Below are 60,948 nucleotides of genomic sequence, written 5' to 3'. Positions count from 1 at the left end.
ATTTTTTATTCTGCCGTATGAGAATTTTCGTGACTTTAGTAAACTCATCAGATTCGACGTGAGATTAGCATACAAAAAAAAAGGACGATCATTCGTCCGATAATCGGATCGTGTGTAGCGGGCATTAGCGGGCCCTGAGGACAGGGTTGATGACCACTGGTCTAGAAGATTTTATAAAATTGGTGCGCTCACAATCTGGTGCAGCTGTGCATAGTAACCAATCAGCTTCTAACTTCAGCTTGTTCAATTAAGCTTTGGCAATAAAACCTGGAAGCTGATTGGTCTCTGTGCAAAGTTGCACAAGATTTTGCACAGATTAAATAAATTCCACTGATTAAATACTGGGCATTGTACTTAATGTATATTTTAATAACAAATAAAATATATACTACTATACATCTTGAAAGTTGTGTTCCCATTAGTCTCTCTTTAGCCTGGGTTCAGACTATTGCGAACACAGACATCGCATGCGATTCGCACCGCATTGCTGTGCAGATGACATGCGATGTCTGTGCAATGCAAATTCAGCCATACACTTTGTATGGCTGAATTTGCATTGAATTCGCACAAAAGTGCTGCAGGAATCATTTTTTCTCCGTTCTGGAATCAGATCGCATTGGGTGTTCACCATGCGTTTCGATTCCTGTCCGAATTCACAGTTTGCACTGCAAACCGGTCTGGGGGGGTGTCATTAACATTGTTAATGACGCCCGCAGCGGTTCGCAGAGGGCAGCGTGAACTGCCTGCGGGAGAAATGCGATGCGGGAACCGGCACTGGAATCGCACTAGGTTCCCGCATCGCACAAGTGTGAACCGGGTTTAATGTCTGACTGTTCCGACTATGACCTTCTGTACATAATATACATATATAGAAAAGGGAAATGAGGTGGAAGCCGTGATTTTTTCCAAAATGAAAACAATAACACAGAGTAAAATTCAGAATTTATTTTTTGTTTTGTTTTTATTTTTCATTTTTTTTTTTTTGCTATCTTAAAAAAATTCCAGTTGCAGTAACAAACATTATTGCTTTGAACTTGCAATACAGCATTGTATGCGCTCCTGTTCACAATTAACTCTTTATGTACCATCACACATTTTCTCATGGAGGAGATAGTGACTACACATCTGGGATTTGGAATGTTTTTGTTTTTTTCCCCAACTGTAGGAATGTACCAGAGTGTTTGGATATCCTTGACACTGCAAGGATTCTACCTGACTGCAAATGTTGCCAGGATATATAAATATTAAAGTCTCTTTTAGACTATTGGGCTCATTTAAGGCAGAGTAAAAGCAATGGTGATGTGCAAAGTCCAGTGACACATACTAACCAATCAAATCTCCTTTTTCTCTCAGTTTAGAAATAGTCAGAACAATAAGTAACAAACAATGGTTTCTGACTGGTTGCCATGGGTTACTGTACATCACTTTTTTCCTGGTTAAATCAGCCCACATATGTATTATATAACTAAAAGTCTAATGCATTGACAGCGCTTATTATCACAGTCAACATTTTTTATTTTTTTTCTGGTTTCCAAAAGAAACCTGTGCTATGTACGCTTGTCATAAAAACACACACCTTCCTCCGTATTACCAAGAAGGGTGGCACTCAAAGAGTTAAATTGTGCCAAGGATGTAGCTGGCGCTCAGCGATCTCCTGCGCTGATGACGCACCAGCTTATTCCAGTGGACAGAACTCGGTTGTAGCAAAAAAATTTATAAAAAAAAAAACCTGTCAATCCATTCAGGTTTTAGGAAAATATTGCTAAAGTATGGACCCAAGTCGGCAAAGGAGAAGCCGGGGCCAGAAAAGACCTGGAGGTGGCAGAGCAATCAGTCTGCAATATTTACATATTTTACAGAGGAAAAAAAAAAAAAAAAAAATCAAACCAGTTTTGAGAAAATTAAAATAATTTCTGTTCTACAAATAGTTTTTCATTTAGCAAAATATACATTTGTCTTGTTCTTGTGCATTGTCCACTTCATGTCATAAAAGCCGAAATTTACATAAAAAATATTTTTTTTTTTCAGTTAAAAATAAATGAAACACATTCCCAGACAGCTGGACCATATAATCCCTTCCCTCCCTCCAGCATGTTGTACCGGAATTTCCCAGCAACCCACCAGAACAAAAATTACCTAGTTATGAAATATGTTTTCCTGACATCTATCATGGAAACACAAGACTAACAATGAGAAAAAGGAAAAAAAAAATGACAAACAAGGAAAAAAAGGAGAAGAAAAAAACATGAAATAAATAAAATGTTCTGGGGTGAAAGGAAAAAAATATGCAGGAGGCACCAGTTACTCTGTATGAACACAAGGTGGCGATCTGATAATCTGAGAGGAGAGGGACAGCCACGGACATGAAGAGCTTCCAATCTGAAACCTGTAGAGAGAAATATGGAGTCGTAAGTTACATTTTGCATTCCTAATCAAAACACTACTAAAATTCACCCCAGATCCACCAAAACCTGTACTGGTTTGCCCAACATTTCAGCCAATCTGTACCCTGTCCAGCTGGAGGTCTGATTTCTGGAATGTCCACCGAAATCAAATCTATGACTAGGAGATCTATGACTGTGAGAGCTAGGAGTTATTGGTTGAGTTAACCACTTGATCACTGGGCACGTAAACCCCCTTAATAACCAGACCAATTTTCAGCTTTCGGTGCTCTCACAATTTGAATGACAATTACTCAGTCATACAACATTGTACCCAAATGAAATTTTCGTTTTTTTTTCACACAAATAGAGCTTTCTTTTGGTGGTATTTAATCACCGTTGGGTTTTTTATTTTTTGCGCTATAAGAGAATAAAGACTGAAAATTCTGTAAAAAAAATGAATTTTTCTTTGTTTCTGTTATAAAATTTAGCACATTTAGTATTTTTACTTCATTCTAGGGCATAAATGTGAAAGATGAAGTTACGCCGAGTAAATAGATACCCAACATGTTACCCTTCAAAATTGCACACGCTCGTGGAATGGCGCCAAACTTTGCTACTTAAAAATCCCCATAGGCGACGTTGCAGGGTATTGTGGGGTATTGCAGAGTATTGTGGGGTATTGCAGAGTATTGCGGGGTATTGCAGAGTATTGTGGGGTATTGCAGGGTATTGTGGGGTATTGCAGGGTATTGTGGGGTATTGCAGAGTATTGTGGGGTATTGCAGAGTATTGCGGGGTATTGCAGAGTAGTGTGGGGTATTGCAGAGTATTGTGGGGTATTGGTATTGTGTATTGCACAGTATGGGGCAGGGATGGCTGAGCAGGGATGGATGGCTGGCTGGATCTGTGACTGCATGTGTCACAGATCCAGCCCACAGCACTCGTGCTGCATCTGCTCTCTCCCCCCCCCTCTCCTCTCACACTGTACCGTTCGGTACAGAGAGGGGAGGGAGGAACCGGCGTCATCACATGATGTCATTGGACGGAGCGATCACGTGGTAAATTGCCGCTATCAGCTGCGATTTACAGTGATCCGTGATGCCGGACCCGGCGGTCACAGACATTCCCGTGTGCGCGCCCCAGAGTGGACGTCCTCCCATGGACGTCCTCCCAGAGTTAAGCAACCGCCTTGTAGACGTATATCGTCTATAGGGCAGTTGTTAACTGGTTAAATTGATTAATTTGTCTAAAGGCCCATACACACAATCAAACTTTTTGACAACAATTGTCTGACGGACCTGTTTTAGTGGAAAATCGGACCGCGTGTACGCTCCATCGGACAAACTTTTTTCAAATGTTCGATGTGAGAACAGACAAACTTTCCGGCAACAAATGTCCTACGTCGGCTAATTCGATTGTGTGTACACAAGTCCATCGGACTAAAGTCCAAAGTACAAACACGCATGCTCCGAACCAATGCTAAAGACCAGACAACAATAGCAAAAGTTGCCCACAGGGTGGCGGTAAAGAGCTGAAAAACCACGTGATTTGGTGAAAGTTGGCTGAAAAAGTCCTGCCGTGTGTATGCAAAACAAGTTCACGGCCAACGCCCTTCGAACAAAAATCCACGGAAAAGTCAGATGGAAGTCCGATCGTGTGTATGAGGCTTTAGTCGGACTCTTCACTTGGGTCAGAAGTCTCAGGATATCCGAAGTCTCACAATAAGTCCAAACCAAGCTGTAGCTTCCAGACTCATACAAAATGAGTAAAACGAAATACCAAAACAAACATAACTCTTTCATCATAGATTTCTCAGTAAATTTTACACTGCCTCCTATATTTGTGTTACCATTTGAAGTCCAGGCCTATTCTGACACTTCTCTCCTACATATAAAAATCTGTATATTTCTTTGCTAGAAAATTACTTAGAACCCCCAAACATTACATATTTTTAAGCAGATGCCATAGAGCAGGGGTCTCCAAACTTTTCAAATAAAGGGCCAGTTTATTGTCCTTCAGACTTTAGGAGGGCTGGATTGTGGCCAGCATGGGAAGAAAATGTCACAGGGCCCGGCATGAGGGAGAATAAATATGGTCTCAGGATTGGTGGTCAATAGGAGTGGGAGTACTGTCCCTATTAGTAGGAGAAATAGTATCCCATCATTGGTATCGGTGGAAAAATAGTGCCCCATTGTTGGTGTCAGTGGGAGGAATAGTGCCCCAAGGGCTGGATAAAGGCTAGCAAAGGGCCACATCTGGCCCTCGGGCCATAGTTTTGGAGACCCCTGCCCTAGTGAATAAAATGGTGGGTGTTGCAAAAAAAATTTTTTTTTCAAATTCAATTGTTTTTGGAAAAAATACACTCATTGAATGCACAAAAACACAATATAATACCCAATTGTTTGGTAAAATATAAAAGATCGTGTTATGCAAAATAGATACCCAACATGTCACACTTTAAGGCTAGGTTCACACTGCTGCGAATTCAAAATCGCGGTAAAATCGAGATTTTACCGCGATTTTGCGGCTGCGATTTTGCCGTGATTTAAGCGACATCTGTGCAGGGTTCAATGTAAATCGCGGCCCGAAATCACAAAAAGTAGTACAGGAACTACTTTTTGAAATCGGTGCAGCGCCGCAGATGCGGCGTCGCACCGATTAGGACAGTGCCATTGCCGACAATTGCCGGCAAATGCCGCCGATTTGAGATGCGATTTGACATGTCAAATCGCATCTCAAATCGTACCCAGTGTGAACCAGGGCTAAAAATGTGCATACTCATGGAATGGCGACAAACTACGTACATTATATTATCCATAGGCAACACTTTAAAATCCTTTACAGGTTACCACTTTAGATTTACACAGAAGGTCTGGTGCTAACATTATTGGTATTGATCTGACGTTCACGTTGATATGTCACATGTGTGTTTTGCGATCGCTATTTATGTACTGACGTGGGACCGACGCATACGTTTGCCTTTGTGAGCATTATTTAAATGTTTTTTTAATAAAAAAATATATATTTTCACACATTTTTTTTTATCACTTTTATTGCTATCACAAGGAATGTAAACATCCCTTGTGATAGCAATAAAGAAAGACAGGTCCCCTTTACTGAGACACCTGGGGTCTATTAGACCCCAGATCTCTCATCTGCCCTTAAAAGCATCTGATCAAACCAAAATCAGTTTAAGAAGATGATTACCCAATCCAAAATTAAATTGTTTACATTCCACCCAAACCGGAAGTGACAAAACACTCACCGCTTCCAGTCTCTTATACCTTAGAGATGATCAGGGACATTTCGGTCCACGATCGGCTCTATGATCAGCTAGCAGAATTGCTGGCTTCAGTCCTGGGCTGACCGTTGGTATGGGAGGGCCCAGAAAGGCACCTTAGGGCATCAGTAGGGGTGTAAAAGCAATCTAGCTGCTAATTAGCCACTCGCTTTTACATAGTAGGTCATCACCGCCCCCCCAGCTGAAACTGCAGCAAAGTACCAGTATGTTGTTTTTAGCAAGTGGTTAATAGATCACATAGCTAATCCAACCCAACCAGCTGAAAAAAAAAGAAAAACAACATTTGGGAGAACACTCTGGGGCAGATCCTCAAAGTAATTACGCTGGCGTATCTATTGATACGCCGCGTCATTTCAAATTTTGCGCGTCGTATCTTTTATTTGGTATCCACCAAACAGATACGACGGCATCTGTGTTAGATTCGACAGGCGTACACTGTCGGATCTAAGATGCAATTTTCTGGTGGCCGCTGGGTGGCGTTTCCGTCGTATTTCGCGTTGAGTATGCAAATTAACTATTTCCGACGATCCACGAACGTACGAGCGGCCGTCGCATTTTGTTACGTCGTTTTTGTTCGGCTTTTTCCGGCGTATAGTTAAAGCTGCTATTTGGTGGCGTACTCAATGTTAAGTATGGCCGTCGTTCCCGCGTATAATTTTGAATATTCTACGTTGTTTGCTTAAGTCGTCCGTGAATGGGGCTGGACGCCATTTACGTTCACGTCGAAAACACTGACGTCCTTGCGACGTCATTTGGAGCAATGCACCCTGGGAGTTTTGACGGACGGGGCATGCGCAGTTCGTTCGGCGCGGGGACGCGCTTCATTTAAATGAAACACGCCCCCTACTCACCGCATTTGAATTCCGCGCCCTTGCGCCGCGAGAGATAGACTACGCCGTCGTAACTTACGGCGCAAATTCTTTCAGGATTCAAACCAAAGCCAGGTAAGTTACGGTGGCGTATCGTATCTCAGATACGCTGCGCCGGGGCAGATCTTTGTGGATCTGCCCCTCTGTATTTTTTGCCATCTCAACAGCAGATCTTCCACCCTGAAGAGTGTGTATGCCAATATACATCATTACTGTGATACTACAGTACTTGCAGAGGGGGATTAATTCACTATTAACATTGCTTGGGTTGAATAATGGTAGGAGATAAAGGGAGGCACAGTTAGTTATATATATAACTCTCCTGAACACTAAAAATAATATACTACTTCTATGATTCATGGGGCAAATATTTTCATAGATATAGCTCAATTACTTTCCAGTATTTCTAAAGAAGATTACTGCTAAAGGCCTATAATGAGCCTGCCTCATTTAGATGACAATGGCCGATTATGTAGCCCATTGTAGAGCAATAAACTGAGCAGAAAAGTTAAAAACAATATTAAATGTGTCTTTTTAGTGACTGTGTTCCATGGAATTATATCATCCTACTTACCTTCATTGTGACCCATAAATTCAATGATATCCATTAGTGAAAGCCGTGGCAATCAAAGGTCCCTGCACAATAAAAGCTCTTATTAAAAATCACATTATAAAACTATCAACATAAAAAGTATATATTGAGTAAAAATATGATACACATTACTGAGATATGACAGATATCATTTAAAGCGGAGGTCCACCCTAAAAAATAAAATTAGACAAAAAGCCTGAAAAAAAAAGAAAAAAAAAAGATGTTAATACTTACCAGAAATGGCTGTTGCTAGGCAGATCGTTCTAATCTGCCACTTCCTATTCCGCGGTAGTCTTCAGTCTTCTCCTCCTCGTGTTGTCTTCTGGGACATTTGGGCACACTGTCTTCTGGGACATGTGTGTCCCAAAAGACAGCCGGCCATTCACAAAGCGCCCCGCGACTCGTGCAGTAGGAAACGGGCAGTGAAGCCGCAAGGCTCAACTGCCTGTTTCCCTTACTTCGAATGGCGGCGCCGGGACCCGAACCGATGGATGGATCGCCCTCGGACAGCCAAAATCGCGGACACCCTGGACAGGTAAGTGTGCTTATTTAAAGTCAGCAGCTACAGTGTTTGTGTTTTTTTTTACAGCTGGACCTCCGCTTTAAATATTATAAACTCAATTTCAGACTTGGTTGGTACCATGTGCAACAATAATACATAGATAGAATGTCCATGGTACACTGATTAGTGGGTCTGTTTGTTGGATAGAAAAATTAAAGTGGATGTAAACCCAATTCATGAAATTTGAGCTGAGCATGTAGTATTTTTTTATCTCTCTTCAAAGAGCTGTAGCTCTCTCCTAAACCATTCCTCTGTTATCAGCCTGATAACTCCTGTCAAATTCTTGAACACATCAGATAGAAGCAGCCTGACATTTCTGTCAGGGGAGGTTGCTAAAATAGATTAGCAGAGAGCTGGCCCTATTACAAAACACCTCTGAGGCCCCGTACACACGCTCAAGTTTCTCGGCAGAATTCAGCCAGAAACACGATGGCAGACGTATTCTGCCGAGAAAAACGGTCGTGTGTACACTTTTCGCCGAGGAAACCGACGAGGATCTCGACGGGCCAAAAAGAGAACATGTTCTCTATTTCCTCGTTAGTCAATGGGAAAAGTTGGCTCGGCGAGATCCTCGGCGGCTTCACAAGGAACTCGATGAGCAAAACTATGTGTTTTGCCCGTCGCGTTTCTCGGACGTGTGTACGGGGCCTGAGAGTCTCTGCCTATGATGAGTGTGTGCCTTTCCTCCAATCAGCAATTTTAGCTATCTTGGCTGTCTGCCCAGACCAGACATCACACTCTGTGTTAAACAGGAAGATAAAATCTCCTAACAGATCTGAACTTTCTAAACAGTATATAAATGTGAAGGCAGCAGATATACATGTAAAACCTATGCATGGAGATTTGGTTCATTGCTGTGTATCATCTATGGCTGGGTGTATGGAGGGTTTACATTCACTTTAATTTTCCAAGTCTTTCTACAGGAACATTTAGACTCTCAAATCCCCCAGATTTGGCCACATCCATGTGCAGCCAAATCTGCAAGAGACCAGGACACCAAATCCTGAGAAGCATCATGTATCCAAGTCTTGTCATGCATGTAATGTCTAGCTGATATTCAGGAAGAGTTATCTTTGAGTCCACCATGTTGCAACAACCACAGAATTACAAGGCCTAGACATTTTGGCCCAGATTCTCAAAAGAGATACAACGGCGCATCTCCAGATACGCCGTCGTATCTCTGCGTAGCGCCGTCGTATCTATGCGACTGATTCTTAGAATCAGTTACGCATAGATATCCATTAGATCCGATAAGCGTAAGTCTCTTACGCCGTCGGATCTTAACTGCAATTTTTTTTTGCCCGCTAGGTGGCGCTTCCGTTGATTTCCCCGTCGAGTATGCAAATTAGCTAGATACGCGAATTCCCGAACGTAAGCGCGGCCGATGCAGTAAAGTAACAACGTTTACGTTAGTCTTTTCCCAAGGTAAAGTTGCCCCTGGGTCCATGAGGCGCAGCCAATGTTAAATATGGCCGTCGTTCCCGCGTCAAAAATTAAAAAATTTACATTGTTTGCGTAAGCCGTCCGTGAATGGGGCTGGACGTCATTTACGTTCACGTCGAAACCAATGACGTCCTTGCGACGTTATTTGGAGCAATGCACACTGGGATATTTTAGGGACTGCGCATGCGCAGTTCGTTCGGCGCAGGGACGCGCTTCATTTAAATGAAACACGCCCCCTACCCGCCGAATTTAAAATTCCGACGGGTGATTTACGCTACGCCGCCGCAACTTTACAGGCAAGTGCTTTGTGAATAAAGCACTTGCCTGAAAAACTTGCGGCGGCGTAACGTAAATGAGATACGTTACCCTCGCACAATTTTGCGCCCATCTGCGCGAATCTGGGCCTCTGAGAGCATTGTTTATATCCTTTCATGTTTATACCAATTCACAGAATAAATCAAATCCACTTACCCCAAGGCTGTGTCCAAAGCCAGTGCTAGGTGCTGGACTTGCTGCGCTGATGTAGCTGCTGACTGCCGATTCTTGATTGGCTGCGCCATATAGTTCAGCCATTGGGCCTGGGCTGCTAGTTCCCAGAAAACCCCCTGTGCGGGTTGGAGTGGAGCCTTGTTTACAAAGTAAAAAAGTAGATCTTACAGAGAGCCCCCTACGCTCTGCCTCCTCCTCCCACGACTCTGTGCTAAACCATCATTCTTGTCAAATGCTTTTTTTTTTCTATATCTGCATTTCTATAGTACATGAACCCATTTATATACATTTCCAAAATCATTCATGGTCATAATTAATAGATTATTTATGTATACAGTTCTGCTGCTACCCAAAGGATCCCTTATTTTACACAGTAAAGCTAAACAAATGAAATGATCTATAATAGGCTGATTACCTCTCACCACAGCTGCTGCCGCTGCCGCCACTGGTCCATATGCAGTCAGAGGGATGGCTGAAAAACAAAAGAAAACAGCACTTAGAGCAGAACAAGAGCAGGATCGGAGATTTAGCAAATCTTTATGCACATGCCTTAGATATAGAAAAATCTCTACATAACAGCATGCAAAAAAAAAATAAAAAAAAAATAACAAACAACAAATGAGGAAACTAGTGGAGGATCTTCTATGGATAAAAACGACATAAGCATGCAGCAAAATATATTATATATTTATAATTTACCTACAAAAAAAGACTACAGTTCCTCTTGGTATGCAGGTTTGAAGACTGCTGAATTACTGTAAATTACTATGAGGATTGCGTCATCATATGGTAAATATAAAACCCTATGCTGCAACCCAAATCATTTAACCAGATGTTTTGTTTAACAGCATTTAAATTAAAAGCATTTAACACATTCACCCTGGATTACAGCACATTTGTGCTGTTTATGGTCCATAAACCCTATTTTTTTTTTTTTTTTAAACTGAATCCAAGATAAAGCTATGACCTTAAGCCAGCCATAGACAAAGCATTCTTCTTTCCTGCAACTAGAAAGAAAATCGCTCAATTCCCCCATTAACACAGTTAATGTTAAAGGGGGAATCCCTCCCGTGAAGCCATTGTGTTCTCCCGGAGAACACAGTGATTATTGCTAGCGGGTATAAATCCAACAGGCTGGTTGTACCCAAGGTAATCAGCCTGCCCATACATGGGCAGGCTGATCAATCTGCCTGCCCATACATGGTTTGAACCTTGGCTGGTTCCTGCTGAACTGGCCAAGATTCGAACCATCTATGGCCAGCTTTGTTATGTTTTCACTTTCCACTGATTATCACATTACAATTTGTGGTATAAGTGAAGATACAATAACTACCTACTGACCAGCACAGGTCACTTCCAAATAGTTGCCATCACATAAAAGACTGGTAAGTCTGATACCACTGCCTAAAACCACTGAAGACATGTTTTTTTTTGGACAGAGTAAATAAATAAAACACCTGTCAGGTTTACTGTCCCCGTTACGGAGATTTACCCTCCATAATTTTCCTGATGACCATTATCACCATGGGTGAAAGTAAAAAAAGGTCCCCAATTTTGAGTGGAAATCTTACAATTACCACACAACAGTTCTGGTGACTACTCAAGATTTACTAACAGTTCCTGTTGTGGGTATGGGACAGAATGTGAAAAGGAAACTCCCCAATTGTCAGGAACTGGATGTGAACCTGGGACCTCGGCTGTGTCAGGGAATGGCTCTTTTCACTGAGCTACCTGAGATGCTGGACAGTCCCATGTCTAATCCATTTGACAACCCTGCCTTGTTTCTTGACTTTTGCTGAACCTTGAACTTTTTGCTCCTCCCATGAACTTCCTGATTTAAGCCATGCCTCTGCACTTCCTGTTTGCCAGATTATTATGCTCTCTCTGGCCAATATCTTGCTCTTGCCTTCCCTGCTGCTGTCAATATTTTTGCTATCACTCGTTACTGTCCTTTGGCTTGTTTACTGATTACACTTCTACTACTCCAGCTTGCTCACCCTCCTGGCTGGGAAATCCTGAGGACCATGGCCTGGTACTAACACTCAGCAAAACCCATCTCTACCATCTGGAGCTTTGGTGAACACTGGCTAGTACTTAGGCTTTGCATCTCAAATGAGCCTGCATCATCTGCCAGGGTGACCCGCTGGTGTATCTACCCTGCTGGTCGGTGGGAGTCCCCCTACTGCTATACCTACTGGTTTCCTAACCTGGCCCCTGATTGTGACACCAATGGGGGTTATAACCCTCTGTTACACTATTTAAATTGGAAAAAAAAAAAAGTTTTCCTTTTAGTTCTACTTTAACTCTACTGCAAAAAGCAGCGATTCTTAACATAGCAGCATTTATTCTCATGACAGTTAAAAAATTATCTCTAGTATCCCCTGAAGATGTGCATTCACACAAAGTGCATTGGAAGGAGCTATATGTTGACGTCACTCCTCTGCTGCTGCCTTTCTGGTGCAGCTTAATAGCTGTTGAGTGTTCAAAGGTGGTGGTTTGGGCCAACACATGGTGATATATTTGGACTGTTGGATGAATACTATACACAGACATTTGTTGAAAGGTATTATTTACCACTAAGAAGAGTCACATGTGCACTTTTTAAGCTCATGCTTTTGTTGGTTATTTTTGTCATAAATATATTATTTACATTTTGTTTTTTAATTATATATTGTTATATTCATTCTTAATCACTTAGGTGCTGCACTTTTGTTTTTATACTTCATTTTGTGGTTTGTACACTTACCTTACTCGCTAGCTGCCTAAGTATTGCACTTGTCTGACTTCAGAAGCTAAGCAGGGCCAGTCTGGTTAGTACTTGAATGGGAGACTACCTTACTTGCTAGGTGCATAAATATTCTCTTTTAACCTAGCGCTGACTATTCCTTTTGAGTAAAAATAAATTGTGACTTCAGTTCTGCCTCTAAAACTGGCAGCATTTCTGCACCTTAACTATATTATATTTGCTTTATTATGTCCTTCGCCCTCCTGTCCCTCCACTGCGGAAACAAACAAAATGCCCAGTACTTCTAGGTATAGAGCATGAGACGCACTCCCCTCCTTCCATTTGACAACATTGGTGCTTGGTAATTGGGCCAGTGCTGTCCCCAGAGCGGGGACAGTTCTCAGTCCTGTGTAATCTCCAAGCAACTTAGGTCTCGTACACACAACCAAGGAACTCGTCGTAAATGAAACATCGTTTTCCTCGACGAGTTCCTTCTTAGGCTTGTCGAGAATCTTGACAAGCTTTCTTTGCGTACACACTGTTAAGACAAAATCTCGTTGTTCTCAAATGCGGTGACGCACAACACGTACGACGGCACTATAAAGGGGAAGTTTGATTCCACTGGCACCACCCTTGGGGCTGCTTTTGCTAATCTCATGTTACTGCGTGTTAAGTAAAAGTTTGGTGAGAGACGATTTGCGCTTTTCGGTCTGTCACAGCATGACGAATGTGCTACCTCCATTACAAACGCTACTTTTACCGAAGGCACGCTCTCATCTCATACTTTATTCTGAGAATGCGTGGGTTTCTAAGCATACACACGAACATGTTTCTCATCGTAAACCAGCCCGACGAGAAACACGACGAGGAAATTGAAACTCCCGACGAGGAAAAAGAGAACTTGTTCTCTTTTTTTCTCGTCAAGTTCCACGACAGTTTTCTCGACGAAAAACATACACACGACCGTTTTCCTCGGCAAAAAAGCTCTGCCACCAAGTTTCTTGATGGATTCTGTCGAGGAAAACGGTCGTGTGTACAAGGCCTTAGAGTTCACACAGTACTTTGTTGGTCCCAGCAACTGAACAGAGCAGCAAGGAAGGTATGTGCTGCTGAGGGGCAACATTAAAGCTACCCTGTTGCTTTGCCATGCATGGGCAAATCAAAGTCATTCTCAACCAGGGTTCCGTGGAACCCTACATTTTCTTCAGAGGATACCAGGGGTTCCTTGAGCTGTGGCTAATTAACCTCCTATTTGGCACCTACTGTACGTATTTCTGGTACCAACGCTACTTGGCAGAGCCAACTTCATAACACCAGCGATCTTTATCGCTGTCTGTAAGAGTGACCTTTTGACCACCACTGAAAGTGGGGTATTCTTACCATTGGCACTTATGGAAGGGGCATTTTTTCCCATTGACCTCCAATAAATTGGTTTAAGCAGGGGTTCCCCAAGACAGTAAAATTATTTCAAGGGTTCCTCTGGGGCAAAAAGGTTGCTTTAAATATTTGCAACACCTTTTAGTTTTCATTACTGTGGAATAGCCAAGAGCGTGGAATTTACTGCAACCTGATTGCAAGATGCTCTGGAACCAGTAATACGTTTTTAAAACTGTCACTGTAAACCTCAGAGGTATTAACTGCTGTCTCCAAGTCAGTTTGCAGCTGGGTTGCGATGACTGCAAATTCTCTTGGGCAGAAGCAACAACTCTCGCCACAACCCCCTAGGACTTATTCACATGAATAACTGTTAAGAGCGCAGTAAATTTAACATGCAGTTTATGCTATTAGAAATCTACACTGTATGTAGGGCTGCTAGCTCTGCCACAATTACGTTCATGATCTAGCATGCTTTAGCACACAGACAAGTTGTTCTACTCAAATTTTCAAGCAGCATGTGTGGTGTGAAAACTGATATTGATTTTCTCATAAAAACATCATATGTATCTTTTATGTCACGTACACACGATTGGAAATTCCGACAAGAAAAACGTGGATTTTTTTTTCGACTGAATTTTGGCTCAAACTTGTGTTGCATACACACGGTCACACAAATGTTGGCTAAAATTCCGACCGACATACAACACTACAACGAGCCGAGAAAAATTTAAGTTCAATTATTCCAAGCATGCTTCAAATCGATTCCAAGAATGCGTGTTTTTTTTGTGCGTCGGAATTGCATACAGACTATTAGAATTTTCGACAAGAACTTTTCCTGTCGGAACCAGCTCTCAAATTTTTGCTGTCGGAAATTCCGACAGAAAACGTCTGATGGAGCCTACACACGGTCGGAATTTCCGACCAAAAGCTCACATAGAATTTTTCTTGTCGGAAATTCTGACTGTGTGAACGCGGCATAAGACCTTAAAATAAATGGTGCAACTTTAAATAGAGTATTTAACTAAATTGTAGAAAAAGTCTGCTTGGAGGCACTCAGCTGTGTGTAGATGTTATCTCCCACAAGGTCACTTGTGAGGAATGTATACAAGCCTGCTTCCTTTAAAACAATGAAAAATAGGATTTTTATACTCACCGTAAAATCCTTTTCCCTGAAGTTCTTGGATGGACACAGCTTCCTTATACTCTTGACCGTAGACCTCTCCTAATAGACGGAACATAAACCCTACAGTCAAGAGTATAAGGAAACTGTGTCCGTCCATGGACGAAAGAGAAAATATGATTTTTGTACTCACCGTAAAATCCTTTTCTCTGAAGTCCATGGACGGACACAGCTTCCTTATACTCTTGACTGTAGGGTTATGTTCCGTCTATTAGGAGAGGACTACAGTCAAGAGTATAAGGAAGCTGTGTCCGTCCATGGACTTCAGAGAAAGGGATTTTACGGTGAGTACAAAAATCCTATTTTATATTTAGTCCATGGACGGACACAGCTTCCTTATACTCTTGACTGTAGGGTTATGTTCCGTCTATTAGGAGACCTACAGTCAAGAGTATAAGGAAGCTGCGTCCGTCCATGGACGAAAGAGAAATATTACTTTTTTTCAGGTTTATTTACAGTGGCCAAACACACATTTCCCTCTTGCGTTTCTAGAGTCTTCACATATCACTAACGCTAGGTATACAGAATTGATAGATGAATGTGTAATTATGAATTTGTAACTTGTTCAAAAGCACTTGATGATGCATCCAAGAATATTGCAACTCAGAACATCACATTATGAATTTAACTGGATTTTATATTTCCCTTTATCTAACAATGGACCATGATCCCAGCCATCTTCATATACACTACACTACTACATCCAGCCAAAATCAGAGCTGTGATGGAGGAGAAATAGTAATGCACTAACAAGCTGCTTTTATCGGGCAGTCTAGTAGTAGGACAAGTTTGAGCTGGATCACCATCATGCTTATTATTGCTAGAGAGACTACTAGCGATCTTCAGACTGAAAGGTGTGCCTTTCAAGCTGGCGATTTTGCACCTAGAGCATCCAGCTAGTACATTAAAATTCTTATTTCCACAAAACCCTAATTTATTTAATTTTTTTAGTTCAGGGCAGCCTTTAAAACACATCTAAACCCAAGAACAAAAATGTAACGTATTGCAGAATACCAGGACCTAGATGTGTTGGCTACATTCTTTTCAAGCTTCTTATTCTTTGTTTTCATCTGGTGACCTTGCTAGTAACACATATCCTGCCCTAGAGTATACTTTCTCAACCAGGATTCTGTGGAACTCCAGGATGCCTCCAAAACTGGATAGCGGTTCCCCGAGCATGCCCTCTCTCAGATAAGTAACCGCTCATAAAAATGATCTTTTTGTATCTCTTTAAGGGAGGCTTTTTTCACACTGAGGCTTCGTACACACGACCGAGGAACTCGGCGGGCGAAACACATCGTTTTCCTCGTCGAGTTCTTGTTAGGCTTGTTGAGGAACTCGACGAGCCAATTTTCTCCATTCCCGTCGAGGAAAAAGAGAACATGCTCTCTTTTTGGCTCGTCGAGTTCCTCGACAGTTTCCTCGCTGAAAAATGTACACACGACCGGTTTCCTCGGCAAAAAAAATCTCCCACCAAGTTTCTTGATTGATTCTGCCGAGGAAACCGGTCGTGTGTACGAGGCCTGACCCTTCACTCACTGACAACCAGTAAAAAAGAGTCTGTCACCCAATGGCCAACAATTTAAGAGGGTACTTTTCTACCCGAGTACCAATCTAAGGGGGGGGGGGGTCTTTTCCACTATCCCCCAATATCTTATAGGATTTAAATGACCATCAATGTAAGGGGGCACTACAATGTACCCTAACAAGAGGGGGCGCTTTTATTCACTAACCATCAAGATAATGGGGCCCTTCTCCGTGTCAGAAAACACTACAATTTTCATTCTATGTTCTTTTTCTGGGCATTGTTAAATATTACTTTTTTTTTCTATAACTGGAAATAATTTTGTTGTATAGAACAGTCTAAAGCCACACACGATCAGACCTTTGTCCGACCAAAATCACATCGGAATTCCGACAGAATTCCATCGGAGTAAAAGGGAACTTGTTCTCTATCTAAACTCCGACGGAATTCATCGGAAAATCCGATAGGGCTACACACGCTCGGAATTTGCGATGGAAAAAGTCCGTCTGACTTTTTCCATCGGAAATTCCGATCATGTGTACGGTGCATTAGACACACTTCTTTTATGCTTATATATTACATATATATATATATTACATATATTCTTCAAGCTAATGTACTGTGACCTGAAGATACAGTAATTATTAACAGGGGTTTCCTCTAAAGGTTTTTTTTATAGGCATGCATGTTAAAAAGGTTGAGAAAGGCTGTCCCACAGTCAAGACACACAATCACCAAGCTGTATTTATGAAGAAGCATTATAGACAACCTAGAACAGGAACTGTGTTAGGACTACAGGACACCTCACCCTCACATTATCTACCTAATAAAGAGTAAAGATGTTCTGTAGTTCACAGACCTGTTCAGGAAGATACATCTACTTGAAATAACACACACGTGTGCACAGGACAGTGTTGGATCTCTGGCAGAATCAACTGGTGTTTTTTTTTGTTTTTTTTGCACTTATTGAACTAATATAACCAAAAACTTTCAACTGTATACCAGACCAAAGGGGACTTCAATATTGGGGTATACACTTTTAAAACTATCCCTCATTATAATTTATATTTTACAGTTCTGTCCCCTACGGGACAACGTTCATGTAGTACTGCGTCCCATGTTTCTAAATGCTTTATATCCATAGTTATAAGTACTGACCTTCCCCCCTTCCCTTTCTGCCACGGCCGATTGGACAACAGCTATGAAGGAGGCAGTTGAGTCATCGCTATCGCTTGTCACTTTTCCGAGAAACAATGGCAAGAGAAATGCAGAGACTGACACACCCCCTTCCCTTTGCATTCCTCTTGCCATTACAAGTGTTCACTTTGGACAAGTTGCGGCTATGAATTAACCAGCTGTTGCCAAATCGGCCGTGGCAGGAGGAGGGCAGGTTGGTACTAAAAAATGTGCTTTGAGTCACGGGAAACCGAACTGTAAATAAAAAATTCGAATGAATGATCTTGAGTGCAGGTGAACTTCACTCAACCAGTTAACCACTTGCCGTCGCCGCACCGTCGAAATACGTCCACAAGGTGGCTCTCCTAGGCGAGACCACGTAATATGACGTCCTGCCTATTAGCCGCCACTAGGGGCGCACGCGCGCCCCCCGCTCGCCCCCGACTCCCGTGCGTGTGCCCGGCGGGCGCGATCGCCGCCGGGCACACGCGATCGCTCGGTACAGAGCGGGGAACGGGAGCTGTGTGTGTAAACACACAGCTCTCGTTCCTGTCAGCAGGGGAAATGCTGATTTTCTGTTCATACAATGTATGAACAGAAGATCAGTGTTTCCCCTAGTGAGGCCCCCCCCCCCCCCCCCACAGTAAGAACACACCCAGGCATACTTAACCCCTTCCCCGCCCCCTAGTGTTAACCCCTTCACTGCCAGTGGCATTTTTATAGTAATCTAATGCATTTTTATAGCACTGATCGCTATAAAAATGCCAATGGTCCCAAAAATGTGTCAAAAATGTCCGAAGTGTCCGCCATAATGTCGCAATACCGAAAAAAAAATCGCTGATCGCCGCCATTACTAGTAAAAAAAAATATTAATAAAAATGCCATAAAAATACCCCCTATTTTGTAAACGCTATAACTTTTGCGCAAAGCAATCAATAAACCCTTTTTGCGATTTTTTTTTACGAAAAATATGTAGAAGAATACGTATCGGCCTAAACTGAGGAAAAAAAATGTTTTTTTATATATTTTTGGGGGATATTTATTACAGCAAAAAGTAAAAAATATTCATTTTTTTCAAAATTGTCGTTCTATTTTTGTTTATAGCGCAAAAAATAAAAAACGCAGAGGTGATCAAATACCACCAAAAGAAAGCTCTATTTGTGGGAAAAAAAGGACGCCAATTTTGTTTGGGAGCCATGTCGCACGACCGCGCAATTGTCTGTTAAAGCGACGCAGTCCCGAATCGCAAAAAGTACTCTGGTCTTTGGGCAGCAATATGGTCCGGGGGGTAAGTGGTTAATTAAAACAGGTGTATGGTAAGGCTGGTTTATAAACAAGCTTTCAATACACAGTGAAACCTCAGATTGCGAGTAACGTGGTTAACGAGCGTTTTGCAATACAAGCTTTTTTTTTTTTTTTAATCTTGACTCGGTTTGTGAATGTTGTCTCGCAAAACAAGCAGGATTCAAGCCTCTGCGGTGTGCAGTACCGCATTTGGCCAGAGGTGCGGGGACACCGGAGACGTTCGCAAATACTCAGTTCCAGAGCCTTTCCGAGTTCAGCCGGCGCCCCCCCCCCCCCACCTCTGGCCACATGCGGTATTGCATGCCAAAGAACTTAAAGTGGGAGTTCACCCAAAAATCAACTTTCTGCAGTTAGATCCAGCATACTGCTGACATCTGCAGTATGCTGGTCTTTTTTATTTTATTTTGGTACTTATCGTTATAGCAGTAATTCTTCTATGCCTCCGAGCGGGGATTACTTCCTGGTATAGGCGTTCCCTTCAAGACAAGCAAGTTGATTGACAGCCTTCGATAGCGCGTCACGGCTTTCTAAGATACACGAGTGACTCTCGGCAATTTACGGCGCCTGCGCAGTCAGCTCTACACGGCAGGCGCCGTAAACAGCCAAGTGTCATCTCAGCTGTTTTCAGAAGCCGTGACGCGCTATCGAAGGCCGTCAATCAACTTTCTTGCCTTCGGGAACGCCCATTCCCCGAAGGATTCCTCGTTCGGAGCCATAGAAAAAATACGGCTATAACGATAAGTACCAAAAGAAAAAAAAAAGACCAGCATACTGCAGATGTCAGCAGTATGCTGGATCTAACTGCAGAAAGTTGATTTTTGGGTGAACTCCCACTTTAATGCAGAACTAATTATTTTCGTTTCCATTGACTTCTATGGAAAACTCGCTTTACGAGCATTCTCCTGGAATGGATTATGCTCGTAATTTAAGGTTCCACTGTACTCTATTCTAAAATTCACTTGTCTGCTTATGGCTTAGGGAGTTTCCAGATAATGGTCTAACATATACCATTATCAAAGAAATGTAAAAGATTATGGGACCTTAAAGTGAATGGCATGGCATAAGAGGGGCACGGCAATGTCACATATACAGGTAGAGTTCATCTCAAACCTAACAGGTAGCATTACGTATAAAAATATGTTGCATTAGTAATGTTTTGCTGAACCACAAAATACCACCAAAATGCCTACAGCAGAGACGGGGAAAGCATGTTGATGTACAAGCTTTCATATTCTCAATCAGTAAATGATAAATCACTCCAGCATTGAAGAATGTTTGCCTTTTGGTACTTCCAACACACGAGTACAGAATTCAGAAGACAATCCTGCTCAGAGGCCAGCAGTGATGTGGCAGATGCAGTCCACATGGCTGCCACCAGCTCCTACTCTGCTCATCTTGTTCTCCTCAGCTGTTTAGTAAATGAATGGGACTGACCTGTGAGTTCTGGGAGAACGGGGGTGCCCGGGAGTGGGGTTCTCTCTACCCGAAATTCTAAAACGAAATGTGAAACAGCTTAGGAGTGGCTAGATGTCCAGCCTACAGATGTGACTGGCAGTGAGAATGGAATAGCTGTTTTACAACCACCCACTGCCACTAAAATCCAAATAAATATATAGTAGTGCTTACAAAACCATTCCACGAATGGACAGAGACTGAGAAAATACGTTTTTAGGCTAATCTGCCACTATGTTGACTACAACCCCAAGGGACGAAAGAGCATGCACGTTATACAAATCTAATCACTGCTATATAATATTGAATTACTGAATTACCTGGAAACTGGTAAGTGTAACCAGGTGCTAGCCCTGTGTAGCTGCGACTGGCATATGTAGCTGCTTGGAAACCAGGATATCCTGAGAAAATACACCAAAGAAAAAACAATCATTAAAAAGCGAAAACAGGTACCAGATCTTGATTTTTACTACAATAATGTAAATTGTCCAACTGATTACACTCTTTTCCTTGAGTCAGTTATTTCCTACAACTTCAGATAAGGCTAGACATAAATGTTCCCCAATCTATAGATGCCCAGAACACTTAAAGTGTTACTAAACCCGGGACCCTGCATTCACTATATCTGGTCTCCCACTGTACACAGAACATGGAAATGCAATCGTTTTAGTAAATACAAACTGCTAAACACATTTTCTCATCAGCAGTATATAGCAGACTTCTATCAGTCTCTTGTTAAAGCTTGTAGAAGTTTTCATTCTCCTCTGACTGTCCTAGGAGGCTGCAGGACCTCTGACTTTCTGTCTGGACAGTGCTGATTGGCCCTGTGCTGATCACATGCACCCTCCCAAAAATAAAATAAAAATAAACTCTCTAGCAATACACACCAAACTGAGCATGTGCAGAATGCCTCCAAGGCTCTGTTCTATCAGCAGATGGATTGGGGACTGTGGAAGAAGGGGAGGATCAGAGAAGACAGGATGAAATAGGCGTTTTTACACAATTCAGAGGATTAACCCCTTAGGTTCCACAGTGAGTATAACAAGCATGCTTTAACTGCACATACAGACTGATTTTACTGTTGTGGGTTTAGTAACACTTTAAGCTTAAAATGGTTGTAAATGCATGAAGGTAAAAAACGTTTAGTGTGCAGTTCCCCCCTCCGCCCCCCCTAATACTTACCTAAGCCCGATCTCGATCCAGCGACGTGCACTAGACCCCGAGGCTCTCCCCCCTGATTGGCTGAGATGCAGCAGCAGGAGCCATTGTCTCCCGCTGCTGTCAGTCACAGCCAGTGGGGCGGGGCTGAGCCGCACTCTCTTGGTCTTATGGACGCAGAGGACCGCCTTGGGAGCGAGCACGCACGAGTGCCCCCAAGCAAGCGGCTTGCTATGGGGCACTCCTCAATGGGGAAAGGATCCGAGAAGAGGAGGTTCAGGGCTTCTCTGCACAGAGCAGGTAAGTATGACATGTTTGCTATTTTTTTCCTTTACAATCACTTTGAAGCCAAGCTCCATGCAAACAGTCGCTTCCTTTCCTGAATGAACACAGTAAGTAATAGGTACCCATCGCTGTGTCCATTCATCGCCAAATCATAGTAAACTGTGTTTACTATACTTCAGTTTGTGAATTAACAGGAAGCCCCTCAGCACAGAGCACTTCCCATTCATTTACTATCCAGTGCAGCTTAGACTGCAGAGAAAGGAACAGATGAATCCCTGTCCTCAGTCCCTTTCTCAAATTTTAGACATCAGGGGTCTATTTAGACCCCTGATATTTCACCAAAGGCCCCCCTACAGGTAGGTAAAGAAAAAATCCCCGAAAAATGCAAAAAATAAACGTTCTAAAAAATTATTTAAAAAAATGTTCAAATGTGCTTTGCTCTCCGAAGAACAGTCAGCATTCTCCAGAGAGCATTTGAGAGGTGGTGAGGTGGTATATTGCACACCACACTAGCATACCGTAAACTTGTAAACTCTGATAGAATTCCTTGGAAAAAAGTCCGATAGGGCACACACGCGGTCGGAATTTCCGATGGAAAAGGTCCGTCTGACTTTTTCCATCGGAAATTCCGATCGTGTGCATGTGGCTTTAGACTGCAAGAGGCTAATACCAAGTCAAATGCAGGTATTTACCAGTGCAAGTATCACGAAAATGGATTACTTGCATTGAAAAAAATCTGTACAGTGGAACCTCGGATTGCGAGTTAGGCAGTATATGGGTATATGTTAAAAAGACTTCATATACAAACCATTTTATCATTCATATGATGCTCGGAGACATTCGGTTCCCCTGGCCACATGCGGTAGTGCATACACCAGCGCCCCCCCGCACCTCTGGCCACATACAGTACTGCATAAACCAGCAGTGGCTGTGGAATCAATTATCTGAGTTTCCATTATTTCCTATGGGGAAACTCTCTTTGATATTATTGCTTTGGATTACAAGCATGCTTTTGGAACTAGTTATGCTTGTAATCCAAGGTATTATTGTATTACTGATTACAGCGCTGCATTTGCTTGTGGTCTTTAGCTGTAAGGAGTTCCAGATGAAAAGGCCACACGTTGTTACATTCTAATTGTAAAGTACATTGTACAAGTTTCTTTAGATTACCTAACAACCATGTAGTTAAACGGCTTACCTAAAGAATCAACTCATTCAGTCAGTTAGGCCATTACACTACATGGGTGTTAAGAAATCTAAAGGAGATTGTACAATCAGATTGCAATGTGTGTGTCTGACTTAGGGCCTATGCACAAAGCTGATTAGAGTTGTACACCACTGGATCAGGGTATTTCTGCGGCAGGTATGGCCAGGTGTTTCCAAGCAGCCAAGGCCTTTACAAATGAATGATAGACTGGCATTGTATGTGGCTGTCCGCATGTTATCACAGATGGAGTGATTACCTGCAGTAAGGGACAGTTGTGCTTCCTTATACGCAGACAGTTCACACCCAGGGGGCACCCTTTATGCAGACAGTTCACATCCAGGGGACGCCCTTTACGCAAACAGTTCACATCCAGGGGACGCCCTTTATGCAGACAGTTCACATCCAGGGGACGCCCTTTATGCAGACAGTTCACATCCAGGGCTCGCCCTTTACACAGACAGTTCACATCCAGGGGACGCCCTTTAAGCAGACAGTTCACATCCAGGGGACGCCCTTTATGCAGACAGTTCACATTTAGGGGACGCCCTTTATGTAGACAGTTCACATTCAGGGGACGCCCTTTATGCAGACAGTTCACATCCAGGGGTCGCCCTTTACGCAGACAGTTCACATCCAGGGGTTGCCCTTTACGCAGACAGTTCACATCCAGGGGACGCCCTTTATGCAGACAGTTCACATCCAGGGGTTGCCCTTTACGCAGACAGTTCACATCCAGGGGGTGCCCTTTATGCAGACAGTTCACATCCAGGGGGCACCCTTTACGCAGACAGTTTACATCCAGGGGTCGCCCTTTATGCAGACAGTTCACATCCAGGGGTCGCCCTTTACGCAGACAGTTCACATCCAGGGGACGCCCTTTATGTAGACAGTTCACATCTAGGGGACGCCTTTATGTAGACAGTTCACATCTAGGGGACGCCCATTATGTAGACAGTTCACATCCAGGGGTCGCCCTTTAAGTAGACAGTTCCCATCCAGGGGACGCCCTTTACGCAGACAGTTCCCATCCAGGGGACGCCCTTTACGCAGACAGTTCACATCCAGGGGACGCCCTTTACGCAAACAGTTCACAACCAGGGGGCACCCTTTACGCAGACAGTTCACATCCAGGGGACGCCCTTTATGTAGACAGTTCACATCCAGGGGTCTCCCTTTATGCAGACAGTTCACATCCAGGGCTCGCCCTTTATGCAGACAGTTCACATCCAGGGGTCGCCCTTTATGCAGACAGTTCACATCCAGGGGACGCCCTTTATGTAGACAGTTCACATCCAGGGGGCACCCTTTACGCAGACAGTTCACATCCAGGGGACGCCCTTTATGCACACAGTTCACATCCAGGGGTCGCCCTTTACGCAGACAGTTCACATCCAGGGGGCTCCCTTTACGCAGACAGTTCACATCCAGGGGGCGCACATCTCTACCTAACCGCAGGTAATTGCTTTGCGGACAATGTCAGCTGATTTGTACAGGCATTCTATCTGTGGTTGTACAGGAACACCTGACCATACCGGCTGCAGATATACACTGGTCTGGAAGGTGTACAGCCCTAATCAGCCATGTGCATGGGTCCTTATACCTCAGATCTGGGTGCTATGTAGACAGTAGAAGCAGCCCTGTATTGAGTACTACAAATCACTACACTAATGTCGGTAATGCTATAGGAAAGAACAGCATTCTGAAAGCCATAAGTTTACTGTATACATTAAATGATGCTAGCAACACTTTTAAAAAAAAACTAATTATGTTGATAGCTTTGACATAAAACAGTTTCTAGCAAGGCGGTAATTTCACTTCATTAAATATTGATGGCTTTAAATTAAAATCCAATATGCATGCACTTGGCGGATTCATATGTTAAAAAGACTTCATATACAAACCATTTTATCATTCAGAATTTAACTATATAGTGGAGCCTGTAAACATAACCACAGTTCATTTTCCTGTAATGCAGCTTATTTGCTGCAGGCGCTGATCAGCTAAACATTTCTGGCCTGACAACCTTTGACAATAGATGTTTAAGTAATGACTTCTGTCAAGCTGGCAGTGCCATGTATTGTTAGAATTTTATCAAACTCCTCAGAATTTTAAGGTCTCTTTTAGACAGGTGGCCGAGCTGCGGTTTTACCAGGCCCCCCTCCCCCTGCTGTCCACCCACACTGTCACAATAAAGCATGGGCACGCTGTACACATTCCGTGGCAATGATGCTTTGCGGCTACTGTATTTTTATCTTGGGGTGCAGAGTTTACAAGCCGGACCACATTTCAAACATGTCCATTGCGTCTAATAGGGTATCACCGCAACTACGTGCCTGGCACACAATTGTGGTGCGGTAGTGCAACATTAAAGGGTTAAATCAGGCAGTAATGAGGTGATATATATCGCCTCCTCACCACCTTTCAAATGTCTTCTGAAAAGTGATTCGAACGTGGACCGCTCTTAAAGGGCACCGCACTCCATTGTGAGTCTGAAAGAGTTCTCAGGCCTCGTACACACGACCGAGGATCTCGACAGGCGAAACACATCGTTTTGCTCGTCGAGTTCCTTGTTAGGCTGTCGAGGAACTCGACGTGCCAATTTTCTCCATTCCCGTCGAGGAAAAAGAGAACATGCTCTCTTTTTGGCTCGTCGAGTTCCTCGACAGTTTCCTCGTCGAAAAATGTACACACGACCGGTTTCCTCGGCAAGAAAAAAGAAAAAAACTTGGTCGTATGTACGAGGCCTAACAGTGTATGGTCAGCTTATGGATGCCCTTTATAAAATCTGTTTGCTGTAATATTCAGCTGTGACCAGCAGGTGGAATCCTGGCTCCTGTTTTACAATTTTTAAGTGGATGTAAACCCTGTTACACCACCTTTACCTACAGGTAAGCCAATGATAAGGCTTACCTGTAGGTACTGGGAATATCTCCTGCACCATTTAGGAGATATTCAATGTATCCGCATGTGAAACGGCTCGCTCGTGCCGTGATAACTGGGAAAATCTCCTTAACTTGCACCATTTAGGAGATATTCAATGTATCCGCATGTGAAACGGCTCGCTCGTGCCGTGATAACTGGGAATATCTCCTAAACTTTCACCATTTAGGAGATATTCAATGTATCCGCATGTGAAACCGCTCGCTCGTGCAGTTTCTTCACTAGCTGTGCTGTGACGTCATCGTGGCTTCGGCCAATCACAGTGCCGGAGCCCTTGAACCCAGAAATAATTCCGGGAAACATGCTTGTGTGCAGAGACCGCTGCAACAGCTTTGTTCTAAGGTAGGTAGTTCATAATGGGCTAGTATGCGATGCATACTAACTCATTATGTCTCTGTCTTGCAGGTTGTTTTTTGTTTTTTTTAGAAAGTTTACAACCACTTTAAAGACTACTACCCCAACCGCCTTTCACAATCACCTAGCATGCCGATGCCAAGCATGAAAGCATCCATTCCATATGGCATCACTCTGGAGCGTCCCCGTACAGAACCTGTTGGAGACATCACCTCCTTGGGTTGTGCCTTCTTACATTCAACCTAAAGAAGGAAAACATACCATATATTAAAAACATATCAGTCACATATTTAAAGGATAGCACTTGAAAAATGGTGACTGCAATGTGTTAATAAACACACATCTATTTCACCAGTCAGCCAAGATATAGTACCAGTTTGGACACTCCTAGGCTTAATATCCTGCACTTTCCTCTAGAACAGAGGTTCTCAACCTGGGGTCAAATGATAATTTGTAAGGGGTCACCGACTCCTGGGCTGTTCTTGAAGCCCGCACCGTTCTCCAAGCCTTTTTGCGGACGCCCAGCAGGGCTGTTCCTGGAGTCCACAGCCGCCCATTAAGTTCACGACATGGCTGGGGGTGCAGAGACTAGCGGTCAGCTGACTGGTGAGGAATGTGAAGTGGGAGGGGCTGGAGGAGACCCTATCTCCTGATTTCAGCATAGGTGTCACTGCTACAAGACTCCACAAAGTCGGAGACACAGTGAGTAACACTACCTGGGATTATAGTTGCTATTAAAAGTCCCCACTACAGTTCTCAGATCAGCAGATGACCTTGATTAAGAGCACCCAAGTTGGCTGATAAGAACCCCCGCCATTGTCCGTGGGTTAGGGGCGCAAATTACTTGTCTTGGCTTGGGTGCTGACACGCTACGAAAATAATTTTACTGTTAGGGGTCCCCACAACTTGGGAAATTTTATCAAGGGTTCATGGCACTAGAAGGGTTGAGAACCACTGCTCTAGAAATTCCCCAGTAAATGTTATGGATTCTGCACCAAACTGTATCAATGTTGAAACACATTACATACACCATTTCACCTATTAGCTCTTTGTGGTGTCACCCAATAAAACCTGCACCGCCCACTACAAACTAAGTTATTGGAACTTTACATAAACAAGTTCGGCATCAAATAGGTCAATTATTCATTACTATAGTGGAATTTCTATGGTGTTTTAGCATCATTAATGCCTAGTGCGGTCACAAAGCTAATGAGAGACAGGACCTCAGACAATCAAATGTAGAACAGCAACCCTCACGAGTATAAGGAACATTGTGCTAAGATGAAGCAATGCATGTATTTTCATTAAGATTTTTTTTTATATATATATATATTGATACCTTTAGACCCACTAAAAGCAAATGGATGCTGACAGCTCCCGCAGGTATTCGCAGATGCTCCATGTAATTGCTCTTGTAGTGGTGGTTCACAGGTAATCGCTTCATGTGCCCCTTTTAGGGGAATTAACACTCTCTTTTTATCCTGTTTACCAGTATTGTGGAAAGTAAAATAAGAAAATCCCAAATTTTGGGTTGTCCCCAGAACAGGAATAGTGGCGATATCTTCCAACGGGGGCAATGGTACTGGTGACAACCAGGGATCCCTCACTTCCGGTTTCCTGTTGTGGCGATGAGATATGATGTGAAGGGATGTGAATACTTCAAATCATTCAAAACGCCACGTTTGGCTGTTTTGAATGCTGAATTTTTTTTCAAATTTGGCACCTTTAAGTCTTCTGTAAACCAGAAGTGATGTCATGACACGTTGCTTCCGGGTTACTGGATCCGAGACCCGATCAAAGCCGATTCTGTCTTCGTTCGGATCTCTGGCCACTCGGGCCTCCCGCTGCTTGAGATAACAGCCGAGCGGCTTTTTAGCCACATTGGTTGTTATCCCAAAAAAGCTGACCGGGGTTAAAATGTCTGAGGGCCGGGTGCACATGAATTTATCACGTGCACTGACGGGCCGGACATTTAGCGGCGGTGGGCCATAGGTTGCCAACCCCTGCTATAGAGTGTCAGCTAAGTGCCAGTTCTGAGTCGGCTGGGGCTGCCAACATCAAATCCAAGATGATGGCGCCCAGCAGAAGCCTTATGCCCCGTACACACGGCCGAGGAACTCGACGTGCCAAACACGTCGAGTTCCTCGTCGAGTTCTGGGATGAAGCCGCCGAGGAGCTCGGCGGGCCGCCTTCTCCCATAGAACAACGAGAAAATAGAGAACATGTTCTCTATTTTCTCGACGAGCTCCTCGGCGGCTCCATCGAGCCAAAAGTGTACAGACGACAGAGTTTCTCGGCAGAATCCGGGTTTTGACCGAGTTTCTCGGTGAATTCTGCCGAGAAACTCTGTCGTGTGTACGAGGCCTTAGATCTTTTGGATGTCTACACAAGGGGGACATTTACAGGTCACGTAAAAATCTTATGGGAAGATTTTTTTTTAATTAATAGTATGGTGACAGGATTTCTTTAAAGTGTAAAGCCAACACTTTTTTTGGGATTGTATAGAAAGGGTTTAAAAATCCTTCTTTTTGCCTCTTGCTTTCATGACAACTCTAAAATGTAGGATTTCCCCTTGCTTGACAATGACAATGGCTACTAGGAAAAATAAAGAGGTGAACCAACCCAGTTGGTCACAAACAGTAATACAAATTGGGTAGACAAACTGGGGCCCTCCAGCTGTTGTGGAACTACATTTCCCATGAGGCATTGCAAGGTTGGCCTTTACAATTACTCCCAGAGGCATGATGGGACTTGTAGTTCTGCAACAGCTGGAGGGCCCCAGGTTGCCTACCCCTGATCTAAACCTTCCCCACTTTACCAAGAAAAAGTTTGTCTTTACATACATTACAATGAGATGGCAAACGTTTGCCAATTAATTAACTGTCAGAGCAGTTTGGATCTTGCATACTTGCACTTTATTATCCTTTTGTTTTGATACTTCTCTAAGCTAGAAGGTCCAACTTCTATATGTGATCATGCTTCCAGACCCCAGTAGACAACACTGGCTAATCACTTTTTTTATGTTATTGGAGAAAGAGGTTGATCGCCTAGAAAACCTTATCCAAATTCTATATCTACCCTCATAAAAAGTCTATTCCAGAGGTGGTTCTCTAGCTCAATCCATTATTTACAGTCTAATGGACAAATATCACAAATAACTGGGAAAGCTTGCACAAATTTACCCTGTATTTTCTCTAGTTCTATGACTTTCTATGATCACTGCCTCCATCTAGTGACCAAAATGTTGCATATTTTCTGATTGAGGTATTTTAGAGAAATATACTGGATTCTGACCACTAGATGGCGCCGAGGATCATACAAAGTCATAGCATTAGAGAAAATTCGGGGAAAATTGGTGCAGCCGGGACGAATGCTTGTGACACTTGTCTTACAAATGTTTTTTTTTTTTACCCCTACCTATTCATACACTTGGATTTTTTTGCTTACCATCTTATTGTTGATCTCATGGAAGTGGATTTCACAGACTTTTTCCACAATATCTTCTCCTTCGAAGGTAACAAAGCCAAACCCTGCAATTAAATAAAAAGAAAAGTGGAATTTAGCCATAGTAATTTAAAAACAAAAGGAAGCGGTCAACTTGGTGAGAACATACTGGCTGGCAAAGGTAGGTGAGAATATAAATATTTGCATGTGCGTTTCGTGCGCTACACAAGGAGCATTGTCCTATACCAGGGGTCTCCAAACTGCGGCCCGAGGGCGGGATATGGCCAGTCTTCATCTGGCCCTTGGGACACTATTCCTCCAATGATATGAGACACTATTTCTCCCACTATCACCAACAATGGGGCACCATTTCTCCCACTAATACCAATGATGGGGCACTACTCCTGCTGACCACCAACACTGAGGCCATGTTTACTCTGACTGATGATGGGCTCAGGACATTTTCTACCGCCCGGTTAACCACATTCCAGCCCCCCTAAAGTCCAAAGGACAGTAAACAGGCCCTTTGTTTGGAAGGTTTGTAGACCCCTGGCCTATACGGTTGCATATTTTATTTATTATCAACCTTGGTAATGTCAGGAAAGATAGTGAAGCATGGAGGTAAATATATTTTTAATAAAAATGCACATGAGGAGCTAGTACAGAAACTTACGGTATGGCCTCATTCACACAGAGGCCGTGGGTGGAAAAAAATCCATGTTTTTATCCATGTTTTTTTGCAGCTCCCCTGACTACCCACCTAAACTGCACAATGGCTGCCAAAGGGGGTAAAACATAATGCATGTATAATATGTATTACCTTTTCTGGCCACCATTGCACAGTTTAGAAGGGTGGTAAAAACATGAATACGTGTTGAGAGGCTGTTCTAAATGACCTAGATAGACAAGACAATGATTTTTCATGGCTTGGAGTCCCAAGGGAGCCATGACCATCTAACCAAAGCGATTTATCCTTTCTGCTCAACCACATTCATAGTACATATTTCATTTTTAAATAACAATCTACTCAAATACTACTGGCTGAAGTCTGGTGTTCCATAGCCCTTGGGGATCAATTATATTTGAAAGGTATTGACAATAATTATGTATTATCTGGGAAGTATTTAATATTTGTCAAAACAGATGTAGGTAATGCCAATGTACTGTGACCTCATATAAAATGTACTGTGACCTCATATAAAATGTACTGTCTTCAACAGTTCTGCCATGAGATATGATTTAGCCCTTCTAAAATCATATTGTAAGTTGGGCAAAAAATACCTATCGATCTATACAGCAAAACTACCAGTAATGATTATCTCTGTGCTTACCCTGTTCAGTGACCAACAGACAACAAGACTCCTTCCCTTAGGGCTACCCTCTTTGCCCTGCCATGACAACCACCTAGGCTAGTAACAGTGTACAACCTCAGGACTACCTCCCAATGGGATTTGATTGGGGCCTGAGGGACTAAATAATCATTCTGCAGAAGGTGAATAAAGCCAGAATAAAATTGTAGCATTGTTATGTCACCTCTGTCATTGCCTGAACCGCTTTGGTTGATTATGTGCAGTGCCTAGTGCCTAGTCCTTTGCACAATATTAAATCTCCTGTATAAGAAAAATAATGCATATCGTTGGGCAAATTTTTATGGGAAAACACTTTTACAGCCAGACTGCATCACAGTAAAGCCCACGGTCATGAAGTCAGTGAAAAGCTGTCATTGGCCATATGCAATTATGTAACTGTACTCCAGTTTACAAAGGGCCATTAACAACTAATCCGATACTCTACTAGAAGCTGAGTCAGAGGCGGAAATAACTCAATAAATACAGATTACAGTACTGCAGCAGGTCAGGGGAGTAGTATAGTTTTGCCTTATAGCAATAGCTATAAAGCACTCCCTTTGCCATTTTAAAATAATGTTAAAGTCAGGGTGCAAACAAGCAGATGGTTTGGAGATTTTGATGATCATAGGGTGATATGCAGTGGCGGCCCGACCATTAGGGGCACATGGGCGCCCCCCCCATCCAAACTACATACAGGGTGCTGAACTCATGGATTCCAATGTGTGTTTTTTTGAAGCACGTTGTCCAAAAATGGTGAATGAATATTTGCTATCGCCACACTGATCCTAACCAGGAAGCGGGTCTTGAGACCCGTCACTTGATTGACTAAAAGTACAGGTGATTCTACTGGATGCCTAGGTGGAGAAGGGAGGAGCCGCATGACGAAAGCCACCAAAGCTGAGGAGGAGAGGACACAGGAGCTGCTGCCCGCAACCCACCCGCTGCCGAGGAGATGACACAGGAGCTGCGCTGCCTGCCACTGAAGCCGAGGAGGAGAGGACACAGGAGCTGGTGCCTGCAACCTGCCCGCTGCCGAGGAGGAAAGAACACAGGAGTTGATGCCTGCAACCCGCACGCTGCCCGTAGGAGTCTGCAAACTCGACCACCACCTAGATGGGGTTAGTTGTCGGGGGGTGATTGCTGCCCCCCAAAAAAGCCACCACTGGTGATGTGATAATAACTCTTCCAATTTATGGCCAAAAGTAGAATTGGACTATTGGGTTTTTATCAACTGCCAATATTATAGGCTCTTATATGGTGCCTATTTTTTAACAAGAACATATTAGAACAAGAACAAGTGTTTACTTTACACTGTGCCTACATCTTATAAATAATTCATGAAATTCAGGCTGTGTGGAGCCTGTGTCTTTACTGCAGTAGTCTCTCTGCATAATGCTGCTGTGATTGGAGAAGAGGCTGGTCACAGATTGGACTTTCTGCTTACTGGGGTGCTCCACCTGCTTTGACGCCCAGGGAGCAAGCTAAGCGCAATGTACATTTGTATTGCACATATGTGCTTTATAACAGTCATTTTTGTATGGTAATGCTTATAGATGAGGATCCATGAGTTCTTACTTTTAAAGCATGCATTTAAGGGAACCTACACTTTAACATACAGATGACCTTCCTATTGAGCCTTAATACAGCCTGTGACAATTAACCTTCTATGGTATTGGGAAAGAAAGCATCCTTAGCGCATGCATTATGGTAACATAAGAAATGTATATAGGCAGCAATTAAGATGAATTAAATGCTTTTACCGGCTTTAGATTGTGTATTCACTAATAAGGCTATTGTCAATTACTTTTGAAAAGGTAGTAAAAACTTTGCATATGCATATGAAATGTATGTACTCTGTTTCTATTGCATTTCAGAGGCTTCCCTATTGACCCCAACTGAATAAAAAAACTGGGTGGGGAACATGCTTGAATAGGATAAGCTGGGTTCACACAAACCAAGGTAAACCAAAATGCAAAAGAAGCAGTAGTGTCCCCTGCCCTGTTGGGGTCTATTGATATTAACAAGTGAGTTTGAGGAGCTCCAAAACCATGCTTTTGAATGTGTTCCCAAAGTGCAGACACTACTTAGCACTGGGACATGCCACTTTGATACGGTACTTTGAGAGAATCAAGGCATGCAAGAACTGATTATATGGCTACAACAAAAATAGGATAAATTAATGGGAGTATAGTGCAAGGTGAGCTGTGCAAGCTTATATGAGAATACATTACAGATATTATAATGTTTACGTATGAAACTTTTTAGTATTATTCCTACAAGTTTGTAGATTTCTGTTGCTTTTCTCAGTTTTGTTCTGTATAAAAAACACATTTACATTACAGTAGAACTATAGCCTACCATTAAAAAATAATAATTTTAACATATTTTTTTTTATATGTAAACATAAATCTTTAATACTCTTAATTGCATCCAGCAGGTGGAGCTCTAGGCTATTTCTTAGACACGTTTTTTCATATTACCCTTATCTGCTTTGCTGAATAAGCCTATTGTTTACAACACACAATAGCGCAAGCTGAAGTTTACACACAAGTGAATGGACCAGAGTGATGACTCCCCTTTGCTTGACTGTCAAGACTGATCTCTATGAAGTTTTTGTTTAAATTGTTTTTATTTAGTTATTAAAAGAAGATAACATTCAAAAGTTCCACCTATGCAGGGGCTAGCTTGGACAATTGTAACAAGGGTTAAGCCCCGTACACATGGGGGGGCAAATGTCAGAAGACAAGAGCCGGGAAAAAAAAACGTCCGACAATCGGCCCATATGTATGTCGGTCTGTCCGGACGTGCATGCTGGAAAACCAGCAGCCAGGCAACTTCTGATCAGCGCTCTCAGCCAATGTCGGAGAACGCTATACGGAGTGTTCTGGCAGGGGAGCCGCCCCCTTGTCAGAACACAACAGCTCCGCGGAGGAAATCGCTGAACTAACCTTGCATGGTTAGTACAGCAGCTCTGCCCGGAGCTGTCAGTTTAGAAGAAGAGACAGAATATCTAAAAAAAAAACTCCTAAGGCCGCGTACACACGATTGGTCATAACCGATGAAAACGGACTGAAGGACTGTTTCATCGGTTAACCGATGAAGCTGACTGATGGTCTGATGTGCCTACACACCATCGGTCAAAAAAAACGATCGTGTCAGAATGCGGTGACGTAAAACACACGACGTGCTGAAAAAAACGAAGCATTCCAAGCATGCGTCGAATTGATTCTGAGCATGCGCGGCCTTTTGGCCGATGCTTTTGCATACTGACGATCGTTTTTGACCTATCGGTTAGGCGTCCATCGGTTCAATTTTAAAGCAAGTTCTCTTTTTTTTGACCGAAGGATAACTGACCGATGGGGCCCACACACTATTGGTTTGGACCGATGAAACGGTCCTTCAGTCCGTTTTCATCGGTTTTGACCGATCGTGTGTACGCGGCCTAAGAGTGGATATAACAGCAACAGATAGGCATGGTCCAGAGGCCGTAAGGGCCAGAGGGTTCAAGGGAGATTCCCAAGAATAATGGGGCATCCCTTGGACCCTGCAATAACCATATAGCAGAATAGTATACGCATAGCTCCCAACTGTCTCTGATTTCAAGGGACTGTCCCTGATTTGAAGCAATGTCCCTCCGTCCCTCTTTCCCCCTCATTTTGGTCTGATCTATATGGTTGTATATGAAAATCACTTTTTATCTTTCAAAAAGGGTTTCCCAGTGCTAAATCTTTTATCCAATTTCTAAACTGCTGCATTTAATTTTTTTAAAGCCAATATAAAGGAATAGTAGTAGTAAAAAAAAGCCCTTGTGGATTTAATTAACCTTTTTTCGGTTACTTCTCCTTTAAGGGGGTGTGGCAGGAGGCATGTCCTATGACTACATATGTTTTCGAGTAGGTGTCCCTCATTCCCATCTCAAAATTTTGGGAGGTGTGTATACGTCCTGTATAAGTTCAAAAAAAGGAAGGACCAAGCGGAAAATCTCTATGAAGTTTCAATCTGAGAGAGAAGGACTGAAAGTAAACAGATCCTGCTGTACTCTGTCTCTCTATCAAAAACCCAGAGGCTTTTATACATTCACTTTTTAAATTGTTTTGGATCTCTATTGCTATTGTTTTATAATTACGGGGTACATATATATATATATATATATATATATATATATATATATATATATATATTTAAATGTGTTTTCAACAATTAAAGTACAATTTTCACTCTAAAGCTGCAAAAAGAAAAGTCTTCTTTTATTTGTATTTACCTTAAAGTTACCTAAAAATGTTCCTACACATTCAAGTCAATCTGATCCATTCTAGGCAAAGCTTTCACTGCGCCAGGATTTATTAGCGTCGACATCCTTATTGTATATTAAAAGGCTTTCATATCAAATTTTACAGAAGAACAGATTCGATCAATGAACATATTTCAGTGCAGTGTTCCAAGGTAGATAAACATCACCCGGGTAAAATGGGTCAGGTTGACGTGTCTATACGCCATATATAATTGTGTGCTGTGAAAGTCACACAAGTGAGTCACTTATGAAGAACAGCTGCAGGGAGCAGAGGGAGGATGGACAGGTATTCTGTGTCAGGAAGGGAGAGAACAATGGAGCTGTGTCCAGATCTGCAGCAAGGCTCTGCACTGACCACATGCTGAACACTCATCACCAGAAACTTGCATTTTTACACACACAAAAACCCTCCGCAAAGAGGATTATCAAATCACACAAAGCAGATCTGTGGAGCCACATTTCTGAGAGCACTGACGTGGGCACACACACTAACACACACACACGCACGCGCAATACCTACCTCTGTGCCTGTTTGTTGTTTTATCAAACATTAGCATGGCATCATCAACCTGTATGAAAAATGCAAAGAGAATGCGGTCAATCAGGCACTTAAAAAAAAAAAATACATTTTTTTTTATTTATTTTTTATTTAAATAGCATAATATCATGATTGATCTAACGCTGGGGATGCAAAAACAACAAAAACAACATGCTAAAAGTACTTCTAAACTAAAATAATGTTGAATACTGAAAATGAAAGGGGAAAAGAGTGCAGGAAAACAAGGAGGGGGGTGTGACCCGCCGCAGTTTAAAGAATAGGGAGTAAAGAGAAAAAAGGGGCCACATTGTGACTCCAGATTGAAGGGGGGGGGAGGCATTCAAATGCATGAGGTGCCCAGAGATGACAGGGAGGGGGGCAAGGGTAGGAGTGCAGGGAGAGCTGGCCAATCACAGGCTCCCTGTGTGTCCCGCTAGTTTCAGCCTGCAAGATCTATGGGATATTTATTTACTCATCAGGTCAAACAGTTTCTTGCCTTTTCAAACAAAACCGTTTGGTTCTCTGGAGATTGAGCGGCTCTGGGAGTCCTGTCCTGTTACTATGACTGCAGCTTAGTATGTCCTGAGCCGCAGGGGAGAGGGAAAGAGGCAAAAGCTTTTGTGTGCAACTGAAAAGATGGGGGGAGGGGAGAGGGCCCCACCAGATATCAGGGGGAGAGAGTGTGAAACACAAGTGAAGGACAGAGTGCTAGGAAGAGAGAAACAAAGAAAAGCCCCCCCACCCCAAAAAAAAAAAGTGAATGAATAAAATCATCGACAAACAAGAGAAAAAGGTTTATTTTCAACGCATGAATGTGCAGGTGACCTGCTGTCCACAGGGGGGGGCTTTCTGCAACACAGTGTGCTTAGGTCATCTATGCACCGCGCATAAATCCTCCCCCCACTCAGTGTACTGTGCTAGATAATCTGCTGCCGATGGCAGAGAAATCCGAGGCATCCAGAGATCTCTCCAAACTCCTAATTAAATGGCGATCTAATCACCTTATAGCAAGGGCTTGTTCGTCAGTGACTGTCATGGGTTTATGACGTGGCAGGGTCATCCTCAGGTGTTTACGGATGGGACTCGGGAAGAGGGGGGGGCTGTCATACTTTGTATTAATCTGATTATCCTTGTTTTAATATGTTTGGCTCATCTAATAATCTGCACATCAAAGCAAATATACCCAGCACAATAAAAGAGCTGAAACATCTATTATTCTTGTGTTCAAGCAACCCCCCCCCCCCCCCCCCCCCACCTGCATTCTACTGTTGAAACCTCCCCACGTGCTGGCCATTGACGTGGGTGAGAATGCTTTACCAGCTGTCATGGAGACCACAGGTCCCCAGCAACTTAAAGTGACACTAAACAATATCCTTATTCTCCCAAAAAAAAAAAAAAAAAACACACATCCATCACTTCTAGGCCTTGTTATCTATTTTTCATTAAATCGTTTCTTGCTGCATTTTTCTGCCTCCTTGTTATGTCTTCTGTGAGCTCCCGATCCTCTCCTTTTCCTCCCAAACACTTCTGTTTCTTTGGAACATTAGTTATGGCTCTGCACATCTTTAGATTGTAAGCTCCAGGGGCAGGGCGCTCCTGCGCCTCCTGTTTTAAACTGTGATGTAATTTGTACTATCCCAACTCTACATTGTACTGTGCAAACTGTTTGCGCTATATAAATCCTGTATCATAATTACAAACTCCATAGTTAGTATTCTAGGAGCGAGCTTACGTTCCTTCAAACAGTGGGAGAATGGCGAGCGATAGTAGCACAGTGGTTACGTGGTTAGCACTTTCGCCTAGCTAGCACTAGGGTCGTCAGTTCAAATCTCAACCACGGCACTACCTGCCGGGAGTTTGCATGTTCTCCCTGTGCCTGTGTGGATTTCCTCTGGGTACTCCAGTTTCCTCCCACACTCCAAAGACATGCTGGTGAGTTAATTGGCTGTTGTCTAAATTGGCCCTTTGCGCATGTAAGAATGTGGAGTTGGGGACTTTAAATGTTATGCTCCTCAAGGGCAGGAACTGATGTGGATGTTTAATATATTTAAAGCGCTGCGAAAAAATTTCCGGCACTATATAAGTACCTGAAATAAATAAATAGCTACCCTCAAACAGAAAGTTGAATAAAATGGAATTTGGAGGATTTTTATAAGCCAGTTTAGTGTCACTTTGGGGGAGATTTACTAAAACTGGTGCACACAGAATCTGGTGCAGCCCTAGTAACCAATCAGCTTTTAGCCCCGGTCGATTTTTGAGTTAACAATACATACTTTATTTTTATTTTTTCAAGACGGTTTAGTGTCACTTTGTGGGAGATTTAATAAAACTGGTGCACACAGCATCTGGTGCAGCCCTAGTAACCAATCAGCTTTTAGCTTTTAGCCCTGGTTTACATTAGTACGATTTTTGAGTTAATAATACATACTTTTTTTTTTTTTTTTTAGGCAGTTTAGTGTCACTTTGGGGGGAGATTTACTAAAGCTGGCGCACACAGAATCTGGTGCAGTAACCAATCAGCTTCTAGGTTTTAGCTCTGGTTCACACCAGCGCGTTTTTGAAATCGCGCTCCTTCAGCGCAGTTTCAAAGCCACTGATCTGTGCGATTTTAATGTGCCATTTCATTGCGGCTTGCGACTTTATTTAACAGGCAATGAAATTGCAAAAAAAAGCGCAGGAACCTTGACCTGAGTCGCAGTAGGGTGCGACTTTGAACTGTCAAAGCTTGAATTGAACAAGCTGAAGTTAGTAACTGATTGGTTACTACGTACAGCTGCTCCAGTTTTAGTTAACCCCTCCCCCCCACCCCTTTTTAAGTCTGGAGCTTTCATCTAAAGTCAGTAGTGGGCTCGCAGCGTAAGCTATTATTACCACGCTCGTAACTATATCGGCCACACCTTAAAAACCGCACACACTCACCTTTCCAAACTGCTCAAAATATTGTTTTACATCTTCGACAGTTGTATTCACAGAGAGACCGCCCACGAAAATCTTCTTTGTCCTTGTCACCATCTGTAATAATTAAATAAGTAATCAGGTGACATGACTGAAGCACACACTGACCAGGAGACTACAATGCAGACAAGAACACAGGTGTTGTTCCCGCACATGACATAAGGGATTATTTTTTCGTTGTTTCACCAGGAGGCTGCGTAGTGCGTTGAAAGGTATTATGCTGATGCTTGCAGAACAGTAAAATGAGTACTGTATGAGATTTTACAAAGGCAATAGTTCACAAAAAAAAAAAAAACTGACAAAAGCAATCACAGCAATAAATAAAACGAGCCTTGGTTTGAGGGTCTCCCAGCTGCCCCTAATTACCCTGGCGCTAAGCTTCCTGGCTCTGACACCAAGATACCGTCTGTCAACAAACTACTTAAGGGAATTAACCCAATTCTGCCAGTGTTTGCAGGACCCAATTCTGATCCACCTGCTAGTTACTGGACTTAAGCCGATTGCTTTCCAATAGTTACATCTCCCTCCCATCTCCTCTCCCTGCTGCTTTAACTGCTTGGCACGACTACCTCTATAATAAAACGTGTGCAGGAATATTTAAGAGCAAACATGTTTGCTCGCTTAACAAACACCACTTAAAAAACAAACTTGGGAAACCTGTAGCTGTACGCAAACTGCAAGCACGTGGAGGGCATGGTGGGACTTGTAGTCCCTTCAACTACAATAGGCCGCTTCTTTCGCTTAGACTCCTTACCTTGGGTTGAGCTCTGCGAGGAAATGCTACTTTAGGATCAATCTGAAAAAAAACAAAAACATATTACAAATATTTCAAATCTGTGGACAGATGTGAGAAAAAAAAAAAAATACAACTGAACAAAAGAGTTCTACACAAAAAAATAACTACAACCTAAGGAACGGTTTAAAGACAAAAAAAATCATAAACTCTAGTGAGTAACGTAAAAGATTTGCACGCCCGGGAACATCGCACAAAGAACGGGAGGGCAGACCTCCAGAGTGATAATGCAGGCAAATACAAAAGAGTGTTATAGTGTGAGAAATGAAATATACAAACTGGAACAAAACCTAGCATTGAAGTCCCAGAACTTGGCCCTGAAACTTCAAGAGCGACAACAAAAAACAGCACCACGACAGGCTACGGTGTATTAAGATCCTAGAAATCACAGCCTTGATTAACACACATTAAAAAAAATAAGTGCTAAAAAAAAAAAAAAAAATCAACAGTATACACAAAACAGTGTAAACAATAAAAACAGCCATAAGATAAAAAAAAATGTGTGCAGAGTTTGTGTTGTCCATGGTAACCGAAGATCACAGTTGTAATTTTTCTAGGGCATTTTTGAACGCAAAAGGGAAAAATCTTAATTTGTATGGGCAACATAGTCACTTTCTGTCCCGTACACATGATCCGAATATCATAGAATTTTTTTTCGCTTAATAGAAATTGAATAAGTTACTAAAGTCATGAAAATTCCCGTACGACAGAAAAAAAAAATTGGAAGTGATGTCATGTGTTGTAATGTATTTGTATTGTATTTCCGGACGACAACAATACTGACTACATGAAAATCGTACGATCTGGTATCGCACGAGAAAAAATTGCGTGCTTGTCCGATTAAATAATAAATATCGGATGAACTGTCGTGATCGGCTCTCGAAAGTAGTGTAGACACGATCCGAAAATCGTACGATTCTTCCTCGGACGACAGTTTTCATCCGATATTCGGATTGCGTGTACAGGCCATAAGACCCTGTTTACATCTAGGTGTTGCTATTATACAGGCGTTTTGTACAGACACTTTTAAGTTCAAAAGGTCACCAATGTAAAAGAATTAAAACGCCTGTAATTTGCCCCAAAAAAAACTAAAAAATGCTTTTAAACGACCAGTGTTTTGCTTTGGGAGACAGAATGCTCAGGCCTCGTACACACGACCGAGTTTCTCTGCAAAAACCAGCAAGAAACTTGCTGGTATTTTTTTTTTGCCGAGGAAACCGGTCGTGTGTACACTTTTCAACGAGGAAACTGTTGAGGATCTCGTCGAGCCAAAAAGAGAGAATGTCTTCTTTTTCCTCGACGGGAATGGGGAAATTTGGCTCGCCGAGATCCTCAACAGCCTAACAAGGAACTCGACGAGCAAAACGATGTGTTTCGCCCGTCGAGTTTCTCGGTCGTGTGTACGAGGCTTCAGATGTGAACAGGGGCCATTGAAATGAATGCGATTTGACTTGTTGGGGCGTTTTTAGAGCTGAGGCTTAGAGCAGAAAAACGCCCCAAAAAAACGCCTAGGTGTGAACAGAGCTTTAGGTTTACAACTTTGTGCCTTATATGGCTCAAACTGTAATATAAGGATCATATATTGAAGTGCTAAAAATGTGATTGCTGTAAAAGTAAAAAATAAAAATAAAATAAAATGCTGCAGAAAATCCTGTAAATATAATAAATATACATATATATATATATATATTTAAAAATCTCACAAGCACTAATGATACACAGGACTAGGACATATTTCAGTAGACAATGTATGATAAAATACACTAATGTTTTCTAAACAAATAAAATACTAAAGTGTTATATGCACTTTTATTGCGCTGGAGTGTTAATAATTACATTCTACATATCAATGTGCTTTTAAGTTCAAACAGTACCAAAAGTAACTAAATGTTAGGAACCATAAGGGATCCCTAATGGAGCCAGATGAGCAATCACTTTTTCGAGTTAAGAAAACATCTAAAGCTGATCCTATGTCAATGTAGCTGCACAGTAATGATCTGAAAAGTTACCATGACAACTGTAAACATACACTAGAGGAGTACCACTCGTTTCACAATTTATTGCTCAAGAAAAGACATACAGGTATGTGGAAAGCCAGTGAGGGCCATAGCGCCATGTGCACTGTTTTAGGAGATCGAGTACCTACATTCGACCTAAACATTTCTTATAGCACTTGACCTGTGTAGCATAATTGATCCAACTTCAAAAAATTCTTAAATCCAAAAATTCATATGTATAATAAAAACAGAAAGCGGGCTTCCTAACCAATCCTGAACCTAACTGCTACTAATCCGTGACCAAAGCAGAATAAAACATTTTAATACGTCAATATTATATGTAAATATCATTTTTTTTTGTCAAAAATTTTCCAAAAATGATTTGTCATAATAAGCTCAAATCAATACAAGAATACTGATCCTTATTTTAGCCATGTGACTGTAATTTTCAGCTCTCATTGAAAAAAATAACTGCCACTTTTTTTGGAAAGCTAAAAAGAATTTCATCCTGGTGCCTTAGCTTTGTAAATATGTACAAAGCTAACAAACCTGGTTTCCCTCCTCTGTTTATGTTGTGTCCTATTTGTCTCTTATGCGCCAGTTGTAGCCCCTGCGTGGGTGCTTTGACATTCTTGTATGTTTTAATACTATTTCTGCAATAAAAATTGATTAAATCAGAAAAAAGTGACAGTTATTTTCAGTTACTGGTACGTCCCTGTTTTAGAAAAAAAAAATCCCTGTATGGCAGGCAGTATTGTTCAATCCAACAATTATGGCCTAAACCCTCGTACACACGACCGAGGAACTTGACGGGCGAAACACATCGTTTTCCTCGTCAAGTTCCTTGTTAGGCTGTCGAGGAACTCGACAAGGCAAGTTTCTCCATTCCCGTCGAGGAAAAAGAGAACTTGCTCTCTTTTTGGCTCGTCGAGTTTCTCGACAGTTTCCTCGTCTAAAAATGTACACACGACCGGTTTCCTCTGCAAAAAAAAAATCCCAGCAAGTTTCTTGCAGGTTTTTGCCGAGAAACTCGGTCGTGTGTACGAGGCCCAAGAAGTAGAGGCGATGGAATGGTAAACCCTTAACTAGTTCTCGGATGATAGGATATTTTTCTACGGGACGTTGAGGCCTCCTGGTATGACAGAAGCGATCCAAGGGTCAGGTTTGGCAGGGGAGTATGCGCACCTCCCAGAGCAGACTTAAACCAGGGAATGTTTGTGCTCCTGGGCATCAAGGGAGAGAAATCAAAACAGGAGATAGAATATCCCAACAATACCCCCTTGTCATGACATTCCTTTGTGCTATTTCAGCAAAGGCCAGGAAGATGCTATTAACTGAGAAAACTGCAGCTCTGAGCAGGAGGGAATGCACCAATTTCACATCACTAAACAGAAGTCACTATTGTTACAGGGAAATGACACAGACACCTGTAGCATTCAGTAGCCCAAGAAAAGGACAGACGGAGACAGACAGTATAAGAATCCATTACAGGAAAAAAATATATATTTTTGAAGTCTTTATTCCCAGATGGGTACGCTTACACAAATATGTTGTTCACACAATGGCAGAAAGTCACCAATGGCCAACTACACGCTTTGCACATTGAGACTCATCTAACACTCTATTGCCCTTTTTTTAAATCGCAGAATACAGCTTTCAATGGTCCGTCTTTACTAAATGTCTAGATTGTAAGCTCTAAGGAGCAGGGCCCTCTGATCCCTTCTGTATTGAATTGTAATGAAACTTTACCGTCTTCCCTGGTGTTGTAAAGCGCTGCGCAAACTGTTGGCACTATTTAACCACTTGAGAGCTGCGCTATAGACAAAAGACGTCCACAGCGCGGCTCTCAACTGCCGGGTGGATGTCCCTGGACGTCGTTTTATGTGCATTCCCCGCGCGCGCCACTGGGGGCGCGCAGCGGGGAAACACTGTGCCCGGCGCATCGCTGAGATGCCGATGCGCGTGCCTGGCGGCTGCGATGTCCGCCTGGTGCCCCGCGATCGGCGGTGACAGCAGGGACGTGGAGCTCTGTGTGTAAGCACAGAGCTCCACGTCCTGTCAGGGAGAGAGACCGATCTGTGTCCCTTGTACATAGGGACACAGATCGGTCACCTCCCCCAGTCAGTCCCCCTCAACACACAGTTAGAACACACCCAGGGAATACATTTAACCCCTTCCTCACCCCCTAGTGTAAACCCCTTCCCTGCCAGTCACATTTATACAGTAATCCGTGCATATTTATAGCACTGATCGCTGTATAAAATGTGAATGGTCCCAAAATTGTGTCAAAAGTGTCCGATATGTCCGCCGCAATATCGCAGGCCTGACAAAAAAAAAAAAAAAATCGCAGATTGCCGCCATTACTAGTAAAAAATAAAAAAATAAATCATAAATCTATCCCCTATTTTGTAGGCGCTATAACGTTTGCGCAAACCAATCAATATACGCTTATTGCGATTTTTTTTTAACAAAAATATGTAGAAGAATATGTATCGGCCTAAACCGAGGAAAAAAAATATTAAAAAAAAAAAAAAAATTGGGATATTATTATAACAAAAAGTAAAAAATATTGTGGTTTTTTTTTCAAAATGTTCTGTCTTTTTTTGTTTATAGCGCAAAAAATAAAAAACGCAGAGATGATCAAATAACACCAAAATAAAGCTGATAAAAATATAATTTGGGTACAGTGTTGAATGACCGCGCAATTGTCATTCAAAATGTGTCATCGCTGAAAGCTGAAAATTGGTCTGGGCAGGAAGGGGGTTTAAGTGCCCAGTAATGAAGTGGTTAAATCCTGTATAATAATAAATCTCTGAAAATCAGTATTCATAGACAGCTCTACAGGTTACATTATCGAGACCACACTGAGAAGACTAAAAGGCGCTTGCTTTTACTTTTTTTGTAACATAAGTGTTGATTTACTAAACGCAAATCGACTGTTCAGTTTGCAAAATAATTTTCCCCACAGCTTAATGAACAGGGTGAATCTCTGACAGGCATCATCCAATCAAATGCTGTTTTTTTTTTTTTTTTAAACGGTCCATGGCATGTGATTTGGTATTTTTTGCACACTTACCAAGCTAAGGAGAAATTACAACTTCACTTGCAAAGTGAACAGCGATTTGCCTTTAGTAAATCAACCACCTAGTTACATAATAGACGTGGCTGGAAACAGACACAGGTCCCGTAGAAAAATATCCTATCATCCAAGAACTAGTTAAGGGTTTATCATACAAAAGGGAATTTAATAAAGCTGCCCATAGATGGGTTGTTTCAAATGAAAAATTCTTAGAAAAAGAAGGTTCTAAGAAAGTTTTCTCATTTTCTATTCATAAATGGGTCAAATCGATATTCCTCTTCAAACGCAGCGATGGGAACATTCAAAGGAGCAGGATGGAAAACTTTTCTCGAATGAGCAAATTTCGAAGTGTAGTCCATTGACTACCAAATCAAATATTAAAAGCAAAAAAAATGTTTCAAAAGAAAAACAAATGTTCAGAAGAGTTTTCCTAACAATTTTCGTTCTAAATACTATCTATCTATGGCTGGAGCAGCTGTGCACGGCAGCCAATCAGCTTCTACCTTTCATTTTCAGTGCTTAACTGAACAAGCTGAAGTTAGAAGCTGATTGCTCCAGATTTTGTTTGCTTCAGTTTTAGTAAATCCCCCCCCCCATAATGTGTGTGTGAGTGCTGCAATTTCAGTCTTCTATGGCTACCTATACCCCTGTAGAAAGTTTTTTGAATTTGTCAACACTTCTAGCTGTTATCACTATCTGGGGGAAGGGAGTTTTCTCTCCACATTTTTACTGCTCTAAACATAAAGAACCCTCTACAGCAGTGATATGCAATTAGCGGACCTCCAGCTGTTGCAGAACTACAAATCCCATGAGGCATAGCAAGACTCTGACAGCCACGAGCATGACACCCAGAGGCACGATGGGACTTGTAGTTTTGCAACAGCTGGAGGTCCGCTAATTGCATATCCCTGCTCTACAGGCATACCCCACTTTTAAATACACAATGAGGTCTATTTACTATCGCTGGAAAGTGCAAAATCAGGCTCACTACTATATAGAAACCAACGAGCTTCCAGGTTTTATTGCCAGGCTTAATTGAACAAGCTGGGGTTAGAAGCTCATTGGTTTCTATGCAGAAGTGAGCCTGATTTAGCATTTTCCAGTGATAGTAAATAAACCCCATTGTGTACTTAAAAATGGGGTATGCCTTTACTCCAGGGGTCTCAAATATAACCAATATGCCCACTATCTACAAATTAATCAGTGGTGATTGTAGTTTAACCCATGTCCCTGGCCAGGCCAAAATTTTGAGTTGGAATTATAACTTGAAATAAAGTAGACCAGGTGTCATAAACTGGCGGCTCTCCAGCTGTTGCGGAACTACAACTCCATCATCCCTCTGCCTGTGGGAGTCATGCTTGTAACTGTCAGCCTTGCAATGCCTCGTGGGACTTGTAGTTCCGCAACAGCTGGAGGGAGACCAGTTTGTGAAACCTGCTCTATTCCATTTCAAGTTATAATTCCAACTTAAAATTGTGGCCTCGTCGGGGACTTTGTGTTAAACTACAGTCACCACTGATTCGTTTGTAGATAGTGGCCATATTGGTTATTACATGGTAGATAAGGATGTGCTTGTCCATCTATTGTTCTATTTGATACCACGTTTTTCATGCTTTTTTTTTTTTTTTAACTAATCCTTTGGTAAAATTGCCTACCAACTTCACTAAAAAAAGATCCTAACATCACATGTAGTCTTTGAACGAAGAAAGCTTGTACAACTTAATCAACACTTTTATTCTAGCAGCAAACTCGTCATTCGCAATCCAAACAATTTATCGACCAAGAAGTGTATATCCAACAATCGCTGAGAGCAACTCATGTTCATTTCAAACAAAGCTCCCTCCAACTCCCTGAGATCTATTAACATAACCTTCTATCCTCTCCATCTACAGTTAAATTATAATGAAGACTCCACAGCGGATCCCTTCTGCTTTCAACTGCTCTTTGTATGAAACACACACTTGTCCCCTCCCAGGCAACAAAAGAAACTTCCCATCCGAGGAGCAGGGGACAGCAGCATGTGCAGCACTGCTCCCCCTCCCCCTGTGTCTGCAGAGACACCGTCCCCAGAGCCCAGCAGCTCACACTGATAAACAAGGGCCCACCGACTGGGACGCGCCGCACTCGGCTCAACGTAACGACTTTACACATGGCTTCTTAAAGGGAAATCAGTGCTTGTTTACAGTAAGAAAAAAAAATTGTGATTTTCCATTTCTCCTTATCAAGTTACAACCTGACCATACAATATTTGTGCTATAAATTGTAGATTTACTTACACTATGTCTTATGAGCACCTACCTCATCTAAAGCTGACTATCCACTATACAACCTGATTGTACAATGTCCTTTAAACCTAAACAATCCATTCAATTATTATTGAGGTGGAACTAAAGTTGAAAAAAATGTGAGCAGGCAGGCTCTTTGGTGCAGAAAAGATGCAATGGTGGTTGATTTACTAAAACTGGAGAGTGCAAAATCAGGTATAGCTGTGCATGGTAGCCAATCAGCTTCTAACTTCAGCTTGTTCGGTTATGCCTCTTGACCATGCAAAAGTCCTCTGTGAGTCCGTCGGACTTAGAAAACAGGTTCTCTATCTAAGGCCTTGTACACACGACCGAGGAACATAGTTCCTTGTGAAGCCGTTGAGAAACTCGACAAGCCAATTTTCTCCATTCCCGTCAAGGAAATTGAGAACATGCTCTCTTTTTGGCTCGTCGAGTTTCTCGACAGTTTCCTCGACGAAAATGTACACACGACCGGTTTCCTCTGCAAAAAAATATCTCCCAGCAAGTTTCTTGCTGGTTTTTGCCGAGAAACTCGGTCGTGTGTACGAGGCCTAAGGTCCGTCGGACTTCCGACCAAAAAAGTCCAATGGAGGCTACACACGGCCGGACTTTCCGAGAAAAAAAAAGCCCGTCTGACTTTTTTTCTCGGAAAGTCCGACCGTGTGTACGAGACACCTATGCAGGTTGCAGTTTGCATATTGCAGGTGCATGTTCCGTTTTTCAATACACGTTTTTGATCCATTGAAGTCTATTGAACCAAAAAACAGAAAAAAAGTCCCTGGCCCTTTCCATAAAATGCACAGATGTGAACTACATCCATAGAAAATCATATTATATAGACTGTAGTGTGTTTCTGCAAAACTGAAAACGTGCTAGAAATGCATAGGTGTGAACCAGGCCTCAGTGCTTTTTGCATTTTTCAGATTTGCACTACAGTTCGTTTAGTTGCAGTTTGCATTTTCCAGGAGCATTTTGCGTTTTTCAATACAGCTTTTTGATCCATTGGAGTCTATGGAACCAAAAACTAAACAAAGTCCCTGGTCCTTTCCATAAAATGCACAGATGTGAACGCGACCCATAGAAAACCATGTTAAATGGACTGTAGAGTGTTTCTGAAAATGCAGTAAAAAATGTATAGGTGTGAACCAGGCCTAAACATGGTTTCCTATGGAACACGTTCTGTAGTGCAATTCTGCAAAATGTAAAGAGGAATAAAAATGCATAAGTGTGAACCAGGCCTTAAACTTTGACAAAACCTCAAAGCTGACTGGTTTCTTTGCAGAGCTGTAACAGATTTAGCATTCTCCAGTTTTCGTAAATCAACCCCAATGTCTGTTCTGCGATAAAATAAACTCACCTAGTTGTTTGCAATCTCTTAGAGAATGTAAACTGGGCTGCGCATTCGCAGCTCAGTGCACATGTCCAGCAATGTCCTAGTGTGCTTGGATGAGTAACTTCTGTGCATGCATGGAGTGACGCCATCCTGCGCCAGCACAAGACCAGCACCCAGAAAAAGCCCAGGAGAAGATGCCGGTATAGGCGAAGGACCTTATGGGCATCGGGTTGTTGGAATACAGGTCAGTATTTTTTTTTACTTTAGTTCCACTTTAAATCAGGCACTAAATTGTTTATGGTAGATCTAAAAGAGAATATACAATCTAATTGTATAGTGCTCTCTAGCTCCCTTGTTACCTCCTCCCACACTTGCCTCCAGGACTTATCTAGAATCATCTTCTGGAACTCCCTACCTCTGTATGTCCGGCCAGCAACTACCCTGTCCACCTTTAGGCGATCCATAAAAACTCACCCCACCTCCACCTCAGGCCTTGTACACACGACCGAGTTTCTCTGCAAAAACCAGCAAGAAACTTGCTGGGAGATATTTTTTTGCCGAGGAAACCGGTCGTGAGTACATTTTCGTTGAGGAAACTGTCGAGAAACTCGACGAACCAAAAAGAGAGCATGTTCTCTATTTCCTTGACGGGAATGGAGAAAATTGGCTTGTCGAGTTCCTCGACAGCCTAACAAGGAACTTGACAAGGAAAACCATGTGTTTCGCCCGTCGAGTTCCTCGGTCGTGTGTACGAGGCTTAAGAACTGTACTTGAGTCAACTCCATCAGATCATCCCATTACCTTTTGTACCACCTCCCTCTTCCTTTAGATTGCAAGGCCCTCCTATTCCTTCTGTATTGAACTATATTGTAATTGTACTGTCACCCTTTATATTGTAAAGCACTGCGTAAAGTGTTGACGCTATATAAGTCCTATATAATAATTTAGTGCAGGTGCAGTCCGCTATGGGGGGACTACCATCGGGTGCCTCCAATTGTGCTGTTCATATGCTCTACTGGTCTTTCCAGGTAAGCAGTGCATACACCTATGGATCCCCAAATTATATGTTAATTGTATGCTATATAATTGTTACTAATTCTCTCTTGCTATATTAAACACTTGTTATGGCTGTTTGACTATTAAGCCCCATACACACTATCAGTTTTCCTGCAGGTTTTCTCTTCAGGTTTACCAAAACCATGTAGTGCAAGGGCCTGCCTGATTGAATACAAATTGAAACTCTTGAGGTTTGACCTCATATTAGATGGTTTTGGTAAACCTGAAGAGAAAACCTGCAGGAAAACTGATAGTGTGTATGGGGCTTGAGAGTATATTCATTTTGTAGATGATAATGACTGACTCCTCCTGAGGAAGCGGCCCGTGCCACGAAACATGTAGAGGACCTTATCGACATTCTGGTGCCTCTTGTGTCCACTCAGGGTTTATCGATCTCTTTGAATATTGTGAACAACAATGCATGGTTGTAACTATTGAGTGTATACATTTTTTTTTGTAATACTGTCCCTTTCTCAATTGTAATCATTTTCTTTGTTCAATAAATTGTTATATTTTATTTTATTCTTGCCTAATCCTTGGGTACCAAGATCCAATCCGCTCCTGTTCTACCAGGGGCATGCTTTGGGGGCCGCCCTAGGTATTTTTTTTTCTCATTTGCAACTATTGTGGATGATGGCACCCACCCCTATTCCTAGAACATTCAGATTGAGGCATACCTTAAATTGGATACGGATTGATTGGTTCAGGGATCTCCAAACTACGGCCCTCCAGCTGTTGCGGAACTACATGTTCCATGAGGTATTGTAAAACTCACAGACATGACTAAGCATGATGGGAATTGTAGTTCCAGAACAACTGGAGGGCCGTAGTTTGGAGGATGGTTAGCCTAACCAATCAATCTGTATCCAATCAAACAGGCCCTTGCAGTTTTTGGTAGCTCTAACGGAGATGGTACAAATTGTACCATGGGTGGTGAACTTTACAGATTGTTTAAATATGAAAAAAAAAAAAACGTGCAAACTTGTAAAGCGGTCATGTGATTCTGTAAAGCGCCTGCGTGATTGATTGGCAGATGAGAAGCAACACTTGCAGTGATATAAGGTCACATCACCTGTATATGATGTGTAACACATAGACAGCTATTACATGCTCGTGTACAGAATGACTCCGTCTCAGGGTGAAGATACTGGAAAGCCTCAAGGGACTAAGCCTGACGACAACCTGACGAAAGCTAATCCTGACACCTGAAAATGTTTTGCACAAACTGGCCTCCGAGTTTTTAAAACAAACTAGATCTGACATCAACGTTGACAGTTTCATTGAGTTATTTGTAAACGCCGACATTTGTTTACCTTTGTGTAATTCAGACACAGACGTTGTCTCTGTTTGTAATATCAATCAGGAGCTTCTAAAATAAAATACTGTAACAAATCATTTCCTTTCTTTTCTTCCTGACCCTCATTTAACCCTTTACAAGGCCTGACTTAGTAAACAAAAAGCATACGACGCAGTGAGGGTGATTTACTAAAACTGCAGGGTGCAAAATCTTCTAACTTCAGTTTGTTCAATTAAGCTTTGACAAAAAAAAAAAGTAAAAAAAAAAAAAGGAAGCTGTTTTGATTAACCTCAGTCGGGTCGGTTTACTAACTGGAAAGGTGCAAAATCTGGTGCGGTTCTGCATAGAAACCAATCAGCTTCAGGGCCAGTTCACACCACATGCAGTTCCAGTTCCCGGAAAAAAAGTAGAACATGCTGCATTTTTCCCCGCAATGGAACGCTGTAAAACGCACCAAAAACGCACTGGAATGCACCTAAACACACCAAAAACGCACATGTTCTTATTAAGGCTGGATTCACACCTATGCATTTTTAGTGCATTTTGCAGATTTGCTCTACAGAACGTGTTCCATAGGAAACCATGTTAAATGGGCTGTAGTGCAAATCTGAAAAATGCAAAAAGCACAAAAAATGCATAGGTGTGCATCAAGCCTCAGGCTCCATGCAAGCTAGCATTTTTTTTCTGCTCCTAGAAGCTACTTAGTTTTAGGCCTGGTTCACACCCATGCATTTTGCAGATTTTCTCTACAGAACGTGTTCCATAGGAAATCTGAAAAATGCAAAAAGCACTAAAAATGCATAGGTGTGCATCAAGCCTCAGGCTCCATGCAAGCTAGCATTTTTGTTCTGCTCCTAGAAGCTACTTAGTTTTAGGCCTGGTTCACACCAATGCAATTTTTTTTAGTGCGTTTTCAGTTTTGCAGAAACACACTACAATCCATTTAACATGGTTTCCTATGGATGTAGATCACATCTGTGCATTTTATGGAAAGGGCCAGGGTTTGTTTTTTTCTGTTTTTTGGTTCCATAGACTTCAATGGTTTAAAGATGTGTACTGAAAAAATGCAATATGCAAACTGCAACCTGCACAAGTGTGAATCAGGCCTTATCCTATGTGTCCATGCACGCTACTTTAAGCTATTAGCGTTTTTTGAGCTTCAGCATCTTGGAGCGGAAACAAACTAGTTTTTGTAAAGTTTCTTGGAGCGTTTTTCCAGCAGAAGAAAACGCTAAATACTCCTAACTGCTTCTAAAAGCTCCTAAAATTCTACTAACAGCATTTGTTTAGCCTTCATGTACTGCAAAAACGCTAGAAAAATGCTAATGCCCCTAACTGCTCCTAAAAGGTTATTAGAAGCTAGGATAAATTTGCTTTTATGTGCATTTTTCATCCAGCGTTTGCGCTTATGAAAAATGCTAATGTGTGTGGAAAAAGAGGGGGGTGCACTGGACTGCATCAAAAACGCATCAATAACGTGCATGCAGAAAAGCATCTGGAACGAATCCGGACTGCGTTTCTATGGTGTGAACTGGCCATTTTGTCAACGCTTAATTGAAAGTTTTGCACTTTTTATTTGCTAAGTTGTATTATTTAGCAGTTTGTGTTATCTGTATGTGTTACCCAGGGAATGCCCAAAGGCTATGTTCTGTACCTATACAAATCATCTTCGATAAAAAGTAATTTTCAAAAAAATAAAAAAGCTTAATTGAACAAGCTGATTGGCTACCATGCAGATACACCAGATGTTGTACTCTTCAGTTTTAGTAAATCAACCCCAGTGAGCTGTTACCCCAAGCAACCAATCAGAAGCTAGCAAAATGACAGCTGACATATGACAGGATGTCATTGGGAAACACCTCCTCTTTCTTTGGCTCTTTTATTCTATTAGGATTCATTATAAGCCTAATGTGGTCATTAATTTAAATAATACCTGTATTGTCTTTGATGCATAAAAGCTCTGCTAAATTGGCTAAATCAAAACAGTTTTATACAAAATTACATGCAAACATAACTGTGTAGTACTCGTATGTTATCAGTTAACTTAAGGCTGGATTCACACCTATGCATTTTTAGTGCTTTTTGCATTTTGCAGATTTGCACTACAGAACGTAGGAAACCATGGTAGATGGACTGCAGTGCAAATCTGCAAAAAACACTAAAAATGCATAGGTGTGACTCCAGCCTTACTGTTTGCTATATATATATCGGTATGTCTTAATTCAAAAATAAACCCCTAAGGCCTGATTCACACCTATGCCATTTTAGTGCTTTTTGCAGATTTGCACTGCAGAACATGTTCCATAGGAAACCATGGTAAATGGACTGTAGTGCAAATCTGCAAAAAAGCACTAAAAATGCATAGGTGCGAATCCAGCCTAACAAGGTAAGTCCTGATTTTTTTCAGCAGTGATAATTTGCACACAATATACGAACTTCATTTGCCATACTGCAAAATAACAAATCCAACCATATAAAACGAGGAAAAAAACATGCATAATGCTATTTAGACCCTTTGACGACCCACTTATTCAAAAGCAAACAGATTTTTGGTTGTCCAGCAAGGCAAGCGCTAAGCATCATGGGCAATGTAGTTTATAAATGCCAGAGTAGTGATATCTGCCTCCAGAGGATGTGAATATATCGGTGAACCCAAACGCATCACCAAATAAATAATTAATTTAACCCTTATCAACCGCGTCCTTTATAAATGACGTATCCTCACGGAGCGCTCAATGGCATAACAAAAAAAAGTTACGTCACTTGTCTGTACCTGTTGCTGATCTAGGTTTTCTTATAGATATTCTTTAAAATAGAAAGCACAGATACTAATCGGCAAAAAGATCACAAACTACCAAAAGTCACTTTTAATAAACGAATAATTTTGTGTTGAAAAAAAAAAAAATAAGCAAACACACAAACATACAAATCTTAAGAGGAAAAAAAATGATAGAATAAATAACTAAAAAGCTAACAGACATTAATGGATATGTGACAAAAAAAGCATTTGTACAAACTGACGACCTTCTAACATCTGGTCTCCAGTAATCAACACAGCGAGTCTATCTAGATTCTGTTTAGTAAACTAAAGTGTGGCATCACTAATGGGAATGACAAAACCTATACAACACAGTATCATACCTGCTTTCCCCCACATGCTGTCTAATATGCTTGCCTGCTAAATAAAAAAGATACTTTACTTTTCAAACACATCACCAGCAAGTCGGCATTTTCTACAGCAGTTGACATCACAGGGCCTCTAACGCTGTAGTTCTCCTCTAACACTCGCACTGCGTGCGCTATAAGTAAACTTGGTATAAAAAGATCAAACTGTTCTTTTTCGCGCTTGCCCCTTGCGATTTTTCTCCAAACGTCGTGGCAGCCTCTGCTTTTTTTTTTGGTAGTAGACCCTAACTTCAATATTTTAATAATTAATCGTTTCACAAAAGCGAGACAATCCGATAAAAAGTACAGGTTGCACTTTAAAATACAAAAAAATCGTATCTTTCACATGCAACAGCTAACAGATTCCCTGATGATCGAGGAAAAAAAAAAAAATGAGCGTCTTACCGTCTTGGAGTCAAGTTCGTGCCTCGATTGTGCCAAAACTTTGTCTACCCCGGCCTGGTCCATGAATGTGACAAACCCGAATCCCCTGGTGAAGAGCGAACAAATAAAAATAAGGCTGGCCGATCGAAAAATGCAATTCAAACGCGTTGTAGTATACATATACGTGGTATCAAACCTCACCTGGATCTTTTGGTCAATGGATCTCTCATAACAAGACACTCCTTCACGTCTCCGAATTGACTGAAATACTCCCGCAGGCCCTCTAGAAATAGAAGAAGCAGCCTATCACAACCAAGCATGGCAGACAGATCCCAGAATGCAATAGAAAATCCAATCCCTTCATGTCCAAGCGGGAGGAAAGGCAGAGAGAAAGAGATGGATGGAGGATGCACAGATGAAGGAGGAGGACAGCAAAGGGTGGAGAACGTGATGGGGAAATGGAGCACGACGCTTCTCTAATACAATCCTTGTGCTCACCTTGTGTAGTCTGCCAGCTCAGTCCCCCGATGAACATTTTACTGCAAAGCCAAGAAAATGGAAAAAAAATAAAATAAATCAACAAAAAAACAAACAAAAGCCACGTGCTCTTCTATAAGAACATACAGTAGGAATAAATACAGTACATATAAATAAATATTTACGTATATATTTAGACAGAGAGATACTGGAAGGTCACCAAACGAGCGACATATGTAAGAAACTTCAACAGCTCCGTCTATGCCCTAAGCTTATTACGGCCTTCAAATTCAATAGCAATTTTCCAAGACATATAGGAATTTAATTGTGTATAACAAATGTCAATGCAATTTATATTTCTAAGATAAATGCCATTCCAGCTCAATGTCATCCAACTAGTGTGCAAGGTGATTCCAGCAAAGACACTCGAAATGAAGACGAAACTTTAAGGGTCACCATCTGCAATCCCTGTACAATCAAATCTACATTTCCCAACATTATGTAATATGAGGACCTATCGCATCCATCCGGGCAATTTGTATCCAATCAGGCAGGGCCTTACACTACATAGTCGTTGGTAGATCTACTGTCGAACATAACGTCAGATTAAAGATAGAGGCTTCAATCTTTTTTTTTTTTTGTACCCCCCCAATCTAGCAATTCGTAATAAAAACGAGATGATACAACAAACAGGCAACCAGATGTGTTTTATGATGAACTCAATCGTCTAATACAAGTACAGCATTAAAAAAATAGCAAAATAACGGATAATATATTGTTGTCACCAAGCCACTTAATAAGAGTCCTAAAACATCATACATATTAATAAATACTAACCATACACTATATAACCTAATTGTACAATCTCCGTTAGCTCTACCATCAACTATGTAGTGCAGGATACTACCTGATTGGATATGAATTGAATGGATTGTTTTAGGTTTGCCCTCCGATTACATCGTTTTTGGTAACTTTAAAGAAAATTGTACAGAGCTTGTATAGTGAGTGGCCAGCCGGACTTGGGTCTTAAGCTCACAATCTGATTGCATGCTGTCCTTTAGATCTACCAACATCTATTAATTACGAGATACTACCTGATTAGATACTAACTGAGTGGGTTGTTTTAGGTTTGTCCTTCGATTACATCATTTTGGTACCTCTAAAGAAAAGAGCTTGTATAGTGAATGGCCAGCCTAACGCATCTCTTAAGCTCACAATCTGATTGCATCTTTAGACCCACCAACTTTAGACCTACCAACCTTTAGACCCACCACCTTTAGACCCACCAATTTTAAACCTACTACCTATTGACCTACCAACGTTTAGACTCACCACGTTTAGACCTATCTCCTTTAGACCGTACCATCTTAAGACCTCCAGCCTTTAAACCCACCACCTATAGATCTACCGACCTTTAGACCTACTGCCTTTAGTCCAACTATCTATAGACCTACCAACCTTTGGACCCACCACTTTTAGACGTACCACCTTGAGACCTACCAACATTTAGACCCACCACCTATAGATCTATCGACCTTTAGTCCAACTATCTATAGACCTACCAATCTTTGGGCCCACCACTTTTAGACGTAACACCTTGAGACCTACCAACATTTAGACCCACCACCTATAGATCTATCGACCTTTAGTCCAACTATCTAGAGACCTACCAACCTTTGGACCCACCACTTTTAGACGTACCACCTTGAGACCTACCAACATTTAGACCCACCACCTAAAGATCTATCGACCTTTAGTACAACTATCTATAGACCTACCAACCTTTGGACCCACCACTTTTAGACGTACCACCTTGAGACCTACCAACCTTTAGACCCACCACATTTAGACCAACCACCTATAAATCTACCAACCTTTAGACCCACCAACAACTATGTAGTAGAAGAGCCTATCTAATTTTATATAAACTGATTAGATGGTTGAGTTAGGTCCTCCTAACGGATTTGGTAAGTTGATTGTGTGTCCAGATTGTAACCCATGATTGTACGGTAAGATGATAAGGTATATGGTGCCCTTTTGGGGTGCAGAAAGTTTGGAGTTGAGGTGATCCCCATGATGTATCAGAGATATAACAGAGATGGGGATGATTTGGCTCCATAGTGGAGATCCCATAATGTGTGGACAGTTATTTCCAGCACATGGAATGTAAAATCTCAGATGTATGAAATTGGAGCAGAGCTCAGGTCATCAGACCCCTGATCCTGCCCATGGAGGGTGTGGGTACCATGGATCCGGTAAGGGGGAGGGGGGCCCCCCCCAGAAAGTGGTCCAGGGGACACGATGGTGACAAAGGCACAGTGACTTGTCCCGATCGGTCAGAGAAAGTTCACCATGGGGGGGAGTCCAGCGACCTGGAACTCTCCATCCCTCACCTCCCCCCCTCCACCGAGCGCCAGGCTCCCAATGTGCACCTACACACGGCCAGGCCCCCCTCCAAACTTGCACGGAGGCTGTGCCCAGGTACCTTCCCATCTGATGCCCTTGTGAAGCCCAAGCTGGCATAAAAGAACATGGAGGGAAGGCGGCACATGGCCGAAGAGGGGGACGGGGCGCCTTACCAAGGGTCGTGCGCGGAGTCCGGGGGCGACAGTCCGGGCTGGGGCGCTTCTGTCTCCATTCGGTCTCTGGCGGCTCCTGAGAACGGAGGCAGCTCCCGGGACAAGAGGATGGAAGGGGGTGTGTTCTCCCCGCCTACTCCCGCCGCGCCCCGCCCACCCACTGATCATCCGAAGACCTCACCGTGCCCAATCTCCACCTCTCCGCTCCTCCCCCTTGCCCTGGAACCCGCCCTGACACCTGCCCCCACTCCCCCCCCCCCCCCCCCCCCCCCCACTGAGCCAGCTTGCCACTGACTGTCCCTAAAGCCACTGGAAATGCGGTGGGGGTGGGGAGGACATTCCACCCGGACCTGCATATAAAGCAATTACTGGGAATCAGAACGGCTATAAAAAGGATAACCTTCTCACCATGATGAGCGATCACAGGCATAGGAGGGAGGCAGATTTATGACATCACCTATTGATGGCAAACTAATGACAAGAAAATGGGGAGAGAGCTGTACAAGATCAGGATGGTGTACACAGCACTCTGCACTGGAGACAGGGGGGGATGATGGCCACAGGGGGGGGTCACTAAATCAGTACACTCACTGGGGGATTCACTAAATCTGGAGCAGCTGTGTATGGCAACCAATCAGCTTCTAGCTTCACATTGTTCAGCTAAGCTTTGACAATGAAAGCTAGAAGCTGATTGGTTGCCATACACAGCTGCCCCAGACTCTGTCCTAACCACTTCAGCTCCGTAAGATATACCCCACTTCATGAACAGGCCATTTTTTGACAATTGCGCGGTCGAGCAACAATGTACCCAAATAAAATGTACGTCCCCCCACAAATAGAGCTTTCTTTTGCTGGTATTTGATCACCTCTGCGGTTTTTATTTTTTGCGCTATAAAAAAAAGAGCGACAAATTGGAAAAACAAAATTTTTTTTTTACTTTCTGCTATAAAAAAACACCCAATTAAAAAACGTAAAAAATCGAATTTAGGGCAAATATGTATTCCGCTACATGTTTTTGCTAAACAAAATCACAATTGGTTTGCGCAAAAGTTATAGCGTCTACAAAATAGGGGATAGTTTTATGGGATTTGTATTTATTTTTATTTTTTTTACTAGTAATGGTGGCGATCAGGGACTGCGATATTGCGGTGGGGCAAATCGGACACTAAGTGACACTTTTGTCACTTTTTTGGGAACCAGTGACTCTAATACAGTAAACAGTGCTAAAAAATATGCACTGTCACTGTACTAATGACACTGGCTGGGAAGAGGTTAACATCAGGGGGCGATCAAAGGGTTAAATGTATGCAGCAGAAGCAGTGGCGTAGCGTGGGTTGTTTCGCCTGGGGCGAGGTAAGTAATTTGCGTCCCCCTGACCCATGGACTTACCTATTTTCAGCTAGCTCCAGTCTGGTCATATGATCCACTGTGTGAGACAGCGGTGGCTGTAGGGTAGAGGAGAGCGTGCTTGATAATGACTGGAGTGGTGACATCATGCAGATGTCCCATCTCTTGTTGGCGCTCCCTCCTCTCCACACTCGTGACATCGCCCCTCTAAATTTTGCGCCCGGGGCGGTGGTCCCCCTTGCACCCCCCACGCTACGCCACTGAGCAGAAGTAAACCCATCCATAAAACAATTTAATTTCCGGGAACGTGCCGGAAATGTAACACTCCCATTGGCTGTGCTCTCAACCAAACTGTCAAACCATCCAATGGATGGTGTCATAACTGATCACATGTGGAGCATCATGGCAGTTGTAGATCAAACAGAGGCAAAGATGGCAGCTTCCTTGACTGACAATGATAGAAGCATTTACTTCCACTTTTTATCTTGTGCTTGGTTACTGTGGGGGAGGTGCTTGTACTATGGGAAGACAGAGATCAGTGTCCCTGCTTTGCAGAAACACAGGATCTCTACTGACAGAATGACAATGTGCCTTGTTTACATAGGCAGGGTTATGATTACCCTTGCGTTTTTTCACCTTAATGCACCCTATCCTTTTCCTTGAATGTGATTGGGTATTCTTTCCAAATGAATTCCCACCACATTCACTAAGCTCTGGGGAAGATTCTGTTGCAAAGTGCTACTTTCCCTGCAAGGGGAACAGCCTGTTTGCCTTCAGTAAATCAATCCCACTATATCCCTTCTTCATTAGCCCCCGTTCGCACGGATGTGACTTGTCATGAGATATGACAGGCCAAACCGCAAGACAAGTCACACCCTATTGTCGGCAATGGAACTGTGCCAATCAGTGCAATGCCGATTTTAGGGTGCCGCACCGATCTGGAAAAGCAGTTCCTGCTCTAATTTGGCGATTTCCGGTATGACTTGCATAGACATCTGTGCATGAAGTCGCACAGATGTCAGCCAAGTCTCCCTGAAGTCGCACTGGCATGTGGCTTTGAATACATACAATTTCAAAGCTGCATTCAAAAGGCAAGCATTTTTTTACCCTAAAGTGTTGCTAAACCCAGGACCCTGCATTCACTATATCGGGTCTCCCACAATACACAGAAAATGGAAATGCAATAGTTTTAGTAAATATAAACTGCTAAATACCTTTTATCATCAGCAGTATATAGCAGTTGTGATTTCTATCAGTGTCTGGTTAAAGCTTTTAGGAGGAGTTTTCATTCTACTTATTCTACTTTGACTGTCCTATGGGAGGCTACAGGACCCTCTGTCTGGCCATGTGCTGATCACATGCACTCTCCACCCAAAAATAAATAAAAGCAATATACACCAAACTGAGCATGTGCAGCTTGTCCCCAAGGCTCTGTTTTATCAGAGGATGGTTTGAGGGCAGTCGAAAAAAAGGGAGGATCAGAGAAGACAGGATCAAACAGCCTTTTTACACAATGCAGAGGAATTAACCCCTTAATGAGTATAACAATCATGATTTACTGCATATACAGACTGCTTTTACTGTTGTGGGTTTAATAACACTTTAATGCTTTCCCTGCATTAAGGTAAAAAATGTCCCAGTGGTAGTATTGCCTCTCGACTGCCGTGAATATTTACCTAGTCCTATCTCGCTGGATCGAGATAGAGATCACAAAGCTAGAGACATGCAGTTCACGGGATCTGTTGCAGTATAATATCTGAACCAACCTGCTTTGTGATCCCTGCCCCGCTGTCATTCATATATACAGGCTAACCTAATTTGGTCCGTATCTGACTCCTGTGCCACCTTTAGGCTGTTTAGTGGATTTAGCACATCATCAAGTTTTTTTAATACATTTATGACCTCATTCTAAGTGCTTTTTCAGAAATACAGGAAGGGTGATAGCCCATGCGGATAGCATCCCCTGAGGAAGCCCAATACATAGGGCGAAACATGTCAGGATTCAACACTATGCTGCTTTAAACAGGTTTATGAGCCATATCCTTAGGTTTAAGCGAACGTCTTTTAACCACTAAGGCTCCATTCACACCTTGGCGACAAAATGCCCGACGCTCGTGCCGCTGGAGGGGAGAATTGCCATTGATGTCTATGGAGATGGTTCACATCTCATAAATGCCGTACGCCTGTCGCCTGAAAACAAGTCCCAGACCCTTTTTTTCAGGCGGCATTGGCGTTCGGCCATAGACATCAATGGC

The 60,948-nt window shown here is 42.4% G+C and overlaps 1 protein-coding gene across 13 annotated transcripts; it reads right to left on the bottom strand.

Moving 5' to 3' along the window:
• Nucleotides 1-1,420: 1,420 nt before the first annotated feature.
• On the bottom strand, nucleotides 1,421-57,465 carry MSI1 (musashi RNA binding protein 1). Of its 13 annotated transcripts, none has more exons than XM_040350232.1 (17): nucleotides 57,347-57,460; nucleotides 54,789-54,829; nucleotides 54,492-54,573; nucleotides 54,312-54,396; nucleotides 39,656-39,697; nucleotides 38,866-38,958; nucleotides 35,929-35,977; nucleotides 29,772-29,854; nucleotides 26,449-26,566; nucleotides 21,268-21,327; nucleotides 20,701-20,781; nucleotides 20,363-20,419; nucleotides 14,896-14,964; nucleotides 10,056-10,112; nucleotides 9,623-9,777; nucleotides 7,129-7,190; nucleotides 1,421-2,386 (listed from the first exon to the last, which is right to left on the bottom strand). In XM_040350232.1, the coding sequence occupies exons 1-16, from the start codon at nucleotides 57,403-57,405 to the stop codon at nucleotides 7,149-7,151; spliced, it is 1,173 nt and encodes a 390-aa protein (XP_040206166.1). In that variant the 5' UTR covers nucleotides 57,406-57,460; the 3' UTR covers nucleotides 1,421-2,386; nucleotides 7,129-7,148. The 13 variants fall into 13 exon arrangements, with proteins under 13 accessions (XP_040206166.1, XP_040206175.1, XP_040206199.1 ...); XM_040350241.1 differs by having other exon boundaries at nucleotides 9,623-9,756; nucleotides 57,347-57,459; XM_040350265.1 differs by lacking the exon at nucleotides 14,896-14,964 and having other exon boundaries at nucleotides 57,347-57,459.
• Nucleotides 57,466-60,948: the final 3,483 nt, after the last annotated feature.

The sequence above is a fragment of the Rana temporaria genome, chromosome 1 (genome assembly GCF_905171775.1).
Source record: "Rana temporaria chromosome 1, aRanTem1.1, whole genome shotgun sequence".
Lineage (NCBI taxonomy): Eukaryota > Metazoa > Chordata > Amphibia > Anura > Ranidae > Rana > Rana temporaria.
This window is presented reverse-complemented; position numbering and strand designations above follow the sequence as displayed.

Coding starts and splice junctions, on each gene's coding strand:
- MSI1 (XM_040350232.1), bottom strand. CDS start 57,405: ATGGAGACAGAAGCGCCCCAGCCCGGACTGTCGCCCCCGGACTCCGCG. Junction 26,567..29,771: donor ATGAGATCAACAATAAGATG/GTAAGCAAAAAA, acceptor TTCCTTCTTTAG/GTTGAATGTAAGAAGGCACA. Junction 20,420..20,700: donor TTACACTTACCAGTTTCCAG/GTAATTCAGTAA, acceptor ATTTCGTTTTAG/AATTTCGGGTAGAGAGAACC.